This window comes from Populus euphratica, unplaced genomic scaffold (assembly GCF_000495115.2).
Source record: "Populus euphratica unplaced genomic scaffold, PopEup_1.0 scaffold4.1, whole genome shotgun sequence".
In the NCBI taxonomy this organism is placed as follows: Eukaryota; Viridiplantae; Streptophyta; class Magnoliopsida; order Malpighiales; family Salicaceae; genus Populus; species Populus euphratica.
In genome coordinates, this window is record NW_011499859.1 from 910,302 (window position 1) to 981,792 (window position 71,491).

Genomic DNA, 71,491 nt, shown 5'->3' on the forward strand with positions numbered 1-71,491 from the left:
ATATTTGCTTATTTTACATTGTTCTTTCAACAATAATATCAGCCAAGCTATGGAGTAAAATTTGCTTTCATTTGTTTCATGCTACTGGAGATATTTGCTTTGCCTTTGGAAAGAAAATTTAATCTCCTGCAAGAGACTGATAGAAATATTAAACAGTTTGTCCTGTCCAAACCAATTAGATGGAAAAGAAACTGATTTGCCATTATTTTCCCTCTGCATTATCTAATCTCTTGCTCTTTTTTTGATCTCCCATTGATATATCTTGCAAATGACTTTTCTTCCCACTTCAGGTTACATATCACTTTTTTCACTGGAAGAAGGGAACACCTTTTGCTGATGACCAGGGTATCTACAATGGATTGACTTGGTGGGAGCAAATAGAAAATGGCAAGCAACTCACACGCAACAGGAAGTTTCTGACCGTTGTGCCTGTAGTGCTGTGAGTATATTGTTCTTCATTATATAAGTATTTTGATTGGACTTGAAATGGAAAAATGTGGAACATACTTGTTTGCAATTAATATCTCTGCACAGATGCCTATTTGATTGGTTCAATATGGTAAGGGATTTGTACTGTGTTCTATTGATTAGTTGAAATTATTTGACAGTTAGTTTGTAATTGTTCAGTAGTTTATGTGTCTTAGATTATGGATATTGGGATGAGGTTTCGTTCAGCACCACAATTCTTTGTTGTGTTCTCTGTGTGTGTGATAGAGAGAGAGACAAAGAGTTGTGGGATGGGAGGGCATCTGTAAAGGTGGTATGTTGTTGGGAAAAAGTTCCTAAGATGGTGTTTTTTCCTTACCAAGCATGGGGTAGGTTCAACTGCTTGAGCCTCTACTTGAGTTGAACTGAAGTCTTTTGAATTGATTTGGATTCTTTCCTTCAAAATCTCTTGCATTTTGACTTGATTTATTTGGCTAAGCGTCTCCTAGAAGGATCTTAGGAATGATTGCCATGGTTTGCTACAAAGATGGATTTATCTGTCACTGGATAGTTCTTTGCTTTTTTCATGAGTAACTGGTCCCTTTTCAGGCTTTTGAAAAGGGATTGTTTCTTATAAGAAAAGTCTTTAACTCTTTTGAATTTTTGTCTGTTTCCGTAGTTCCTAAGGTGAAATTGTTAAGATTTTGTTTATTTGTTTGCTATCATGATGTGTGGCAGCACTCTTGCAATTATCATTGTGAGCATAAACTGACTGAAGGAGTTTCTCTTTCCAAAATAACTGTCCTTTGCTTAGCGCCTATGGCCTTATATTTCATTTGGCAGGTATTTGATGGCCTCGCACACAACAGACTATCAAAATCCAATGCTCTTCTTCAACACATTGGCTGTATTTGTGCTGGTTGTTGCTAAGTTCCCAAACATGCACAAGGTTCGCATATTCGGAATCAATGCTGATCATTGAAATGCAAAGGGATTCATGCTTGCTTTACTCCGATTTTTTCACTTTCCAATGTAATGGTAATGTCCCTGTACAGATACTGAAACTGGAAGGGTTATTATTATTTCTTTCTTCTTTTTTTTTTTTATAAAAATTATGGAGTGAATATATATATACGTCACTAGGTTACATGCTGGAAGAAAAGTGTATCAACACATTTCTTCTTCGTACCAGCAGATATATATCATCTTATTTTTTACTGTTTACCCTGTATGGTTAGTGGTTACTCAAGCCATTTAATAAAATACTTCCCAAGAGGGATCAAAGTGAAACTGAGCATGGATCATGGAGCTGAGTCTCTGGGTTTGAAAGCTTAACCGGTCACGTTTTTATTTATTTTTGAGCAGGTTGATTCAACTGGTCACATTTAATTCAAAAAAACTTGATTCTGGGTTGAATATTTCCAAATCATAATTAGAGGAGGTAATCAATATATTCCGTGCAGATTTAGGGAGAGTGAGGAGCACAACTGCCCGTGTGTTCTGGGTGAATACTAGAAAATTAATGATTGGGCATTTGGGATTAATGGTTGGGTATCTTAAGGATGGTTGTGGTTTTTTGAAGTGTTTTTTTATTTTAAAATATAATAAAATAATATTTTTTTAATTTTTTAAAAAATATTTTTGATATTAATATATTAAAAAATATTAATTTAAAGTAAAAAAATAAAAAATTTAAATTATTTTTAATATTTTTTAAATATAAAAATAAATAGGAAATTTTGCCACAATTGAAGATGCGAAGATAAGGTAATCATATCACCTGTCCTGGTAAAGATGTGCAAGTTGCTGATTATTCATCATCAGGGGAATATTTGCAGGGCCCAAGTAGGTCTTGGAATATCGTTGATGGTTGTACTCCGTGCCATCTCTGTTACAGCTTGTGAAAAACACCGCGTCAATTTGTGTAAAGTTTCGGCTAAATAACTTAAAAATGAGTTAAATTCAAATTTAATGTCAAGAACGAAATTGAAATGAAATGATAAGAAAAAAAATCAATTAAAAAATTAAATTATAGAGATATATTGAGAATTAAATGAAATTGTGGGGTTAATGTATAAATAATCAAAGAAATTAACTATAAAAACACTCTCTCTGTTGGCGGACTAGAAGTAAGAAGAAAATAAAAAAGGAAAACAAACACAATTAAAAAGAATTCTTAAGAAAAAAAATTAGAAAACCAACAAAATTAAAGAGAGATTGTGAATCACCACCTTCAAACGCTTTCTTAAGAGGGAAAAATTTAAAGAAAATATAAATTGATTATAAATTGACTTAATTGAATTAAAACGACATATAATAGAAGTTAAATAAGTGAGAATTAATGAAGAAAGCATGATAATCTTAAAGGCATTCATGATTAGTCAAGGGATGCTAATTGATGTACGATGGAAAGAATGTGTTTATTTAAGTGAATTGAAGTTTATCAATCTATAATTTTGTGTGAGATGATTTTAGACAAGTTTAATTATATTATATAAAATAAATTAAATTGATTATGTCGTTGTGAATCGAAATCTTTGTAATGATCATAAAACTTAGAGATGAGAATCGTTGTTATTGATTGATTTTACATATAAGGAGAAAATTAATTGAAACTATACATTTTTATCTCATTATATTATTGCTAGTGTGAATTATAATAAATATTTGTGATCAATTAGAAATATATATATATGATTATGTTAATATTGTGGAATGTAAATTTGCTATGAATTCCTATCATGAGTGTTTTTTTTTGGAATTGTTTTGATTATTTTAAATAAATGTGAGTTGGATTGATAAGTTTTATAAAATTGTATTTAATGATGTTATAATGTAAGTGACATGATAATGATTGCTTTTAAAGGTGAGAAATTGAATAAGAATGTTTGGTGCTCGATATTGAGCGAAAGAACTAACTTCCCAGTAAGGGAACTACTGCTTGAAAATGAAAGAGATAGTTTCTCAGAAATAAACTAATGCCCAAATAATAAGAAAAAAAACTAATTAACCAATGAGGAAACTATCGCTTAGAAAATAGACATGAAGATTTAATTGCCTGGTGATAGATTATTTTTCAAATATAAAAAATAAAAATAAATGTTAGGATAAGTGAGTGAGTACCGATAAATGGATCGGCAACTCATGGTAAAATATTAGTATAATTATATTGAATTAATTAAGACTAATTGCTTTGTAAAAATAATAATTAATAGTGATATAATATAGTTGCAGTGAAAATAAAATTTAAGTTTATTTCTTTTGTTTATTAAGTAATTTTGTTGTATTTATGTTGAATTAAATTACAAGTATTTCATAGCTTTTAGCGGATTGATAAATATATAGGATTTGTTTTTATTAAAATTAATAATTATATAACCTATATTTTTTTTGTAATGTCTACTTAGCATGTAAGAAATGAGATTTTTTTTATCTACTAAATTATTTAAATTAGAATGTGTTGATCAACTTTTATAATTTATAACTTTTTGTTATGAAAAAATTATGAACATATTTAATTAACTCATAATACTTTGTGATAATATGTTTTTTATATTTATATGGTAAATAAATTATAATGATGGAATATAAGATTAAAGGTTATTTTAATTATATTTACATGGGAATGTATAGGATGATTGAAGGATATTCAAGATGCATTTAATGATTGTTAAATTAAGAATAGATTTTAGTTACTAATTTGGAATTTTGTGATATAGAGAAGAGTCTATTGAAATTTGAATAAATTGTTATAGTTACAAACGTATAATTTAAAAAAAAAATCACCGAAAAGATAGATTAATCGAAATTATGTATAGATAATGTGTGAAAATTGGGGTGGTTAGAATTCGAGCCGTAAATCTTGCGTTAACAACGCAGATCCACTCTCTTAAAAACTCGCACGCCAACACATCATAAAAGTGGTGAGATGAAGTAATGCGGGCTTGAGGACACGTGGTTAGCTTAACTGCCCCTTCCGACAGAGTCCTATAAGCGATGCCGTGTTTGGCAGTTCTCATTAATTTAGCTTGGAATTTAGAGCCACCTTACGCGTAAGAACCTCGTTTATTAATGTTGCTTTTAGCACCCAAAACATGATCCAAAGCAGCAGATGCATATCTATATGTGCAGCATGGCTCATGACTCATCCCTCACTTTCTTTTTCGCCCAAATTGTGCATTAATATCTGCAACATTCAGCCCTTCAACATGAGTGCATGGAAAAGAGGGGAGGGGGTGCATGCCATATATACTGCATGCGAATTCTTTGAAATTTGATTTTGACTTGGGATATTCACTGTTCACAGCCGCACAGCTATGGACCTGTGGATAAAGCAATCAAATCCATTCAATCGGGAAGAAACCAAAATATCCATGAAATGCTTTAGCTGTTAGGGGGGTAAATCTTATGCGCCGATGATGAGATATATATTTTGGTTCGATAACAATATATGTCGTAAGATAAGATAACATGGTAGGTCCTAATTAATTTGAAAAATAAAAAAAAGGGTAATTAAGACTGGCCAGGTGACTCAAAGTGGAGAGTCCTAATTTTCCAAGACCAGCTCTGCCTTGCTGAGGAAACAGTTGAACATTTACATATTGGTTTTGTCAGGTTGAATCAAATATTGGCCGGAGATATATACTGGTTGCCGAACAGCCCATAGAAGAAGGCAAAGGGTAGGATTAATCAAGGTCGTACCGGTTGCATAAACTAGGCCTCTAAATTTGGCTGGAAAAACATCCCCTATATTAGAGGGTGGTGCCTCTTAACATTTGCCCTAGTTATTATGCACGCTAAGTGCCTTACAGCAGAGAAACGAAAATAAACTAATTTTATAAATAAAAGGGTCTAGATCTAGATGGATCATCAGACTTTTTTCAGTGGGATGCATTATTCTCTTGCACACTTGCCTAGGAGAATGTCTGTGGGTCCCAATAAGAAGACCACAGAAATGAGGGCTTGTTAGATCTTTCTCAATCTTTCAATTAGAAAAAAAAAAAAAAGGAAAAGAAGAGGTGGCATGGAAGCAATGATCATTCATGTGGAAACAAGGCAGCTGTGAGAAGTGTAAGAGTCTTCAAAGAACTGTTTGGATATAATAGAATTCTCAGTAGTGAGCTTTTCAGTTGAAAGCTCTAGTATACACAACTGCGATTTACTTCGTGGAAGAGTTTTTTTCTTTTCTTTTCTTTTCTTTTCTGGAATTACACTTGGAAGGATTAGAATTCCTACCTGGTTCCATCTTCTCTTACCCCCAACTTTTCTTTCTGGACTTATGCTTACTGTCTGCTAGAATCTCAGTCTTGATGAGACTAATACTCAAAACCTGCTTACAAAAACTGAGAGAGAGAGATTGGAAGTAGAAAATCCAAAGCCACCATTGCAATCCAACCGAGGTTTCAATAAGAATAATATTAACAGCAACAATATTCCTGCTAAAATGAAAGAGACTAATGAACATATGTAGCCTTTAATCTATAAAACTCCTTGCAAATTCTTACGCTATACATTATTTTTTATTATACCATGCCAACCAATGACACATAATATATAGTACTGGCCTTTTTGCTAGCTCTTCCTTTAAATGATAGAAGATATAATTAACACGAAGTTAAAGGGCACGGAGCATACCCTCAATTCTACTTGTTACCCTAAGAAAATTCTCGACTTAGCTTGGGTTGATCTTTTGTTCTATCATTTCACGGTTTCCCATCAGTAATTGATCTTTTCTTCTATCATTTCACGGTTTCCCATCAGTAATTTAGCCTTAATGAAGCCAACCTAAAATGAGCTTCAAATTCCCACAAGTTTGAAGAGTAAAGAAGAAAATTTAGAGTAAAACAACGAAGCCGATAGAGAGAGTAAGACGCCCATGTATCCTATCTGTTAGTAATGAAGAAATGCAAACCAAGTCACCCACCTTAAGAACTTACTATAATAAAGTAAAAAAAAATCCAAAAAGAAAAAAGACAAAACCCTCAAATTATTTTCTTCATCTAATTTACCATGATCCTCCACCAAACATTCCAGTCCAATATCCTGTAGAATCACCATGCTCTTTATTTTGCTCAATATCAGCCGTGCTTGAAACTTGCTTTAAATCTTCAAATGGAAACAAAAGTCTTCCATTAGCTTCCTGAACCCCTTGGAGACTCCCATAACAACTTCCAAGCCCATCCAAAGAGAAATTCAAGGTTGGTTTGAAATCGTGAAGAGGAAAACTTGATGTATAAAGTGTGCTTGGATCTTGAACTGGCATAGGAAAAGAATTCAAACCCCTGGAGGAGATTCCAGTTAACAGCTCCAGAGCTGAAAGTTGGGATGTGGTAGTAGATGCAGAAGTAGAGGAAGATATTGGGTTCTTGTTGTTGTTTTCATTAATGCTCGGTAATTGAATCAATTCAGAGAAACTTCTAATACTTTGAGTGGATGGGAAAGCTAGGTTTAGATCTTGGCCTTCATGGATCTTAGGGTTTTGTGTAGAAGTTTGTGACAAACTTGTTGGTGTAATCAGATCAGGAAGTTTTTTTGAAGAAGATGAAGAAGAAGCTGATGATCTCTTGTTCTTTCTTGAACCTCCACCGACCGGAATATTTCTCAGAGAACCCCCTTCTGTCCAATACCTTCTACAAGTCTTACAAAAGTACCTAGGCTGTGTAAGGCTGTAGTTGTTATAGTAACAGAAATTGGTGTTAGTTGAATTGCACCTTGGACAGTTGAGGGCTTGTTCTTTCTGAGGCCTTGCCTTCCTCTCCAAAGCAGGAGGCTTTGGACATGTATTTGTAACTATCTCTTCTATTGGTTTCACCACTATCTCCTATAAAGCACAAAAACAAGAAAAGAAACGCCATTACTTGAAGATCAAAGAGCTTGAAGACAAACAAACAACCCCCAACAAAAAAAAAAAAACCAATTTAGCAACTTTACACTTTTCAACATTATATCAGCCCATGATCAAAAAGAAAAAGGGAAACATACATAACGCTCTTTCTTTTTTATCACACAAGCAAAAGAGAAAGCTAGATAAAGTGGTATTGATATATGGTGAAAGAAACAACCGATACAAACTCAATCCAAAAGAGTGGGGACTTGCACTTGCTAGCCAGCCTTGAACACACACACCATCACTCTTTTGCAAAAGGAGAACCCAACAAACAACAAAAACCATACAATTCATGTCCAAGAGTCTCAGAGAGATCAAGAGCTAGCCAAAGGGATATTATCATAGATCTGTCTATATACCTGTGGCCACTGAGCAGTATCCATGGATGAAATTTGAAGACGAGGATGTTGAGAAACAGCCAGCTAGCTAGCTAGAGCTTCAAACAATGAAGAAAAAGGATACCGTTTTCTTGAAACTGGTTTTAGAAGAAGGAAGAGGAATGTTTAGGATGGTTTTGTGAGAAAATCCTTTGTACCTCGTTGCTTTATGGATTATGTGCGTACGTACAAGAACGAGGGGAGTGTTTGTGTGTGAACAGTGATTGATGGAGTCTAGTAACATATACTGTTACAATATCTCTTTTCTTATTCTAAGTATGGAATATTTGTCAAAATTTTATATAAACATTTGTGGAATATATAATGAAACGCATACATAAAGACATGTATCCTTTAATTTATAAAAAACGCAGGGGCTCTGTTTTTTTCACTAATTGAACAGGAGAAACTCGGATTTCTCTCACGTTTTTGGGCCAGCCGATTTCTATCGACATCGTTGTGTGTGTCTAACGTTTGTATACTTTGGGTATGGAAGAACATCCCTTTTTTTTTTTCATGAATTATACAAGAACATCTTGGATGTTATTAAGGTTAGTTTTGTATTATTTCTGTTATTTTAATAAATAATAAATGACTGTGAGAAAAGAGCATACAATTAATATTTAGAGTTATATGAATCTGTAGTCTCAGCAATGCTTTGTCAGGATATATGGTCACGTACAGTGTAGAAATTGCACATGAAGTTAAAGAATATATAATAATAATAATTTTACCATTCTCACATTTTTTTAAAATCATTTCCAAAATCTAATAATTCTATAGTTAAGAACTCACTTCGTAAGAGATGTTATTTAGTACACAGATTCTAGATTAAGCATCCATGTGAGATAGTTTAGATTTTATTTTATAGTATTTTTGAGAAAAGATGTATTACTCAGAAATGAAAATTAAGAAAATCAAGCTGTTTGGAGCCTTAATATTTGATAAGTTATAAACGCTCACAAACATTGAAATCACTTTAATTGATGCTACCAAACTCTAATAACTCCATGATCAGCGTAAAGAATTGTACATGGAGTATATAATTGAGTGAATCAAGATCCACCATTATGTGAGCTTGAATTCCTTTTTGGTTAGTAAATTTATTTGTAGTCTAGTAGGCAATGACTTTTGGATCACCTAGCTAGTGAATTTTGGTAACAATTGTAAACTTAGTTACGACAATTTTGATATTGCGGTTAAAATTATGTTTGTATTGAAAAAATACTAAATTAATATTAAAAATAAAAAGATTAAAAGAATATTTTAATATATTTTTAAATAAAAAAATACTTTTAAAAAATATAAAATTAAAAACAAAACTTACAACCCTTTCAAACTTGCGCGAGGAACCACAGTTTCGTCAACGAAATGAAATGAACGCTCAACATCAATGAACAATCATATGGCTTAAACATCCTAATTAACAGAACTATAGTTAACTAGAATTTAATAAGAATGCATCAATTGAAAACAAACCTACTTACTGTTCCGTTTATGTTTTGAAAATGTGTGCTAGTAATTAATATCTAATTACTAGACTAAATAAAATTAAACTCTATCTAACTTAGACTAGAAATCAATAACAAATATTATATTCAAATTATTTGAATTAAAACGAACCTGAACGCCAACTGAAAATCCTCCTCAACCGATCGAATTGGGTTAAAAGTGACTAGACAGCACCAAACAACCTTTGTTTGCATCCCCTTCAAAAGCACCTTGACGAGCATTACTGCCATTTTAGATGTGTGGCCCAGTTTTTTTTCCTCGTAAAGCCATGAGAGATGCTTCTTTGTAACTAATCATAAGACTGGGGATCATACAGTAGTTAATTATTCAATATTGTGTTGAGTAATTTTTTTCATTTCGAAATTAACTAATATCAAAATGGACATTTCAGATGAATTGCATTTTTTTTTAATAGTCGCAAGCTAGCAGATGCCTGTGCTTATCACACAACCTTAAGCTTTTATTATAAAATAATATTGTTATTTGATACTTTCCCATATCATTATAAAGTTTGATTATTCTAGTCCAGTACATGCTTAATTAATTAAATACAATATGATCCCTAGACAGTCAAGGAAAAGCTTGATTACAAAGTACAATAATCGGTACAAGAGGTATATCGACAAACCCTTTTCATTTTCTTTTTCACAGAAGTCAGTGCTATTCAATATTCATTATCCTTGGAAGTTGGAAGCTCTATTTTGCTCTCTTGGTGCTTTATCAATGCATGTATTCCCTTGGCGTGTATATATTAAGGCAAAAAAGAGAGGGTATTGTATTAGCTAGTACCAACAATATTAAATGGAGGTTCCATGGAGCATTCCAAGAAACCCATTGAAATTAAGTTATGTCGGAGATCTTAACAAGACCATTGGTTTTAAGGGTGCAAACTTTAAGATGTAGAAAGCAAAGGTGTTATTTCTACCTTAATTATTTCTAAGTTGCCCATGTACTTAATAAAAGAACTTGAAAAGGATTCATGACACTAGTAACATGATCGATGAAAAAAATATGAGGCCTCCCAAGCTAAGGTGGAAAAATATAAGAGGATGAGTACAATTGTTAGTGTTATCTCCTCAATTGCCAAGCATTTAATTTTTATGATAATTTTTATTCATCTTAAAAAAAATAAATTTGGAAAGCTTCGTAGAATGAATATGATATTGAGGAAGCCGATACTACGAAATGTATTGCAAGTCGCCCTTTCTATTTCTAAATGATGGATGAAAAATCCGTTGTAGGCCAAGCTTAAGTACCTCTTTGGTAATGTTGGCTAAATAGAAATTTGCAAAAAAAATAATTTTGTTTCAAATTAATTAATTTAAATTTTTTAAATTGTTTTAAGATATTGATATAAAAAATAAATTTTAAAATATAAAAAATATTATATTAATATATTTAAAAACAAATACTTTAAAAATAATTTCCTCTAAAACTTCATAATGATTGTTGAAGAGCTTATGTATAAAAGAATTAAAATCAAAGATAAGCTAATTATTGTCAAGCTACCACCTAATTAAAAGGAGTTTCAAAACACCATATGCAACAAGTGAAAAAAGACATCCTTGATGGGACTCATAACTCGCATTTATTTGGAGAAAGAGCTAGATGACAAGATGCAATCATGGCACAAAAGAGCTATGGACAATCTACCATGAGTAAAGTAAATTTAATTTTTGAAAATAATAACTTGTCTAAAAAACAATACCCTAGCTAAAAATACCCAATAGAAACCTCTTGAAGAGAAACATAATTTTTTTGGTAGATTTCCAAAATATAATAATGAAAATAGGAACCATATGAAAATAGGATTTTAATGCATATATATATAATCCGAAATATTAAAGGGTTGTGCGATAATTCTAGTGCTACTTATATAACATGTTTGCTAGGACTAAAATTTGTGGACATCTTACACTATTTATAAGGAGCCATAAGCAATTATGCTTGGTGATCGTTCACAAACCACCAAAATACTTTGTAGTGGAGAAGTCTGTTTAAAATTCACCCCTGTAAAAGTATGGACTCTAAAGGATGTGATGTCTAAACCTTCTATGAGAAAGAATTTGATGTAAAGTTTTCTTCTTAACAAGGTTGGCTTTAAATATTTTATAAAGTCTTATCAACATGTGATCATAAGAAAAAAAGTATTTCTGTTGATAAAGATTATGCTTATGATGGCATGTTCAAATCAAATATTGAAAATAGTAATATATTTGCTAATTTAATTAGTTAGCATGCTAGCTATATTCTATATTTGTTTAGCAAACACGTTTATGTCACATAGACAATAGATATGTGGGAGTTATATGTAATTTAGGATTAATTTAAATGTTAAACATATTTTATATAAAAAGAAATGTGAAACATGGATAAAGATAAGATCATAATAAAGTTTTACAGATGTGTTAAAAGAAATATTAAATTGTTAGAGTTAATTCACACTGTTATTTGTGAATTAATCTGAAGGAATTCTAACTAATTGAAAGTATAAATACTTTATCATTTTTTATTGATGATTGTTTTCAAAAATATACTTCTTTGGAGTGAGGTAATTTTGATTGCATTCCATGCTTTAATTAAATAAATTATCATATAAAGATAGTAAATTTATATCATTTGAATTGTGGAAGGAGCATACGCAAAATTTAATATACTTGAGAGTGTCGGGATACTTAGCATATGTGAGGTTAAAAGATCCTAAAATCAATACCTAAAGTAGGTATTAGAGTTGCCATTTGTGCTTTTCTTTGTTATACATTACATATACAATACAATTACCTATAGATTTTTAGACATTAAAAATAATATGATTATTGAGTAATGTGATTTTATTTTCCATGAAAACAATTCTTTTAAACTTATAAATAATAGGGTATAAGAAACTAAATAAATTATTCTTTTAAAACCTAGCCCCTCTATACCTCTTTTATTAGAATAAACAACTCCTAAACCAATAATTAAGAGAGCTAGAATTGAAAAGGATTTCATGTTTTTAACATTAATGAAAACCTCATAACCTTACAAGAAATTAATCTTGTCTCACATGATACTGATTTTTGAAAATAGGTTGTAAATGATGAGATGGAGTCATTGATTTCTAATAAAACTTGAAAGTTAGTAGATTTATCGGCAGGATATAAAACTAATAGGTATAAATGGCTCTTTAGGAGGAAACTCAAACCAAATGGAATCATACACAAAGAAAAAGACAGGCTTTAGAAAACCTATATTTTTTTATACCTTCTCTCCAATTACTAGATCCGTCATGTTACTAATTGTAGTAACCACTATACTTGATTTAAGAATTCACCAAATTGATGTTAAAATTCCCTTTCTAAATGAGGATTAGATGAAGAAATTTATATAGATCAGCCCAAAGGATTTCATTAATTGGGGATTAAAAATCTTTCTCTTGATTTTTTTTTTTTAAATCCATGCCTTTGCTGGAATGCCTTGTACGTGCCACAACTCAACGGCATATTTGCGGGCATTCATTGATTAGGGGTTAAAATCTTAATTAGCATCTATAAGATAAAATTATAAATATCCCAATATCATGAAAATCACTGAAATACATGAAAATATTTCTCTTGACTAGTTGCCTTACATTGAGGAAATTATTAAGAAAACATAATTTTATTAATTGCAAGCATATATATGACTTCTCTTGTTAATTCCAGTATCCTTTTTTTCTTTTCGCTGGGAACGATGATTATGCGATAGATCAAAAGGGATATGATGGCTTGATATTGGCAACTCCTGTTATATGATTACGTCATACACTAAAGTATTCGTATACTATAAATCTATGCACAATTATTATTGTTTTCTTAAAAAAAGAAATTATTATACTAGCAAAAATTGTTCTTGAATATTTTTGTACATTTAATTATTCAAAAAACATGTAAAAACACAATTAAAACACCCAGACCAGCATAGACTGGACTCTCAAGTTGATTAATTTGGTTTGTAGAATTATGTATTTGCACAATACCATTTAAAAGAACGTCAATTGTACAAACCGAATCAGCTGGAGAATCTAATTTATCGCATAGTTTTCTTCAGGTGGCAAGTCAAAAGAATTAAAAGGGGGTCTAATTAGCAGTTTGCAATACAATTATGACTGCACCATTAATTGAATCCCACTTGAAGTATGTATGCATCACATTACCTAAAACTTTAGAAAAATCCTGCATTCTTAACTTACAATCTTTCTCTAATTATATCTATGCTGCTATATATATATATATATATATATATATATATATATATATATCTTTTTCACTTGCGGGCATTCATTGATTAGGGGTTAAAATCTTAATTAGCATCTATAAGATAAAATTATAAATATCCCAATATCATGAAAATCACTGAAATACATGAAAATATTTCTCTTGACTAGTTGCCTTACATTGAGGAAATTATTAAGAAAACATAATTTTATTAATTGCAAGCATATATATGACTCCTCTTGTTAATTCCAGTATCCTTTTTTTCTTTTCGCTGGGAACGATGATTATGCGATAGATCAAAAGGGATATGATGGCTTGATATTGGCAACTCCTGTTATATGATTACGTCATACACTAAAGTATTCGTATACTATAAATCTATGCACAATTATTATTGTTTTCTTAAAAAAAGAAATTATTATACTAGCAAAAATTGTTCTTGAATATTTTTGTACATTTAATTATTCAAAAAACATGTAAAAACACAATTAAAACACCCAGACCAGCATAGACTGGACTCTCAAGTTGATTAATTTGGTTTGTAGAATTATGTATTTGCACAATACCATTTAAAAGAACGTCAATTGTACAAACCGAATCAGCTGGAGAATCTAATTTATCGCATAGTTTTCTTCAGGTGGCAAGTCAAAAGAATTAAAAGGGGGTCTAATTAGCAGTTTGCAATACAATTATGACTGCACCATTAATTGAATCCCACTTGAAGTATGTATGCATCACATTACCTAAAACTTTAGAAAAATCCTGCATTCTTAACTTACAATCTTTCTCTAATTATATCTATGCTGCTATATATATATATATATATATATATATATATATATATATATAACTTTTTAACCTAACTAAATTGCCTTTAACCATAGAAAGCAAGAAGAGTAATTAATTAGCTTCGTGTCCTCCTGGAGCCGAGACTTCAACGATGGAGAGCTCCCTTGTAACCAAGGAGCATGAACAAGAACATGACAATCACCAAAAAAGAAAGAATGGCACTGAAAGATCTCTACCAAACGTTCCCTGGGGCCATGACCATTTACATGCAAATGCTATTTTATCACTTGTCACTTGAGGCAGAAAATGCCTGCCTTTGTGCTCCCAATCACATCCTTAAGTTTGAAATGTGATTAAACGGTCGTGATTGGCTCCATTTTCTTCCAGTAGTAATCATGACGACTACCTCCATTTATCAACCGTGGGGGCCATGCGTGGGGATCTCCTTGAACAAACTGCTATGATATCATCGACATTAATACCTACTCAAATTCTAAAAAATATTTCACTGCCTCAGCCACACTATTATTTTAACATGCACACATGGTGAACATCCGATGGTTCTTTGACAGCTTCAACCATGATGTGTCACCAAGCTTAAAAAAGCTCAAGAAACACCATCCGTGGCTGGATTGCTGTCCTGGTCAAGTCTATTTGCGATTCTATTAAATCTTTGAAGTTCGAATATGGAAAAATTACAGAGAAATTTATTCCAGAGCACTGATGTGAGAGAAAGGATGTAATTTCTATATTCGCTTGAAAAAAGAGATTCAATTATTACACAAATCAATATAAGAAAACTCTTCGCTACTTAAAGGGAAAAACACATCATCATTTACATAGGAGAATTATCCCTTCTTTATATATATATATATATATTAGAATTGGTTTCTACAGTACTTATTAGAACCAACTCAATGAATATGGATTTTTAGATGAACTCACGAGTTATCGAGTAAAGTCAAATCAATTATTTTTATTAAAATAATATTATTTTGTTCTATTAAAAGAAATTCTTAATACAGACCCAATAAAATTCAAACTAAATTTTAACTATTCAATTTAACAAGTAGTTGAATTTTATCAAGACAATATATATATATATATATATTTTACAATTCAACTTAAAATCTCTGGGTTATGCACATCAACCTATCAGCCTATAAAGTTGGACTAACATCTCTATAATTCCTATATCATGAACCAAGACCATTCATGCACCAACTCCTATTTTAATTACTAGTGGACAAGATTAAAGAGGCAAATGAAATGTGGTTTAGAAGCAACCTGACGAGACATTGATTTTGTCCAAATGGAAAGATTTCAACAAGCAAAAAGTCTTACTCAAAATATTCTTCGACCTTATTAAATATGCATTTAATTGATGGAGATTAAAGAAAGAATCTCGACCAAACCAACGGCATCCAGGCGTTCATATTTACGGTTTTCGTTTTTTCTTGGTTTTTGGTAGCGAATGAAGCAACCTGCGTGCGGATTTTTTTAGGCCTCGTTTGTTTGCAGGAAAATTATTTTTTTAAAAAAAATAAAATTTAGAGAAAGTGAATTTTGGAAAAGTGAATTCCTGAAAAAATAAATTCTTGAAAAATAAAGTATTTTTGGATGTTTAACAGTGTTATAAAAAATGAACTGGAAAACACTTTTCAGTGTTTGGTTATGTTATGGAAAATGAACTGAAAAATAATTTATTAATATTTTATTTTTCTCAAGTTTATTAAAATAATAAGGAATAAATCTTACAAATTAAAAAGTTGAATAATAATGAAATTGAAAAAAAATAATTTCATAAATTATCTCAAATAAAATAAATAATAATCAAAATAATAAAGATCAAATCTAAAAAAAAAGATGAAGAAATTAAAATAATAATAATTAACATTTCATAAAGTATTTCAAATAAAATAAATAACAATCAAAAGAATGAAGACCAAATTTGATAAAAAAAAATTTCAATAAAAAAATAATAGGAGAAAAGCAAATAACAATTATAAAAATGAGGACCAAAGTAAATATAAAAATTAAATTTTAAGAAATGAAATTGAAAAATAAATATTTAAAACAAAATATATATAGCAATCAAAAGTTTGATATAATCAGCAAATAATGACATTTCTAAACTTTTCACAACTTCCGGAAAGTGTTTTCCTCCCAAATTTTTCAGGAAAACACTTTCCTGAAAATCAAGCTAAATTTTCCTTTGACTGGAAAGTGTTTTTCGTTTACCAACTTTCCTAACAGCAAACAAACACAAGAAAGTTTGAAAAGTGATTTTCCAGAAATCATTTTCTGAAAAACAAACACAAGAAAGTTTGGAAAGTGTTTTTCTGGAAACCACTTTCTGGAAAACAAACACAGCTAAAAAGGAAAACACTTTCCTGAAAACCAAGCCAAATTTTTTTTGACTAAAAAATATTTTTGTTGACCAGAAAGTATTTTTCATTGACCAGAAAGTGTTTTTCATTGACCGAAAAGTGTTTTCTGTTGATTTGAAAGTGTTTTTTGTTGACCGGAAAATGTTTTTTGTTGACCAACTTTTTTAATGATAAACAAATACAGAAAAGTTTGGAAAGTAATTTTTCAAAAACTATTTTTCAAGAAACAAACATGGCTGTAGTGATTAATTATTTCTTTCGTCAAGAAATAAAACATGCATATTGTTAATATCTAGACATGCGTCCTCCAAGCTGGGATCTTGATTATAGTTTTATTAAAATGATAATTTTATTTATGAACTCAGTACTTATAAAAATCTTGATGGGTTATTTGAATGCTGGCTTCAAATTAAGCCGAGAAACTTGAAAAAGAAACCATGATGATTGTTGTTGCCGTGCAAAGAAAACTTTGCATGGGAAATGTGAGAATCAAAGATGCATTACTACATTGTATTCTCACTCAACTGGCGTACTCGTTACAGCAGCCGTATTCCAGAGCGAGTGGCGGCGAAATGAAGCCGTCAGATGTGGGGCACCTTCGATGTAAGGACCCACCAGGAGCAAACCTCAGATGTGGGGCACCTTCGATGTAAGGACCCACCAGGAGCAAACCCCATCGCCCTACGACACGTGTCCCATGATGCTGACCCCACAGAAGGAGTGGGCGGTGGTGGTGGCATTGGTTGGCTTGGGTGGGCCCCCACAAATGCGCACGCCGATCTTTCCATTACCATATCAAGATCTTGCCCAACCAAGTAAGGAATCTGATCTCAGCCGTCTGATCTAGAAATTCCCAATCTTGATGGCCTACTATTCTCTGGTGATGTCACGTGGTGGGCTCCCCTCTTGACGTGGACCGCATTGCATAGTGCATTCCACGCCAAAAAAAGAGAATAATAACATAACCGTGAATCAGTTCTAAGTGGCATGCTGTTTTCTCAACTATCAACAATCAGATCTCATGACATACCATTAGTGAAATATAATTATCAGAAATTCGTAATTCGGATGTGAATCATTTATTTTTAATTGATATGGTGAAGTGAATATATAGAAAATCTGTGGGGAAATTATACTCAATTTGACGTAATTTTAATTAAGAACAATGGGATTTGATTAGAATTAAAATCACGGCCGTCGATCGATAGGGCCATAGCAATACTTGTTGGAGAGGGAATTTCCAAGTAGGGCCCCTAAATCTCTGAAGAGTTAATTGTCTACCAATATTTATTTAATGGGGGACTTTGTTTGCTTCCTGCTCCACCCCTCCATTGACTTGGCAGTTCTTTTGCCTCGGCCCTCCTTTCAATAAAGAAATTATAATCGAGTGTGCTTAATTGTTATAACCTATAGTTGATAAATTTGCTCAAACAATCTCTTTGGATGATTTAGGTTGACTTAACCAAGACATTAGTCAAGCGGCTAAGAACTAGAAGTTGAATCCTTGTGAGTTGTAATTAATGCCTGAGTTAAAGTTTTCCAGCCCCAACACACACAGGCACAATACTAGTAAAAAAAGTGAAAAGAAAATGGCTCTAAAACTACATACCAAGCCTTTTGAATGAATTTTTAAAAAAAGCTAATATAGTAGTTATTCAAGTTTTTACTTATAGTAGCATTTTGGTTACGTTATCGAAATAACATTTTGGATATAGATTTATTTTATACTTATATTTAATTTCATCTCTCAAACAAAACATATTAATATCTTTATATCTTTTATTTATTTGAAGACTTTAACCAAATACAACCTTGAAATCATGAATATTTTGACAAGATTTCAACAAGTTAATTACATGACCTTCATCGATCCTAAATAGTTAATCCCCATTGTTATAATTAAGAAAGGGTAATAAAGGAATCAAAGAAGAACAACGTTTAAAGGATTCATGATAAAAGTTCACGAAATTAAGAAATTCATGAAAGAAATTAATTCCTTGAATTTCTAATCTTGGTGGATAAAGAGAGAGGAAACAATTTTTTTTCCAAAAATAAAAAATGAATATATAGGATATTTTAGATTTATAATTAGACGCGTTATGCCTATAATTAACACGCACACGTGTATGTATACAATGGGATCTAAAACTTGGATTATTTATGTAGAATGAGATTATATGATGATAAAATAACTGTCACCAACTAGAGAGGAATTCAAACTCTCTTTTGATGATGAGGAGAGCTCCCCAATTGATGTTAGATTGAAATTAATCAACGTTCCCAATAAAAAGCCTAAAAAAATAAATGCTCTCAAGGATGTAATTCGATTTCGTGATGAATAATTTAATTAGATACATGTGGTTGAATATATATGCAGAACTCAATAATTTTGATAGTGATCCAAACTAGACTCCAAAAGCTGGCAGCATGAAGCACTATCATTGCCTTAGCGAAGGCCGGCGCCACCGGAGAAAGGGACCACACCGCACTTTCATTGATGGGCTATGAATTCCTTGAAGCAGTTTAGTTCATAAGGCCTTTGTAATTTTTATAATATACACAGTGTTTTTCCTTTCCATACAATTACTCTTATTAAAAATAAAATAACTCTTCCTTATCAGATAATGCATCCACGTTATCATCATCCTTGTCTTCCACTTTCCCCAAACTGTGCGAATAAATTGGGTATGGAGGTTCTCATCAAGCCCCACAACATGCCTTCGTGTCCAAAAACAACTGGATGGTTCAACCAAAACTCCATGACGCAATTACACAACATTCACTCCCAGCCGAAAATATTAGTTTGGCATGGAAAATTTTAATTTTAGGGTGTATAAATAAAACTGTATCTATTAATTAAGCTAATTATAATAAGTGATTTCCATCCCATCTCAAGAAAGTGATGGATAGGCCCAGAATTTTCATTGCAAACTCACTGCTTAGTAACTGAATAAAACCTGAAACAAGTGTTGGAGTTGATCCACTGAACAACATGTCATCTACATGAAGTATAATTAGTGAGCCATAATCAGATCAGTGAAAAAAAAAAAAAAACAAGGAGGTGTTAGCTAGACTACAAAAGAAGCCATATTTAAAAAGAAAGGAACTAAATCGATTAAACCAGCACGTGGTGCTTGTTCTAAGCCATAAAAAGCTCTTTGTGGTTTGCATACTAGTGTTAGATGTTGAGGATATGTCATTACTGGTGGTTGTTGGATGTAAAGATCTACAGAAATTGGACCACGCAAGAAAGCATTTTTTATATCGAGTTGATGAATGGATCGTTTCTGAACAAGAGCTATGGTGATTATCATGCCTATTTTTCCTGGTTTGATAATTAATTGGAGAAAAGATTTCAGTGTAGTACACTCCATTGATGATACCCTTTTACAACTAGACATGCTTTGAGACGATATAAAGAGCAATTAGTTTTAATTTTTTTATTTTGACATCCATTTAAAACCAATGACATGCATGTTTGTCGTGTGAACAAGTGTCCAAGTCTCATTTTTATGCAGTGCAGCTAGCTCCCCATCCATGGCTGCTTTCCAAACAGGGTGTGCTAAGGTATTTTTGACATTGTGAGGCTCACGAGGGATATGAGAGGAGGTGATGGTGTTTAGAGCATACTTAGGATTCGGTTTTACCACGACTAGTTTAGACCCGTTGCGCCTTTGATCAAAATTTTGGAGTGAGGATAGAACCAGTTGCGCGCACCTGAAAACCTCACGGTTGTTGTCGTGTGATCTTCTTTTCAAAGATAGGTCACTTGTTGTCGCAATGTAAACTCACGTTCTTGTGATTCTTGGGCATATGCATTTTTTATTGCCTCCTAGACTACATGAGTTGTGTCGAGATCAAACTTTCGCCGTGCTATGAAAGAATCTGTTAATTGTGGAGTGCAATGTTCTGTATTTTCTAAGCTGTTTTGATTTGAGGTTGTGAATTTGCTGGGAGCAGAATCTTTATTCGTGAGATGCCGACCAATTCTTGACTTTCTGCGAGAGCCAAAGCTTTCTCACACCACAAGAGATAATTGTTTGGGCTTGTCGAAGAATGATAAAATTGGCATCACTGAGTGATAAGGTAGTCACAGCTAATGGAAGGGTTGGAAATATAAGATGGAAGATAAGACTGGCTGTTGTTCACCCATGCTCTTCTACCATTAAAAAAAAAAAAATTAAGGAAATTTGTCCTGATATTGCTGGAAGAATTTTACACTGTCATACCAACGTGAACACATAGGCTCTACCAGTGATGTATTTAAAGTACAATTACATTGACAAAAATCAAATCAGGATCCCATGAAATCTGGCCATTACATATAGGACAGCTAAAGATAATCTTTATTTGTTACATTGGATAGCTTGCATGATGACAAAGAATCCTTGATAGCAGAGAATCCCTCATTTGCTTGATAGCAGTGAATCCTTCGATAACAAAGAATCCCTCATCTATAGGAATTCTGCTAGTGTTTCCTTATTTATTTGAAGGCTTGAGTGAATTATCATTTTGGTTTTGATTTGTTACCGTTTCTTCTCCAAAATCACTCAACTTCTCTCCACTTTTTCTGAGAGCCCACCCCTTTTTCTCCAAGAATTTCGAGCATCCTTATCTCTACATGGATTCTCACAGTTGCTGATAAAACCTTCATTAAAAATGGATTAATTGCTTCATAACCTAATCTCTTCGATATAACTTTTGCTTAGGGATTCTAAAGAAAAGCTCTTTTTGGATGTTGAGGGGGGCTCACTTGTGACTTTTTTTCCCTGTCATAATATATTTAACAGTGATTTTGACGACAGAGTCATGTTTTGTTACATCGGTCATCCTCACTCTCTTTTTTTTCTTCAATGAGCAAACACACTATGAATTAGCTCTCTTTATCCCAAAAGAATATATGAAAATATTGCCAGTATTTCCTATTAAGCTGCCTATAGAGCTGCAAGGCAAGTGTTCTTTCAAGTCATCTATTATCGCACTATTAATTAGCAGTAGGCTTAATCTGCTTGTGATTGATTGAATGCGAGGAGTAATCCAAGTTTTTTTTTTGGTTCGAAAACGACAATAATTCAAGAAATATATACCACTACGTATAATTTATAATAAATAAATAAATACGGGTTTTGAAATTTGAGAATTGAAGTACACCATTCTATGATTGCCTGGAGGTCGACCCTGATTCACATGGTGGAGTGAAGGTGTGATGGGGACGCATCAACTGCAAGGAAGGTTATTAGGTTACAGATAATTGTATGAGGCCAGGACAGACTGTAAGCGAATTAATTATTTCCAGTTAGGGCGTCACCTCTTAGAGGGCCTTGCCCTCAAGAAATGAAACCCAGAATCTCCTAAAATAAGGTATGGATTTACTGCTCTTGGACCACCTGGCCTCCTAATGTTTGTACGGCCATAAAAGCATGACGTAGAATTCATGGCAAATATTGATGATCCTTTTTCGAAGATCTGGCTTTGCAGTCTGGGATTTCTTATCGCTGGCCAATTAACGAAGATGGAGCATTGCTCTCTTCCTTCTCTTGGGTTGTGCCTAGCTGGTCAATGGATCAACGCGCGCTTGATCTTTTTTAATGTCTCTTTAGCATCAAATATTTTTTAATGTCATCTTATGGCAATATGTTGGAGAGCGAAGTCAAAAGAGAAAAAATTTGCAAATGCCCCTGTATTGCTTCTATATATATGCCTTTAATAATGTGTAATGTGACATATGTGCTCTCATATAGATGTGTTTCTGAACTGGAAAAAAATAATATGATGATTTTTAGATTCTTTTAAAGATTTTTTTATATATTTATATTAAAATGATCTAAAAATATATATTTTTAATAAAATAGATTGTTAAGAACCCTCGCTCTTACTTGAATTACTCATTACAAAATTTTATTTCTGTTTTTATAATATTAGTTTTTATTTTTTATATTATTAATTTAACCACCAATCATTTTAATTACGCTAAATCTTCTAAATATATGTGCAATATAGTTAATAGGTAAATGAAATGAGATTATTTGGGTAATTAATCGAGGTAGCCACAAAAATCTATTAGACGTTCATTAAACAGTATTGGTGTTTATTAATGACATTTTACCGTTGGATCAAATAAAAAAAATAAAAAATAAAAAATTGAAAATAAAAAATAAAATTTATTAAAAAATATGAAAATTAATATGGTGCGTAATTGAACAGTCGGTAAATTCATAAAATTAGAAAAACATATCATTATTAAATAAATAAATAATAGATAGGTACTCGCGCATTTCTTTATTATAAAATTTTACATTCCTATATTAAACATTTAAAGTTACTATTACAAATTTAATTGCATTAAACATTTTTATAGGTGATTGTCTGTATCTCACCAGACACCTGTAGTGTCTTATAAGGAAGGCTTTATATTCATAAATAACTAGGGATAATAATATCTAAGTTTTATACATGTTGAACAATTATACTTGCAATATTGTTTTTCTTTCTTTTTGTAAGTTTTATATTCGTAACATTTTTCTTTTTATATTCGTAACATTTTTCTTTCTTTCTTATCTTTAAAACCATATCATTCCACCAATTTTTTTTTCCTGTTTTTTCCTCCTCGTGAATGAACATGTCTTCCTTTTTTGTTTGGTCCAATTCGTTTAGTCTGTCTTAAATGTACTTATATATATATATATATATATATATAGATTTTGTTGCATTGTCAACATTTATTGTGCTTCTTATCTTGGCTTTCTTGACTACACTTTGATGAGTGTTTAAATGAATAATTTCAAATAATATCTTCCACTTATATACAATGTTCAACTTGTGCAATTATGTGGAGATCATTATTCCAGACTGGAGTATCTTTTTTTCATAGAAAAAATAAGATATTTTTATTTTTTATTAGTAAAAAAAAGATAAAGTTATCATTTAATATTTTAATCACTAAAAAATTTAATAGGTTTTAAAATATAAATAAGAAGAATGATTATTTATAGAAAGGCCGTATTACTCCCAATAAAAAAGAAATTTAAAATTAATTATAGAATGATCTTTCAAAACTCTGAATATATATTAAAATTAGACTAAGACTATTTTTTAAGGCCCTTCATAAGCTTAGCCCAAGGACACGGGCTGGGCTTTATAGCTGAAACCAAAACCAGCACATGCCCAATCCAAAACTTATGCAGGGCATAATAACTCTTTAACGAGAAGGCTGGAAGAGAAACTTACCAGCGTCTGAGTTGGCGAAATGGTTGGGAATGGATTGTAGGCTGCTGCTCAAGGTCTTATGAAGGGAAAGTTGCTGGTGTCGGGTGGGTGTTGGTGGTGAACCACGGCTGAGGTTGCTGGTCTGCTGAAGCTTAGAACTCCTTGCTCACGGGATGCTGCTTTCGATTGATTCTTCTGCTGCTGTTCACAGTGCTGCTGGCGACTGGAATCTCTCGGTTGGAACAAGAAAAATGAAGCTGTTGCGAAAAGAGAAGGAGAGGGAGTGGAAAGTAGTTTTAAAAAAAAAAGCAAACTTATTAAACGAATTCCACAACTCGATTGATAGCCAAAAAAGCTACAAAGCCAAGGTAATTCAGTATGTCTCAATCTTAATATTTTTTTTCCCAATAATAAACTATGTTTTATTGGTTATTCGAGTCACTTATAAATTTGTTAGGTCGATGGTATTATATTGGATTATTTTACATTATTTATTTTAAAACACAAGCTATGTAAAAAGTTAAATTTGAAGATTTAAAGGTTGACTTTATAAACCAAATTTAATAATAATTTCAAAAAATATCTTATGCCCCTAATATTCTTTTACAATTTTAAATTTCCTGTGGCCAACGAAACAGCAGCCTGCCTGATCTATGGTTATAGTCTGCAGCATCCATTTAAAGACAAGATATACTAGTCACATTTATCTTATATTTGTGCATGTTGTATGATTTTTTGGCTTACAAATGTCTATCTATTTTCATAAGCGACACATCTATCATATTAAAACTAATTTCTGATTTTTAGAGTGTCTTCACTCGTTCAGTTGTTAGATTCTTTTAACAGTTAAAATATTTTTGATTCAATACTTTAGAGAAGGAAATGTTAAGAAACATGCATTCACAAATTCTTAGCCATGGTGTTTCCGAATGCTTGGCTATGAACAGTGCTATGGTTACTGACAAACATTTAATGCTCACTGCAAACATTGCCTGCTCGATGCACGGAAAATCTAAAACTTGTATCCCACTCAAGGAAAGAAGGGGTCAATAGTGATGAATTAGGAAAATTCAAAGCCCTAGTTGGAATGCGGCCGAAGTTCACAAGTTGGATGAAAATTCCTCGTCAGTTCCCTCAAATGGCCTCTTGTCATTGACCTGAATAAACATGGTGGACCGCCCAAGATGCAAGCTCCTCTCTGCTGCCATTGACGCAGAGGTTTCGTCAAGGTAATGGATAAATTCACTCGTAGGTGACGGAGGCATAAGAAATTAGTCTGGCTAATTGATCTATGGAGGAGTTATTATTGATTTTGGTTTCTGCATGAGTTAGAAGAGAATTCCTTCAAATAACTATAAATCTGTATAATTTAATTGTAAAATAAGTGTTGGTTTATATATGCATTTATGTTTAATGATAATAAATAAAGCTAATCTATCATTATACTCTCTTGTACGTTTAAGGATAAGGATAAGGAAAATATAATAACAAAAAAGGGTAACAAATATAAAGCTCAACACATACTTTGAATAAAATGGGATGGTTGAAAATAACAAGAAAAGGGCAAAAGTGGAACGCTGAATATATTTTAACTTGAATTTTCTTTTACATAAAAATCTGGTATTTCATATATATATATATATATATATTATTTTTTTAATGCATAGGCCAGTTTGCATCTTATATTTACCTATGCATTAAAAAAATAATTATTATAATTAAAAACTTTCTTTTCATTTTTCTCTTTAATTTCAGTTCAAGATAATAATAATAATAATAATAATAATAAGAGTAATGTTTTACTTAAAAGTGTGGTAAAAATTATTTTTTATTTAGAAATATATTAAAATAATATTTTTTATTTTTTAAATTTAATTTTTGATAATAATGAATCAAATAATTTCAAATATAAAAAATTAAAATTTCAAAAATTTCAATTATTTTTTAATAATATGGTGGCAATGCAAATCAAACAATAAATTCACTAACACTTACATTTACACATAGGGCATTGTAGCCTCACGACTACTATAATAACAGTCGAACAAAAGTAAACTGGCCTCCACTTCTAGAAGCTAAAAAACAGAGAGATAGAGAGAGAGAGAGAGAGAGGGAGGGAGGGAGCCAACCAGAAATTTCAGATTTCAGACAAACAAACAAAAGCAACGTTTAACCTTTTGCATCTTCTCTCTTCCTTCACTTCCTTTTTCCTTCGTCGTACCGACACTGAAATCTAACGATGTCACCACTATTATATACTTTTCTTTGTTCCTCAGTGGAAACTTATCTTTGATTTCTTCCTTTTGACTTAATTTCTCTTGTGACCCCCAGGCGTGTAAATGAATCTCTCTAATGCCTACTGTCTCTTCTGTTTTTATTGCAACCAATCTGTTGTTTTGATGACCCCCCGCTTATCCTATTTGATTCAGGCAGTCGTCTGAAAGTGCTCACTGGGCTTCAGAAACTATATGCTTCTAATGGTGTGTCTTTTGATGTTAAATACAAAAAAAGCTTTCTTCTTTTCTTTCTTTTATTTTTTTTATAATGGAAGTTGATTGAATTGTCTGTTACAATATCTGGGGTAGCTGTTTTCTTTTTGTTTTAAAAACGTTATTTTGGATATTGATTGATGTTTGATTTTGTGTTGTGGGTTTTGAATATTTGGTTTATTGATTCAGGATTTAATGGATTTATAGTGAAGTAATGATAAGGATGAGGAATTTTAGTGAAGAGGAAGAACAAGATTCAAATTTTTTTGATACCCGTGAGGAGATATCTTCCGTTTCTGATTGGAGTTCAGATTGCGGGGATGGTAGTCCTAGTGTTTTCAATAGTCTTACATATGATGATTGGACTAAGAGTCCAGAAAGTGTCCAAGATCGGCGGCAGAGGTTCTTAAAGTGTTGGATGGGTTTAAGTTTGGATGGAAATGAACGTGTTGAGGAGGAGTTTGGTAATGATTCCTTGAACAAAATCCAACTGGGTGTTGTTGATAGGATGGTGGATAATAGTGGGGCAGTGTTAAGGACATCGAGTTTTGAAGATGGCTTTTTGTCGGCTCAATCTTCGATGTCTTCCGGGTCAAGTGAAGCTTGGCGGCAGTCATTTGAAAATGGTGTGCTGGGTGGGAATTTTGTGTGTAAAATTAAGAATTTGGATGACGGAATGGAATTTCTAGTGGATGAATTGGATGAGGATGGAATGCTTAGTAGACTGCATGAAGTGGGATCCAATCAATCTCTTAGTTTTGAAGAGTTTCGGAGAACATTTGCCACATCTCCTTTGGTTGAACGATTTTTGAAGAAGAATGTTAATGATGAAAGGGATACAGCAGAAGCAAAAAGGAAAGATAAACGGAGTTGGTTGAAGAAATTAGGTCTGGTGAGAAGGATTGTTGATAGGCAAGGGACAGCTGCCTCAAAGACCCGTGATCTTGAATCAACCGCAGAAGCAAGGATGCAAAGAGTGAAAGTTCATCCATCCAAAAAGAACATCAAAGATATGTCTTCTCTCTTTACTGGACAGGAATTTCTGGCTCATAAGGGGTCAATTTTGACGATAAAATTCAGTCTTGATGGGCAATACCTGGCAAGTGGTGGTGAAGATGGTGTTGTGCGTGTGTGGAAGGTGATTGAGGATGATAGGTCCAACCACTTTGACATCCCAGCAACTGATCCCTCAGGTCTATATTTCACAATGAATCATCATTCTGATTTAGCTTCTCTTGATGTGGATATGAAGAAAATTTATAAAATGAAGAGACATGGATCATCAAACTCCACATGTGTTGTTGTTCCACCAAAGGTGTTCAGGGTATTGGAGAAGCCCCTGCATGAGTTTCAAGGACATAGCGGCGAGGTTTTGGATCTGTCATGGTCTAAGAAAAGGGTTAGTATCAATAATTTTCTAGAATTCAGAGAAATTGTACTCATCATTGTAATAGCTATACCTTAAACTTGCAAAAATTGAACTTAGTGAAGTCTAATTTCCTTTCATCCTCTTTATACTTTTTCGCAGTTTCTGGTGTCCTCTTCTGTTGATCAGACGGTTCGCCTTTGGCAAGTGGGATGCGACAGATGCCTGAGAGTTTTTTCTCATAATAATTATGGTGCGCTTCTCGCTTCTTGTTTTAGTTTCTTCTAACATGTGTAGCATGATCGATGATTTGGTCACTGTTAGTTGGTTTATTTAAGTATGATCTCCATTGCTTCTTTCCATACGTGTAGCATGATGAATGATTTGTTCACTGATACTTGGCACTGTCATTATCGTTGCAGTGACTTCTGTTGATTTCAATCCCGCGGATGACAATTATTTTATCAGCGGTTCAATAGATGGTAAAGTTCGCATCTGGGAAGTGCTTGGCTGCCAGGTTGTTGATTATACTGATATACGAGAGATAGTTACTGCTGTATGTTATCATCCTAGTGGAAAGGTTGGTGAATTTCTAGCTATTAACTCCTGCAAAATAACTATTCAATATTCAAAATGAATTAATGTTTGAACAATCTCTTTACTTAATGTTGCAGGGAGGACTGGTAGGCACAATGACTGGAAACTGCCTCTTTTATGATATTATAGGTATATGCATTTCTCCAAGCTAACGCCAAAACATGTTAATCTTGTAGCAGAAAGCTAGTACACTGGGAATCTCTATAGAAGGTCTGCATGAAGCTAATGAATAATTATGCTTCTTGTTTTCGATAACTCTTCTATTATGCAAGTGAAGATGATTTTGTCAACAAGAGTATTGGGTTGCTCAAGAGTCATTGATTTTTCTATCCAAGTTTAATATTTGAGTTTTATAACATTGTTTTTATTAGTCTTGTTCAAAACCACACACCGCCAATTTTCTCAGTTCTCTAATTTTTTAAGGTGATTTGTGAGATTCCTTAGGTTATGGGTGAATTTATATTTGAATTATCTCTGAACCATAAGTGCACTGATTAATTTCCCATTTGCATACATATTTATGTTGTATGCACAAAAGAGCTGCCTGACTGACTGCCAAATGATCTTGGTTTGATGATGCAGATAATCAACTGCAACTGGATGCTCAAATATGCATACAGGGAAAAAAGAAGTTACCAGGCAAGAGGATAACTGGCTTTGAGGTGGTTTAATTTTTCCCTCTTTTGTTTTTCGACAAGTTGCTTCATTCTTCATATTATGCTGGGCAGAGACTCAATTATCCGTAATTTTACTCTCCAGTTCTCCCCAAGCGACCCAAGCAAAGTAGTTGTCACTTCTGCTGATTCACTAGTACGAGTGTTATGTGGCTTGGATGTCATTTGCAAATTTAGGGGTTGGTTTCTATTCCTCCATCTTAATTCTTTTTTGTTCTTCCTATGGTGCTCAGAACACTTTCACCAGTTTGGATGATCTCGCAAGTGGGATTGTGATTTTTGCACCCGCATTGTGTCACAACCTTTCAATATTAATATCCTTTATTCTTTAATCTATAGCTTCGGATTTTTCATTAGTTTGGCAGCTAACTTTGTTTTTTCCTTTCAGCATCGGGCCTAAGATCTGTAGCGAACCAGACTTCCGCGTCATTTACCTCGGATGGAAAACATATTATCTCAACAAGTGAGGATTTTAATGTCCATGTCTGGAACAGTGCCAGCCAGCAAAGGACTTCTCGAGCAAAGAACATTCAGTCCTGTGAGAGCTTCCTATCTCAAAATGCGTATGTTGCTATACCTTGGCGTGGTATTGAAACCATTCCAGGAACGCCTTCTTCTCTTGAATCTACATGTGGTAATAGTTTCAAGAGTGACCATACACGCCCGAAGTTTTGTGGAGAGCTAGACCAGAAAAAGCTTTCCTCTTCATCAGATTGTTTCTCTCTTGCCCGTGGATTTCTGTTGGAGTCTTTGACAAGGGGATCTGCCACTTGGCCTGAGGAGAAACTTCCCAACTCAAGTCCGAAGACAGCCTCACTTACAAAATCTAGACCTGAGTTCAAGTATTTAAAGAATGCTTGCCATAACATGTTGAGTTCTCACTTGTGGGGTCTTGTTATTGTAACTGCAGGCTGGGACGGACGGATTAGAACATACCTCAATTATGGTTTGCCTCTCCGATTATGAAACCCCTGGTTTCGGCAAATTAATAGGGGGTTTAATTTTCATCCTTCAAATATACAAGCAAGGTTATTTTCATGGTGCTTGCTGGACCATGGGCGGAGATGGTGTCTATACCACAGATGAGAAAAAAAAGAAAAAGAAAAAAAGAAAAAGAAAAGGAATTTACTAACTGTGGACTCTTCATAGATTATACTAAAGTGTACTATAATTTTGACGATGTCATTCAAGGTGGCTTGGTTCAGCCGTGTTCTCAACGAATTGCCGGGGGTTGCTTTTACATTCGGATCATTGTACACATGCTAATTATATGATTCTTTGATTTGTTTCAGTCAAAACTGAATAGATGGCCATGTGCTAATTGGCTCATTTTGTCGATTTGATCCATGCAAAAGTATCTGAGCAGTGAGCAACTGTTTAAGCTAACAATCAAGGTGAAGAAGCCATTGAAAGAAACGTTCTTGTGGCTCTAGTTCACTGGTAAGTGGTTAGCAGCTGTTCCCTGATGTGAATTCCCAACTTTATTAAAGTCCCATCTCAATTTGAGTCCTTTTATGGCCATGACTTGAATTTGCACGCCCGATGCTTTTCATGGCCCTCGTTCCAGAGTTTCACGTCATGCTGTCAGCAAAGGAGATTAGAATGTGAATAATAATCAAATACAATTAGGTTAAATGACCATTTCTAATACAGACATCATCGCCGAGATCTATGCATGTGGGAGAGAGCAAAAGTCTTCTGAATTGATCAGTGATAGTTACAGTGACTGAACATCGAATCGCAGGTCAAAAACAAATTAACAGTGGAAACACTGTTACTAGTCAAAAAGCTATTCATAGCCACTAACTGTTCAGTAACCCTATACGCTGTCAAGACTTGTAAAAACCCACTAAGAAATTAAATATATTTTTTTTCGGTTTTTTATTTTTATTTTTCTTACGGCGAGAAAGGCAGGTAATTGCTCGCACCATTCTCGTACCTCATAAGTTTGACTTTGGACCTTGCATCCTTTTCCCCCTCCCCCATTGTAGGATAAGCTGCTATCGTGTAGCTTTGAAGGACACAAGATGCAGGACGAAGAGTTTGTTCGTTATGATATCTCGGGTGGAGTGATTGTTTTTAAAAATATTTTTTATTTTAAAAATTTTGATTTTTATACTAATATATAAAACAATTTATAAATAAAAAAAATAATTTTATATAAAAAAATCAAAAGCAATCACGTTTCTGATCAAGCTAAAAAAAAAAATTTAACCTCACGTGTTCACCACCACTCACAGTTAAATGCAGAGATACAAAAACAAAGGTTAAGAACAAGAATCTTTTTTATTTATATTTATATTTTTTTGGATAAAAAGAGAAAGGTTGTAAAATAATATCCCTCGGGAGTGTCGTGATAATAATATGATATTCACACAATAATATTTTATTTGGCAAACAGAATAATAATTAGTTTAATTCACAAACAGACAAATATTATCATATTGATTAAAGAATATCTTAAAATGAGGCTTTTTCTGGAATCACAAGGAGCACAGGTGGAAAGCAACACCCAGCGAAAAAAGGCCAAGCAAGCTACATTATTTTAAGTACTGGTTAATTTATTTGTTTTTTTCTTTAATAAATTTCAACGTGTCTTCAAATAAACTCTCATGTATCGAAATTCTTTTTTATTTTTTTTTATTTGATGGAAAAACATATTTTAAAGTTAGTTTGTGAGTTAATGGAATCCAAGTTTTCTCAAAAGATACTCTTTCACTGAGAAGTGGGGTGTTTAAAGAATTACGAGATGAAGATCGAATCTATAAAATCACATAATAAAGCAAATTCTCAATTTAAATTTAAAAATAAAATAGTAAGATAAAATGCAAATTTACCCCGTATTCAAATCTCAAGCGATAATTAATTTATACAATGAAATTGTTGTGATATTTAGAGAGAGCTTTCAAGATAGAAAAATAAAAATATAATGATAGAGATCCTTTTATTTTTTTTCATTTTATAAAAATCAAATTTATTTTCTCAAAAATATATTTAATTTTTATCTTTTTATTTTTATTTATGTTGATAATGGCCAGCCTAGAGTATATTTTTTCCAAATTAAAAGCAAGCGCAATCAACTATAATAATTATTTTTTAAAATATTTTTTATTTAAAAATATATTAAAATAATTTATTAAATTTATTCTTAATATTAATACATCAAAATTATTTAAAAAAATATTAAAATAGAATTTAAAATAAAAAATTAAAGTTTTATAAAAATATTTTTAAACTGCGCGAAAACAAATTGTAACCGTGACAGACAGATGAGGTGCAGGCCCAGAGAGTTCCTTATGATTATTTAAATTCAAAACATTTTGTTTTTTTTAAAAAAAAGAAAATGAATTCAAGACGGCAAGCAGTTTTCTGTTTTCAATGGTCAAAGAAGAAATTTGATTGGACCAAATTTTCAGAAGAAGGTCCACTTAATACGTGATTATTGATTTAAATATAGATAAATAGTACAAGAGGTCCCATAATTGTCATCATCTTATATATTATACTCAGAGCACATATTTAAAAAATAATAAAAAGGATTTCGTCACATCTTATCCCACAATTATTAACAGAGATCGAGATTACAAATCGGAACACTTCTTGTCATTATTGACTACATTAAATAGTAAATTAATTAATTAATTAGACAGAAGAAATCACTCATAAATTGGCAAGAATTAAATTCACACCGCTGTCGGTGGCTACTGTCTCTGCTACTGTCAATAATAATAGACTATTACTTTCATTTGTTAACCGACAAGCATTAATTTATTTATTTTTGATAATATAATTAACCATGGGTACCATAAAATATAATCATATTGGAGCTTCAACAATTGATTAACAAAGACTTCAGTTCCATCAGTCAGGCCATTCATCCTAGACACAGTTGGGTGTAAAAATGTTTTTTAAAACAATTATTTAAAAATAAACATTCTTAACATCAAAACAATACCAAAATACAAAAAATATTTTTTATAAAACACTTTTAAAACATAAAAACAAATAAAATTTTGAAAAACCATATACGTTTATATATATATATATATATATATATATAAAAGCAATTTAGAAGGTTTCTGTACAAGATTTAATTTATTTCCTCTACAAATATTGTTTCTTGATTAGTTACTACATTAGCAAGCTTCATTTTCTTTATTAGGTGGATTCCTTTTGATTGCTTTTGGGCAATGAAAAAGACATCATTCGAGAACGAGAGAAGAACGAAGAAGGAACTTTTTTCTCTTGCTCTTGTAGTCTATTTCTTTTCAATTTATCAGGATTACGTATATCATCGATTCTCGATTCTCTTGTACCTGTCCTTCATCATCTTGCTTCGTTATCCTCGCGTTCCCATTGATCGACCAGTCAATTTTATTTTAGCATTGATTTCACTATACACGGATATGGTCAACTAAAATACGGATATGGTCAACTAAAATATATAGTAACCATCTAACTGTTGATCAAGTGATAAAGATTTGGGACTAAAAGATTTGCTTTTTTTATGGTCTTAGGTTCGAGTCCTTGATTGCTCATATGATGACCACTGAAGGCTTATATGGTCGTTAATTTCAGGGCCCGTGAGATTAATCATGGTGCGCGCAAGTTGGCCCAGACACCCACATTAATAAAAATAAAAAATAAAAAAAATATATATATATAGTATGATCGGATGAATTGACAGAGTAATCGCATATGTTTATATTATTAAAATGAGTTTTTATTGATTCTAAAATATTTCTCTAATGTTTTCGTATACGAAGATAAATTAACCAAGTAATTGAGAATTTATTAGGTAAGATCGAGAGCATGGATCAGGAGCGTCATATTCATTACAATGGGAGACCTGACTTCCACATAATCTCTCACTAGGCACACTGGGAAAAAAGAAATAGGGAAAAGAGGATGGCTATAATAATTTATTCAAGAAGATGTAAATGCACCTGAAATCCTAAATTAACTAATTAATTAGCTAGACAAAATGTCGCAGTACGTACAGCAATTTATTACAACATTAATTCAAGCCAACAGCGAGTCCACAAAGGAGTCCAATAAGTGAGCATGATTCTCTGAATTCAAGAGCTGCTGATATTCCCCAAACATTTCTTCTAGCATGTTATCAATATTGGACGGCGAGTAATTTTGGCCTGAGAGATCATCATGGACAAGATCGTCAAGAAAGCGATTGGAAGCCCAAGCCGGATCCCCACTGATATTCTTATCAACTTCAATATCAGACATGAACCAATTGTCATTGTGATCGCCAACTCCTCCTGCATGACTCGATGACCCAGCCATGCTATTATTAGTCCTGATATTCACTGAGGATGGAGAAACCCTTATTGCCTTCGGGGCATGAATCTTGGTCCTTGTAGCAGTGTCCTCATCGTCCTTCTTCTGCTTCTTCTTGTTGTTGAGATTGGAGACATTTCTCTTTCGGTCAGCTGATTCCTTCATGCATCTTGACCCGTTCTTATTGCTTCTAACCTGGAGTCTCTTGCTGAGATGGGAGTTCCAGTAGTTCTTGATTTCATTGTCAGTTCGGCCTGGCAACCTTCCAGCAATGAGAGACCAACGATTGCCTAGAAGGGAATGTAGTCGGATGATCAGGTCATCCTCTTCAGGGGTAATGTTCCCTCTCTTAATATCTGGCCGAAGATAGTTAAGCCATCTCAGCCGACAACTCTTGCCACATCTAAGCAGACCTTCATGAACACAAAAACCAACAAATTAACTCGATCAGTTTAGTTATCTCAATTTTTTTCAAGCAGAATTTCTCTAATTGATCATTGGATGTCCATAATTATAAGAGTTTAACCTAGTTGGGGAATTAAGATCCAGAGAATTACTTCACTTACCAGCTTTGTTTGGCAAGGATCGCCAATGGCCTTCACCGTGTTTCTGGATATAGTTAACAAGCAGTGCGTCTTCTCTAGTAGTCCATGGCCCTCTATGCAAACCAACCTTAGAGCAACATGGTGCTCTTCCCATTTTCCCCCCAAGTATTTTAATAGTAGGACTGCTCACTCAGCTAAGGGAGAGTCATGGTAATAAGGGAGCGCAATCAAGATCCTTCAAATTAATTTGTGTTTCCTTCAATTCTAGTTGTGCTCTTGCATTTATATATATGTCGTGAGAATCGTGAAGCCACTTGCTGTATTTTTATCTCCTAGCTAGGAAGACAGATACCAAGTGGAGTATATTAATTATTCTGCCAAAGTAATCAGAGGCGGCTTATTGAATAGGCTAATGACCTGAACAACCATTCTAATGCATTATCATCTGCCCTTCAATCTCTGGTTCATCATCTTAAAAGTGTGGCTGGTCATATAGTTAGTTATTGAGAGGGACAATGGTCCCCCCAAAGCACTTGGAAGCAGGTGACTCTTATATTTTTGGTATGTTTAATTTTTTCTTGACAGTGCTTTAAAATGAGGTGTAAATACATATGAAGAGGGAGGTCTTCCTTTAGAGTGGTCCTTTTAGAAAATTTAACAAGTACCCCGAACTAGCATGAAATTCACTTGAATGAAAATATAGCAAGTAAAACATTCAATGATTTCATGATATGCAGGTCAAATTAGCGATGAAAATCTCATAGAAGTTCCTCTTCTTGTCACGTATTTATCTGCTAAAGCTATGTAAATAGGCTTTTTGTTTATCAAATTTTCAAAACTCCTCCATCTAAGAACGATTTCCTTCTAATATACATGCCGGTGATATTTCAAAATCCAGAATGTTTTAGGAATGAGGTTTTATGGTGTTTGACCAATAAGTAATTATATATTTATATTAATATTCAATTAATCAAAGTTTAAAAAATAGATGATTGATGATAAAATACTTAACATCTACAAAACAATCCTTTTTAGTAGTATTTATGAACCCTTAAATAATAAAATAAGTAATTTTTAATAAAGAGGTTGCAATAAATAAGAGAGTGCATGTTAAATTTCAAGAATGAGAGGGTTTGTTCTTATTTTAGTATGACAAATGCTCTAGGATATAAAATTATTTGTGTTTCGAAAATAAAAATTATAAATTATTTATTTGAATAGTTCAATTGGTATTTTAAGCCTAATTAGGCTTGAAACATAGCAGTTTGCGAGTTCCATACCTAATTAGTCTTGAAACACAAACAAACTCAAGGTCATCGAGTTGAGAAGGTTGTCAAATATATGCATAAATGGGCTATTGCCTAAAGGCGTTGGGTTTGACTAGCAAGCTCAACATAGTGCCATTGCCCAAAGGCGTTGGGTTTTGTAACTTGTCAAACCCGGATCCTATTAAGGTCAGTGCACAACCAGGATTAGAGGCATAAGGTATGGCAACTAGCAAAACTTATATCTGTTTGAGATGAGCACGTATTTGAGTTCAAGAGCATTGTTTCTGGCAGTGCGCCAGACCCATCCCCATTAGACTTGGTATGGAGTTGAATTCAACGTTGATGGGTTAAAAAGGTCACTAGACTCATGTCTAATTATGCTTGGTGTACAACCAAGCCCTTGGCAACTAGGTCATGAAGTTCATCATACCCATATCTATTCAGGCTTAGCTTGGTACCAATGACCAAGGTCGTTAGGTATAGAAACTTGCTAGACCCGAGTTTTATTAGGCTTAGTGTATACCCGAGCATAAAGGCTGGTAACTTGCTAGACCGATGCCCACTTGGGCTTGGCTCGTAGGTGGTTCATGGAATATATATAACCTTTAAATCATGTCATTTTGCTAGAGTGAAGCTGGAGAGTCATTTTTTTTTAATAACATTAGTAAAGGATAAATATTTCTTAGAAAATATTAATAAGGTATAAATATAATTTTAAAAATATTAATGAGATGAAAATATATTAGGTTATTGGGAGATACTTTGTACATATATGGGTGTAAAAAAATAAATATCTTTAAACCTTTAACTTTTTGTATTTGACACTTAGTTGAGCTTGAGGGTACAAGGGCCACAAAACTCATGCCCAATTAGACTTGGTATGAAGTCAAGCACAAGAGTGTAGGGTAGCAGCCGGCCAGATCAATACTAATATTTTGTAAAATAACATAAAAATACAAATTATTAGCAAAATCTAAAGCAAATGATAATATAATAATTTGTTCATTGATATATATACAATAAAAAAAACATTATTTCAAGACCATATGTTTTTCCAATAACTTTAAACTATATATACAACATTAAAGTCTTTTTATTATTATTATTATTTTCACAATAAATTTTAATTGTGGAAAGAAATATGATAAACACAAATTCTTGAATAGTTTGTGAAGTTTATAATCTTACTATCTATAATTCTTCAATAACTATCAACTATGAAATTTTTTTTATAGTGCTTAGAAACATACTACAAAAATATATTATATAAAATCAGTAAATCATTTCAATGTCTCAATTTATAGGAACTAAGATATGGGAAAATCTTGTTAGTCCACGCAACGGGAAACAGAGGGGCAAGCGAACACGTGGTGGTGCTTCTGTTCCGAGATGTGACTACTTTTTTCATCTTAACCAGGCTTAATTCTGTTACAGAGAAATTTAAAAGGTATTGGAAAATCTTATTGGTCCATGCAGTGCAGACCACACTCATGGATACCGTAGATTTATTATCATGAGATTTTTTTACGTTTCTTTTCTTTTTTTAATCCCCCCCCCCCCCAAAAAAAAAAAAAATAAAAAAAAATTTCCTGGCCCTGCCTCTCAGCACATCTATTGCTAAGCTAAGAGATAAGTCTACTTGATGACTAATTTAGTTAAGATTGCTAAGGAATAATGAAATTGAAAGATAGAGAATTAAAATAAAAAAAGTGAAGAAGATGGGTGGTGATTTCTAATTTTTTGTGAAATATCCGACTAGGTTCTCATTCTTTACTAATTATAAGAATTAGGTCCCTTAGATTTTTTATTTTTAACAAAAATCAATTTTGGTCTAAATTTTATTTTTATTTTTATTTTTATTTTTTAGTCTATAGTTTGAGAGAGAAAAAAAATACAGGATTCTACCAATATAAAAAGAAAAAAATATTATTGACACCAATTTTAACTATCAAAATAATTAATATTTGTGTAAAATAGTTATATTTGATGAGAATAATTTAATTTTGACTACCAAAATAATTATTATTTGCATCAAATTAATTTTTTTTTGTTTTGTATTGCTTTTGAGATATGTTTTGGGTTTTTTAGGGCATAAATGAATTTATCAAGGTGTCTAAAGTATTTTCTAGATATGTTTTGTCAAAAAAATTAAAAAAATAAATTTTTTAATAACAAAAACTTTAATCTTGATTTCTCGGCCATCACAGTCGCTGAAATTTAAGCAAATAAAGCAAACATATCATTTGTTTTAAAACAAATAAAGTAAGTGATTGCAATAAAAAAATTAAAGGTTGTCTATCCTTTTCTTTTAATTTTTTTAATAATTTATTTTTTATATGTATTTTTTCAAAATATTTTTTCATATTTAAATCAATAACTCTTCACTTTTTTATTTTATTTATATATTGTTTTTAAAATGGCAGTTATTTTTTAGTTATTTTGTATGCATTTAATTTTTTAGGAAGTTATTCTAATTTATCTATAAATTTTTTATGTTTTATATAGATAAAAAAATACTTAGTTTTGGGTAATATTTATAAATAAATTGAAATTTTACTTTTACTTATCAATAATAATAATTAAAAAAAAAACCCTAAGCCAAGCAATATTAATGCCATGTCAAAAGGCTTTAATTTTCCAACTCATGTGGAATGCGGTTGAGTGTTAATTTTGCGTGTGTATTATTTAATTTAATGGATAGAATAGTTTTTCCACCCGAAGATAAAACCATTTTTTATTAATTTTTTACTGCTCCCCTCTTTACATGTTGTCGTTCATGTGTGTGTTTATTATTTAATTTAATGGATAAATTAATTTTTCCACACGAAGATAAAACCACTTCTTTTTAATTAATTAACAAAAAAAACTAATTGAAGAGAGAAAATTATTATTACTTTCCTTACATTTCACTGTTCATGTTTGTGTATTATTTAATTTAATGGATAGAATAGCTTTTCCACATAAAGATAAAACCACTTCTTCTTAATTAATTAACAACCTTCCCCTCACATTTTAATATTCATTGGAACAGTAACAATTTTTTCCTTTTCATATTTCAACTAATGTTTTATTAAAAATTTGACTTTGTTAGTTATTTTAGATTTTTTAACAGGGTTATCATATTTTTAGAAAAATATTTTGGTATTAAATTGATATTTAATTTTACAATCGTCTATTTTTTTCTATTATATTATTAAATAAAAAAGGATATATAATATTGTTAAATAAAAAATAATTAAAAAAACATATTTACTAAAGGCTTCATATATTTTTTTTATTTATTTTTTATAGGTTTATCATGATTTTAAAAAAATATACCGGTATTGAGTCGGTATTGAGTTGGTATTTGGTTTCTTGAGCATCTATTTTTATATCATATTATTAAATAAAAATAATTCTAGAAAAAACATAATTATTAAAAATTAGACTTCATTATTTATCTCAATTTATTATTTATAGTGTTTTCATGGTCTAAAAAACATCTCAATATTAAGTTGATGCTTGGTTTAGAAAATATATTTTTTTTTAATTATATAATTAAATAAAAAAAATTAAATTAAAAAAAGCTATTAAACTCAATGAAATTTATGATCTAGATCACGGGTTTAGAGTATTAACTTAAGTTGACTTTGGTTGATCCAATGTGTCGCTATCTCAATATTGTTTTTGAAAAAAATATTATCTTAAAAATATTTTTTAAAATTAAATAATGTTTTAATCAATCATCCAAATTTTCTTTTTACATGACAAGTTGATTGGATCATGTTCTGGCAACTCCAATACAATTTAATTTGAAACTCGAGTTTGGTAAGGAGTATAGTAGAGAATTTTCAGATTTGACCCGCTGAGTTAGGTTTAATAACATTGTTAAAGAATTTCCCTTGGCTCGGACATTATTTATTTACAAGTAAGAAACGTGGTCCTGCTATAGTGTAATTCAGTATATTGTTCCCCTACTCAGATATTATTGTTGTTCACTAGAATAGTGATTTATTTTTTCTTTTCTTTTCTTTGGTTTATTTTTTTTTATTTTCATCTTTTAACACTTGGTTTAATGAGGATTGAACTTTATAATTTATTTTTATTTTTTATTGATTTATCTAATATCACAACCCAATTCGCGAGTTTGTTGGGTCAACCTAGTTAACTTAAATTTTTTTTGTCCTTTTTTTAATTAAATTTGTTTATATTTCATCCTTCAACGTTCGATTAATTGAAGGTTTGAGCTTCATTATTTATTTTAATTTATTTTTTATGAGTTTATTTTGATTTTATGACCTAGGACATTGATTTTTTGGGTTAACCCAATTGACTCATGTTATTTTTTTTATGGTTTTTTAATTTTTATTTTATCCTTTAGCATTGGGTTGATTGAGAAATATGCTTTATAATTTTTTTTTATTTACTTTAGATGAGGCTATGCTAGTCTAATGATTTAGGTCACATGTTTGGTCAGTTAACTTATGTTGACTCGGTTCTTCTTTTTTTTTTTTTAATCTTTTTAAAGTTTTTAACTCGGTTCTTTTTTTTTTTTAATCTTTTTAAAGTTTTTTTTCAATTTCATCATTTAATATTTAATTGATTGATAATTGTGATTCATAATTTGGTTCAATTTACTTTCTATATAGTTATTTTAATCTTATAACTTAAATCGCAGATTTGATAAGTAACTCATGTTGATCAAAATCAATCCAATATGTTATCATCTTATTATTAAAAAATATATCTTCATGAATATTTTTTAATCAAAATATGTTTTTATCGATTGTTCAAGTTGTTTTTTTATATGTGATGTTAGCTAGATCACATTAGATCAACCTTCACACAATTTAAAAACATTTTCTATTAGAAAATATTTTAGTAATACCTGAATATTTTTTTATATTAAGAAAAAATAATTTGACCCACAAAATAATTTAGGTAAATAATCCATGTCAAACTAAAAGCAAATCATCCAACCTATATTAAGATTCTTTTTAAAATTAAAATTATCTCTTATGGTCTGGTCAGTTTGAGATTTGAACGTTGGAGATCAAGTAATAGAACCTCTATAGCCACCGTCTAGACATGCGGTAAATGTTGTATAATAAGGCATCTTGATAAGTAACAATAATGTTTATAACTAGTTAATCAATAATCCTTATATTGGAAAAGGAAATATAAATTGATTTTTTATATTATTTCAGTAATTTATTACAATATTTATTCTCAGTTTCTTCACATATAATAGTAGAATTAATTTTAGATAACATTGTATAAATAAATTGTAATAAACTCTAACAACCTAATCAGCTTATTGTGGTGGCTGCAGTTGTTGTGTATTTAATACTTCTCCTCAAAATGAAACTCATAAAAAATTTCAAGGAGAATAAATGTTATTAAGGCTCATCATGGATATCAATGGGTAAAATAAAAAGGAGCCAAGAGCCTTTTTAAAAATATCAATCAGCTGGTATTGTGATGAAACATGAAAAGTTTAAAGAATGCCAAACTAAATCTACTCTCGAATCACATGACAATTAATGTCAATGTGCTTGGTACACTTATAGAAAACAGGATTTGCTGCAATGTGAAAAATAACTTTACTGTCACAATAAAATAGAGTAGTTTGAGGTGGAAATTATAGGTCTTGGAGAAGATTTCTAAGCCACACAATCTCACAATAAGTAGACGTCATTGTTTTGTACTCAGCCTCGACAGAAGACCTGGAGATTATGGTCTCTTTCTTTGATTTCCAAGAAATCAAAGAACTGTCAAGAAAAATATAGTATTTTGTTATTGATCTTCTTGAATTCGAGTAACTAGCCTAGTCTGAATTATAAAATGCTTTCATTTATAAACTAGAGATAACTAGAAAGAACAACCTTTGAGCTGGAGATACTTTAATATATTACAGAACTCGAGTTGCTGTAATGAGAAACTCTTGGCTTGTCCATAAATTATTTTGAAACCTGAACAACAAAGGAAATGCTAGGTCTACTGATAATGAGATAGAGTAATCTTTCAACAAACCGTCTGTATGAAGTAGGATCATCTAAGATTTGGCCAAAATTCTTAGAGAATTTCACATTAGATTCCATTAGAAATTTTATTGGTTTTAAAGCTAACATACCAATATCTTTAAGAATTTTTAAAATATATTTTCTCTGATAAATAGAGATATCAAGCTCATTATGAGCTATTTCCAAACTAAAAAAATATTTAAACTGTCGAAGATCTTTGAGTTTAAATCTATCATTAAGTAATTAAATAAATTTTGATATTATAGCTGAATCATTATTTACAAGAACTATATTATCAACATAAACAATAGAGCAACCCTACAAAGTCCTTATAAATAAAGTGTAATCAGTACTTAACTGCACAAACCTAAACTCGATCAAGGCAGAAGAGAATTTGGCAAACCATTCCCTCGTAAATTGCTTTATACCCTAGAGTAACTTGTGTAACATGCAAATTTTGGACTCTCTTCTTATTAAATCTAGGAGGTAGTGACGTGTTGATCCCTTATCAATCTTAGGCCATGATATATAATAAAATATCGTTTATTCACATATTTAGAGTCCATTCAATGCACTTGCTATATAGCAGCGAATTTAGTTGAGCACCTGCTCTTAAGAATTTTCTGCACGTCTTTTCTATCTTTTTCAAGCTTGTGGGGCATCCCTTGTCTAGTCAGCAATATCAGGTAATAGGTAATGCTGTCCCATTCATACATTGTGGAAATTTCTGATATTACTGTATTTACTTGCTTTGAACTTCAGTTTATACTATACGAAGTTTTAAAAAGCTGTGCACAACCAAAACGGTTGACCCTAGCTACCATTGTGATAATATGCATGAATGAGAAATGATGGACTGCGAAGGGCAGATAAATATATGAGAGTTTTTTCAGCTTATTGTCACTTAACACCTCACACTCAGTGAAATATATATATATATATAATACACACACACACCCCTCTTCAGGAGACCTAAATGCAGCGCAACTAGAGGTTAAATATATATATTTATACTAAAAATACAACACCCTCTAGGTTTCTTCTCATAATTTGGTTCCTGAAGTCAAGCAAAAAATCTAAGAAAGTTCCTAGTCTTGTGGATTTAAAAGGGAAGCATAATTCGTGGAATCTTGTGTTTTCTTGCTTGTTAGCATGTCTCTCTCCTTTTGCTGGATGTAATCAAGAGAGTTGAAATGGGAAGAGCTCCATGTTGCTCTAAAGTTGGTTTGCAAAGAGGTCAATGGACTACTAGAGAAGACACACTGCTCATTAACTATATCCAGGCGCATGGTGAAGGTCATTGGAGATCTTTGCCTAAGAAAGCTGGTAAGTTAAGTACTTCTCTCTTTCTTATACAGTTACGTTTCTGATTTAGTGCGTGATGGGCAAATCTCACTCGCACACGTGTGGACGACTGTTTGAAAGTCGAGTTTCTGATTTTGTTGTTTCGTATGAATGAAGGGCTACTTAGATGTGGCAAGAGTTGCAGGCTAAGATGGGTGAACTACCTTCGGCCCGATATCAAGAGAGGGAACATCACTCCTGATGAGGATGACCTGATCATTCGACTGCATTCTCTTCTTGGCAACCGTTGGTCTCTCATTGCAGGAAGGTTGCCAGGCCGGACTGACAATGAAATCAAGAACTATTGGAACTCTCACCTCAGCAAAAGAGTCAAGAACAACACAGCAGGAAACAAGTCCAAATGCATGGGGCAGCCAGCTGGAAAGAGAAGTGGCGCCAGCTCCAACCAAAAAAGGTTAAGGAATCAAAGGGAGCTGGACAGTGAAGGCATCTGTAGTGAAAATGGAGAGACTGCTACGAAGATAAAGATTCATCTCCCAAAAGCAATAAGGGTTTCTCCATCCTCTGTTGCAAAGAATGTCAACGTTAATATTCAAAGCATGATTGGGTCATCATCTAGACATGCAAAGATTGGTGATAATGCTAACTGGGGCATCTCTGGTCTTAAAGTTGTTAGCAATGATGGAGAGGCATGGGCTTTCATTAACAGTGAAGAATTTGATGGTCTTGTTTATGACCATGATTACCCGTGTCCAAATTCTTTACCCAATGATATTATGCTAGATGATATCTTTGAGGAATACCAGCAACTCCTCAAGCCAGATGATCATGGTCACTTGGATTCCTTGGTGGATTCTCTTATTGCTTGATTATTAATGTAATAAAAGTATGTGCACTGTTGCACACGCCTACCTCCATTCATGATCTGCTACCCCTTTTCACTCTCTATCTTTTTTAAAATAGTTGTCTTGCACACGGCAAAGCATGGCGCCCTAAAGGTTATCTATCAACGACATGGGCAATTTTAATATGCGATGTCTTGACTATAAAGATTTTCATTTTTTGTTCTTACGAAAGACAAGAGGCCACTTGTTTTTGTCAGAACTTTTGGGGAAGCAAAAAGATATATATATATATATATATAAACTTTAATTAAATGTAAATAAAATATGACACGAGAATATAAATATTGCAATCTAACTAGCGTGGCCTATATAATAAGACTTCTTAGGTTTACTTTGGCTTCTTGTTTCTATTCACAAATTTACATCACATGGTTATTCTTCTTGATCTTGTTCTAGATTTTCACAAACTAATTTCTAATGCCATCACATGCATGCTTTCTTTTTGAAGTTAGAAATTATAATAAAATAACTAAGTATTGTCACAAAGTCAATTAACTAAGGCGTTCACCAAATGAAAAGGGGGTTTGTTTTTTATTCTCACTAACTAGAAATTTAAATTTGTTGTCTCTTTTGATAACTACAGGTTGAATTTAAATTGGACTTTGGATAAAAATCGACAATAAGTGGGACCAATTGTTTCTCTATCTTATGCAAGCAAGGCAAGTCAAGCCCTAATTTTTGCTATTTGAATTTTAGTTTAGCTTGTGCTCTAATTTGGACCTGAAATTCAAAGTAGGTTTCCGCATGATTGGCATTTCAAACCTAACTAGGATTACAAACAAATCAAGCCGAGCCAAGGTCAGGCACGTTCCAATATTGTTGTTTGGCATTTCCCATTTGAATATTGAGCTCAACTTCAACTGGCTGGAGTTGATTAAAAAAAATAAAAAACTGCAAGCTGTTGCCAGAGATTTCTTCCAGGCCAGCACAAGATCTTGAAGAGCACAAGCTTAATACAAGGATTACAGTCCAAGTTGCTAAACCAGAAAACCGTGGCATATCTATTGTTCTACAGAGTTTGGAAATGGAGAGGAGAGGTTTCTCTTGTTGCAATTTTCAACCTCATGAAATTCCTTCTCATTTCAAGTCAAAACAGCTACAACACAGGCTTCTTTTCAGGAGACCTACCATTTATCCCAGCCTTCGAGAGGATGAGGTAAATAAAATTTCAGCATCTAATGTTGGCATGTATTCAACGTTCAAGAACAAATACAAAGAAAATGTACAGGTCATTTCGCTTTAAGATGGCGACAAGTCACCCCAGTGGGATCTTCGTGCCCGATGATGTAGTGCAGGTCCGTGTCCCAGGAGGTAGCTTGGCGCTCTGTGAAATGGGATTTGGAGGGGTGGGGGGGGTGCTTAGCATATGTAGACGTTTTGTGATAATGGGATCGACTTGGCCCAAAATATAATGGGCTTTATTGGGCCGAATTTAATGGAAATATTGAGCCTCGACATATTTTGATCTCAACTGGTACATGGACCTCTACTTTGGGGACTTTTAAAGGCTATTATCTCGATTCTTGCTTCGTGAATATAGCAAGTGTTCATGATTATTAAAATATTTACCATTCAATTATAAACGTAAATAACTTATTATTGAAATATAATATTTGGTGCAACCCATTTGAAGAACATTAAATGGACGATGAGTGAGTGATAATAGAATTTTATTTATTTTCTATGAATAGGAGATATTATTATCATAATATATAAAACAAATTGTGACTAAATCATTGTAATTATATTCATAAAATACTATTCATTATTATAATAATATTTTGTATTTTTTAAGTTTTTTTAATTTATTCCTTCAAACCAACAAATCTTTTTTATATTTAGTTTTTTTTTCATGTTAATCCTTTAATGTTAGGTTATTTTGAAAATTATACTTTTTATTTTATTTTATTTTATTTTATTTCTGTTGAGTTATATATTAGTTTTATAAATTTAGTTTTTTTTATTTCAACTTTCAATACTAGATCTGTAAGAAATGAAGCTTCATAAACTTTTTTATTTGTTTTCTATAAATTTACCTTAATTATATTATTCATGTAAAAGGTTTAATAATTTAACTCTAGTTGAATCAAATTATTTTTGAGTTGTTTTTTCTAATTGATTTTTTTTTCAATTTCATCGTTCAACATTGAATTATTTGAAAATTAAGGTTTATAATTTTTTATTTGTTTTATATGAGATTATTCAGATCTCATGATTTGACCCACAAGAGTTTGGTAGGTTGACCTGAGTTAAGTTTGTTCATTTTTTTTTTTACTTTTTTCAATTGAATATATTTTTAATTGCGCATCATAATTTTATTTTATTTTCTTTTCATGGGTATCTCGATCTTATGACCTAAGTTGCATGTTTGACAGTTTGATCCAAGTTAACTATATTTTTTTTTTCAATTTTATCTTTCAATAATAGATTGTTTGAGAATTAAGTTTTGTAAGTTTTTTCAATTCAACATAGAATTTGTATAAATTGAGTGAGTTTAAAAGGTTTGTCTGTGTTACCTTGAGTTATTTTTTTATTCTTTTTTAATTGATTTTTTATTTAATTTTATCTTTTAATGTGGAGTTGGTTGGAAATTAAGCTTAGTTTTTTACTTCCTTTCTATGGGTTTATCCTAAAATCATGACTGGGGTTGAAGGCCTAGTAGGCTAATCCAAATTGACTTAAATAGTGTTTTTAAAAGAGCAAGAAAAATCAAAGATCTAGATCATTAATTTTCATGGGTTTAATAAACTCAGTTAATTTAATATTATAATTATAAAAAAGCCAATGATAATAATAAAAAAATGGTCAATGACAAATAAAAAAAATGAGCATTTATCAATATTATAAAAAGATATTATTTAAATATTCTAAAAGATCTTAATGATCTTATTTAATAACAAAGAAAAAGTTTAATAAGAACAAGTTAACCTTATAAGAAGAAAAAAAAAATTAAGCTTAATTATGAAAATATCAAATGTTAAAGGGCAAACTAAAAACACAAATCATTTTTTTAAATCTAACTTGAATCAACATATCAAATTCGTGACTTGTTCGTAAGACGAAAATAACTTCATACAAAAGAAATTGAATAAAACATTGAAGGTCAATTTTTAGGCAAACTAAATGATGCTAGAAAAAAAGAACTAAAAAAAAACACATGGAAACCCTAAATCAACTCATGTTAACTCTACTAATCCACAACCAGGGACATGAGATTTGGATAACCCTATAAAAAAAAATCATGAAACTCAAGGCCCAATAAACATAATATAGAATGATAAAATTAAAAAAAATAATTAAAAATGAACATAAAAATATACTGAAGTCAAATCGAGTTAATCTCTTAAATCTATAATTAGGGTCATAAGACTAATATTATCTTAGAGAAGGCAAACATAAAAAGTCATGAAGCAAAATTTAAATAAAACACTGTTAGTTCTTAAATAATATTTTATATCTATTAAAATATCAAAATAATCTTTAGTCAACTTAATTATAACTAAAAATCCATGATGAAAATTTGAAAAAGCCATTGGATGTCAATTAATTTTTGTTTTTATTTTAAGGGTAGTTTAATAATTTTATTGTACTTTAAAAAAGTGAAAATTCAAAAAAAATCTAGCTATAATTAAATAAATTTTGCTTTTATCGATAGTTTAGTTATTTTATTATTCTTTAAAAATATGAAAAAAATGTTATGACTAACCGATCGAATAATAACTAATAAATCTTAACAAATATATCATATTAGTCTCTCTAATAATTTCATTGACATTTCATTTTAGAAAGCAAAAGCTTCATCAAACTATTTGGATCTATTGGCACAACCCAACATGTTGTGGACTCCCACAATTCAAGCTACAGTAGTAGAGAGACGTTGAAGTATGATTAGTGTATTAATGGCAATAACCCAGCATATTATGGTAGTTCAACCAGCTAAGAAAAGAGCCGTTGAAGGAAGATTGATGATGATTAGTGTATCAATGGCAACAACCCAGCATACTATGGTAGTTCAGCCAACTAAGAAAAGAGCCGTTTAACGAAGATTGATGATGATTAGTCTATCAATAGCAACAACCCAGCATACTATGATAGTTCAGCCAGCTAAGGAAAGAGCCGTTGAAGGCAAATTAATGTATCAATAGCAACAACGTAACATGTTATGGTAATTCAACCAACTAAGGAAATTTTAACGAATTGATTGAACAAATCTTGAATTCAAAACAAGGACTGAGCATATCCTGGCAAAGCATATCTTAGAATATTAATATAGCTTTAATGTAATTGCTATTCCTAGAAACCTTAGACTCATCCTGGCAGAACATACCATGAAGATGTAATATCTTTACCTCTCCTTGTTTGTGTTTAAATAGAGGACGTGGTCCTTAGTATTTTGTATTGTGAAGAAACAAAAAGAAAATAACAATTACTTTATATCTCGCCATGTGGTTTTTGATGAACTTTTATATTAATATTCCAAGATATGCTCTGCCAAGGTATATTCTGTCCTTGTTTTGAATTCAAGATTTGTTCAATCAATTCGTTGAAATTTTCTTAGCTGGTTGAACTATCATAGCATGTTGGGTTGTTGCCATTGATACATCAATCTTCCCTCAATGACTCTTTCCTTAGTTGGCTGAACTACTAGAGTATGCTTCAATTCGTTGAAATTTTCTTAGCTGGTTGAACTATCATAGCATGTTGGGTTGTTGCCATTGATACATCAATCTTCCTTCAATGGCTCTTTCCTTAGCTAGCTGAACTACTATAGTATGCTGAGTTGTTGTCATTGATACACCAATCATCATCAATCTTTCTTCAACGGCTCTTTCCTTAGCTGGCTGAACTACCATAGTATGTTGGGTTGTTGCCATTGATACACAAATCATCCTTCAACATCTTTCCACTACTGTAACCTGAATTGTGGGAGTCTACAACGTGCTAAGTTGTGCCAATAGGATCTATATTGTTTAGTGTTTACGTTCATAATGAAACACCAAGATTTTTAGGTTTTTGTTGACAATTCTTCTTATGTACAACATGAAGTCAAAATATAGAAATGTACTAGGTTAAAATTAAAAAAATAAAATTAACAAAGATAATTATAAAAAAAATATAAAAATTATATAGAAAAACACTATAGCAATTTATAATGTTTTAAAGAAAAAAACTACAAAGCTATGCTTAACGGTCTCAATATTAAAAAAAAATTCAATAAAGATAATTTAAAAACACACATAGAAAAACACTATAGTAAAATAAAAACTATGTGAAAAAATACTTTGGTAATCGATAATGTTCCATAGAAAAAATTATAAAGCTAACTTTTTAACTAGTTCAATAATAAAAAATAAAATCAATGAATTTATTAAAAAAAAGAATGAAAAAAAAACATGTAAAAAAAATTACAATATTTTTACACGCGTTTTAGAATATTGGTTAATACTGATCAAGTTTCTTGGACATTTCACAAGGAAGTTTCATGGACCTTTCACGTCACCACTTGTACCTCGTCAAACTCCATGTTGGAGGGAGGCATTTTCCTTCATATGCATGAAAGCAACTAAAATTCACTGTATGCCCACATTCTCACTCTCTTCTTCGTTTTCTCATCGAAGAGATGCAAATATATATATCGGACCGCCAGGAAATGTCATTTTCAACGCTTACAGTGCATGTGCTAGAGAGGGACATGCAACCCAACGGTGGGCCATGAGCAAGTGTACGTCCAAATTCCCAAGAAAATTTTAAAGGTGTTACACAGCAAAGTCATTTTCATGAGATAGAAAGATGGCATGTACCGTTAGGAAAGGGAATCCCAAGGGGCTGGCACCATGATAAAAGAAACCACCACCCCCATTCTTCTTTTTTATTTCTTTTCAGCTCCGACTCTGAGATTAGGACTTAGAGAATTCACTGTCAAATCCCTAGAAGATGCTCCTTACCTTCTAATTCAAAAAACAAATCATCTGAAAAGGGAAAGAAACCTTGCCCCGCATACATGGAATCTCACAACTTTGAAATGGGTTCCTCCATAAAATTCTAGAGGCAAAGATTTCTTTGATCATTGGTTTCAATGTTTACTGTGACATGCCATGCATCTTATAAGGCTAGCTCTCCTCTTATCATGAGCAAACGGTCTTAACTACGTGACCTGTTCGGTCATCAAAGCCTGGCTTTTCAAGCTGCAAACATTTTGCATGGTTCTGTGCCTCTAGATAACATCTTTGTGATATTCTGTCACACAAGGGAGGATGCTATGTGCATCTTATAAGGCTAGCTCTCCTCTTATCATGAGCAAACGGTCTTAACTACGTGACCTGTTCGGTCATCAAAGCCTGGCTTTTCAAGCTGCAAACATTTTGCATGGTTCTGTGCCTCTAGATAACATCTTTGTGATATTCTGTCACACAAGGGAGGATGCTATGTAATGATTTAACAGCAACAAAAAGTAAATTTGTTAGCCACGTTGAGGCAAGTTGAGAGCTGGACGGGAATTAGTCGAGGGATCGAGTCAAAATCCACCTCTGCCCCATTTCCCGTCTAATTACGTAAGAACAAGATTTTAAAGGGCAAGAAGAAGCAAGAATTCATTGGGTTCGACGAAATTACAACCGCTATTTGAATTACAACCCTTACGTGCATTGGTGCTTCTATATTATGTGTTCATCTCTGTGTGAATTGCGATATGGTGTCATGAATCAAGTGAAAGCTATTCTTTGTGCTCTCAAGTCTCATTTCCTTAAAAAGCATTGTTTCCATCCGACCTCCAATCCCCTGGCGCCTGGTAGTAGGGTCCCATGCATCCACTATCACCTTGAAGATATTCTTCAAAAATGAATCACCACATGGAACAAACCGCCTCCATGTTCTTATTGTTGGGAATTTCCGACCGGTGATGTACTGATATTTACTTATAGGAGAGCCAAACACACTAACACAATATTTAACGTGGTTCGGCAAAACCGCCTACATCCACGGGAGAAGTCAATATATTTAGAGATAGAGAAAGAATACAAAACAAATACATGGAGGAGGAGGATTACACCCTCTCATACTCAACTCTCAACTCTCTTTGCTGCACTTGCAGCTGCTGCAATGGCAGCAAGACTGCTGCCATTGCAGCTCTCTCTTCCTCTCTATTCTCTTCACATTTTCATAATTCTCTTCACTCCTTTTGCTCTCTTGCATATGCCTCTATTTATAGGCATTCATGGAGGCTTTTCTTCAACAAAGGTGGCTACCAACTCCAACTCTTCTTCAACAATGGTGGCTGCCAACCTTTGACATCTTGGATGAGTGCACATGGTTGGTGCAATAGCAAATGGTTGTTGCACATTAATGGCAACCAACCTAACACTTATTGCCCACTTGTTCTTTCTCGTTTTTTCTCTTCTTTAATATCTAGCTTTAATTGAAATAATATCTACTCGACCCATATATAATTAATCATTGTATAAGTATACCGGAGCCAATCTAAATATTTAGCATTAGATTTTATACCAAAAGTAATTCATTAAAAAACTAGCAAAAAACGCTTCACTACAAAAGTGCTGCCTCTGAGAATCTCATACGCTATTACTATGTATAATATATTAAGCAGTGTATATAACGTCCAAGCAATATTATCTATGACATAAATGAAACTAATTAATTAACATACTCTAATTAAGCTTTGTACATTTTGTATTATATTTCTCTAGCTTTTCTCACCATTTGATCTCTAAATATATATGTATTTCTTGGTTCTTCTTCTTCTTTCTCTGATCTCCCTCTGTCCCTGATGATCATAAATTCATTCTTTTCTATTCTTTTATTTGAATTGCTTTTTGATGTATCATAATCTAATGCACTAGTGAGAGCGGGTCAAAAACGGCTTTTGACCCTCTAGAAACCATGATTTCTGAGGCAGTCCATAACCGAGCAGCTTCTGTTGAGTTGGACCCCAATTTGGATGTCGAGGCTTCGTTGCAATCCGAAAAGTACTTTCCAGTCACATTTACAAGTGTTGGATGTGTTGCTACATAGCATGTTGTAGCAGCGGCCTACAAATAGCAACCCATTAACAATTTAATTCTTTTCTCTCAAAATCTAGATATAATGTTCAAACTTCTTGATATGTTCTTTAAGCTCAAAGGATATAAGTTATGTTAGTTACCTGAGGAATGGTTTTCAAGAGCTTGGAAGTCAAGAAAAATGCTATATCTGAGTGTGGAAAAAGGATAACATGTTAAATTCTTTAGAAGGGTAACTTCCTCAAAACAAACGAAAGTAAGAATTGTTGTTATAGTACCTGTGGCCATGCCTTCTCGTTCTCTTGTGAGTCTAGTTCTTACGACTCCTGGATGAACACAATTCACAGTCACGTTGGCCTCCATTTGCTGCATTAATTAATTGGAAAAATGCATAAAAGAATCAATTAATCCAAATGCAATACATACATATATATATATATATAAAGGAAAGCAACAAATATCACTTTTTTCCTCTGATCAACTTGGAAATTAAAACAGACTATTTAATTAGAATAATAAATGACAACCTTAAGTCTCTGTGCAACCTCCTTGGTGTGCAAGACAATAGCGAGCTTCGAGAGAGCATACGCACGTGTAGGATCGAAATCACTACTGTATATACATCGCGACACCAAAAAAAAAAATCAATAAACTAAAGGTCAACCATGTGTGTAGTTTATGAATATTGGATTTCTTATATGTATGGAAAATAATAAGTTCATTAATTTTCCATTCCGGTCATGAATAGTTAATAATGTTATTCAGTACTGCGCTATACGAATTTCATTATTTATAGTTAATTTTAGTGGGGGAAGTTAGTTTTGTTCTCTTACCATAAATTGTTTCGGGATATTTCACAAAGATATCGGATCATGTCGCCGGAAAACCAGTTGTAAATACTCGATGAAACATTCACTATTCTGCCTTGTAATGAAGTTGTTTTTGCTGTTTCAATCATCTTCTTCAATAACAATTTTGTCAATAAAAAGTGACCTGAAAAGGATTCCATCCAAATTAAAGCCAAAATTTTAGTTCTTGTCATCATTACTATTAATATTAGTTTAGTATATAATTAATAATTACCTAGATAATTAGTGGCAAAGGTCATCTCTATCCCATCTTCAGAGATCGCAGGCTCGAGTGCAAACCTTCCAGCATTATTTCTGATACCAGAATAAAGAAAGAAGATTAACCTAAGAAATGAAAAATTAAATATTCGTTCTCTGTCTCTTCAACCAAACAAATAAGAAATGTTCATCTTCTTACATGAGGAGGTTGAGAGGCAGGTTCAAGGACTCAAACTCTGAAACAAAGTTCCGAACAGAACTGAGAGAGCTAAGGTCAAGTCCCATAACTATGATGTCGGCATCAGGATTCTCCGATAAAATCCTTGCCTTGGCTTCTTCTGCCCCTTTCAGGTTCCTAGCTGGTAACACCAGCCTCGCACCTCTCTTCGCCAGCACTCTTGCCGTCTCCGCTCCTATCCCTGATGTAGCACCTAAAAAAATAAGAACAAAATTCTATTTCAGTATTCTGTACGCAAAATGTTAAGGTTTCAAGCCTCTCTTCTGTGATAAAAAATAATAATAAACTCACCGGTGATAATGGCAGTTATGGAATGCAGATCGCAGCAGTTTTCAGTTACTTGCTCAGCGGTGGACTTAGAGCCATAGCCACTTGCTCCGGCTGAGCCAGCGAGGTACTTCAAAGTTTCAAACATTGCTAAAGTTTCTTTCTTTCTTTCTGTTTTTTTCCCCGTTTTCTTCAATCCCTATAAGGTATGGATATAGTGGTTTTTGTTGTGTAGTTCTGTTTCACTCGCCTCTATAACTAACTGATCACAACGTTAGGTAAGGATGGAATCAAGAAGAAGAAGAAGCAAAGGACGTACTCGCTTTGCTGTGGTTTTGTAGTTGAGAGAGATTGTACTTACAAAGAAGGGGTTTTTTGTTTCTTTGTCAGATTTTGCAGCCTACGCCGCTTTGCATTTACTGAAGAAAGAGATATTGGTGTTATAGGTTGGTGATGTTGTGATAAAGGGAGATAATGAGAGAAGGTTTTTGATTTGTGTTGTGGTTATGGCCTAACCGGATCAAAGCAGATGAATATTGGAGGGGATTTTATAATGCTTGAGAGAGAAGAGGGGAGGAGGATTATGTGTTTGCCATTTGATTGATTGATTGACGGTCTCCTTAAATTTTAAATTTGCATGATTGGGCGAGAGATTGTTAATTATGGGCCTAATCCAAAACTAATTCCAGTTTAATTAACTAGTTAAGGGGTGCAATATCTTCCATTTTTAGATTTTTTTTAAAATGTATTGATTTAAAAATATATATTAAATCATTTACTAATCGTTCTTCTCATAAATAAATCGGAGGCATTATTCCTACGTACGTATACCAATATATTTCGAACACATACATGTTCCGTCTTATTTAATCCATTTTTTTTTATTTTTGTTTTTGCATTAATTCAAAGATTTTGCATAATCTATCACACCCACAAATTAAGCATGTCATTTGAGGAAATTGAGAAAGTGGTCCTTGTACGTATGTATAAACAAAATGAAATAAAAAATAAAAAAATAAAAAATCCAAAAGGTTATGAGCATGCCTTAGTCAAAACACGCAATCGTTAATTCATGATATGGGTTATTTTTGCTAAGAGAAAACTCCATAATTTTATAATCATTGATCTTGAGTCAACACAATTTGACTTACATCCTCAAAAAAACAGGACATAAATAGTAAATATTGCCTAATTGATAATAAGATAAGAGTTACGGGCTGTGACCTTTCACAATTCTCAATGTAGATGTACTGAACTCAACACAAGCAGATATTCAATGTGAAAAATTGAATATGTGGGAAGGTGATGAATTTAGGATCCAATGTGTCAATCTATCAAATAATTAATCCACCGAGAAGAGGTTTTAAACTATAATTTAACTCGGATTCGAGAATTTCTCCATGACATGTTCAAAGAGTTTAGGTGGATCTTGCTTCATCGAAATTCAAGTTTAAGTTTCACTGACTGCATATTCTCCTTTTGAATAATAAGCAATCACATGCACCACCACATGCCTTGAACACGTTAAATGATCAGCCAACTAATTAAATCTTCTCTTTCTCTTGGACGAGGGTGTTACATTTTGATTATACTATTATGTCCTAAACAACGACAAATGAGTTTATATTTTTTTTATATTGGAGGTATTTGAGAATGTGGTAATAGTTGTTTTTTAAAATATTTTTTTGAAAATAAATTGAAATAATTTTTTTAGTTTTTAAAAAATTATTTTTGACATTAGCACATTAAACAATTTAAAAACACCAAAAAAATTAATTTATAATAAAAAAATATTTTTAAAATGTAAAAATAAATGGTTCATTATCATCAAAATTCATATAGAAATTTAAAGAATTTTTTTTCTTCAATGCATCAATCCGAAAGTTGACTGCTGTGTAAAATATTATTAACTTTTTGCCAAGATATGTAAAATCAATACGTGCTTTATGTCTAGGTTTATTGGTTGTTAGGCTTGATCATTGACTAGAAGTTTGCCTAAAAAACAAGTCATACGTGAAACATAAGCGTAGAGAGGTATTGAGTTTTAGAAAATTATATCCTTTTATGTTTATATGATAATTTAAAATATTTATAAACTTTCTTCACATCAACTTATATTAGGAGTTACATGAAAATTGATAGGTAGAAACGTTAGTGTCTACTATTAGATGTAGTATTTGAGATATTATTAGTGAAGTGGTTGGTGAATATCATTAACATGTTGGCTACAAATAGTCATTAATCGAGAAAATAAATGTGTAATAGCATAAAATATGGTGTGTCTTTGCATTATCCATCATTGGCTAGAAAACATGGTGTCAATCTACAAAGAAATTTAAGCTCACAAAGAATATATAAGTAAAAAGATTAAAAAAAAATTGTGTGAGTAGATGGTGTTCAGTGTAGTATTCTGACTCCTTGTAATTTAAAAGAAGTTTAGTATATGTATATTGAATAATATGTATGATGAAAAAGGAAAGAGAGGAAAAAGATGTGTGAGAAAGAGAAGGAGAGAGAATGTACGAGAAAGAAATGTAGAAGTGAAAAAGATAAAATTTAGTGTTTTGGGCCTTGGCTCAAATGGTTTGGCATTGTTGGTACCCATAAATGGTATGTGATTTTAAAAAAAAATAAAAATACATGCACCACTATTCCCTCTCCAGTTTTTTAAATAAATATGTTTGAAAGACTTAACTAGCAAAGATAGGGGAAGAAAATATTTTACACTTGATTATTTTGAAAATAAACGATCAAGAGTGAAGAAGAATCATTGATCCTTTTAAAGATAAAGGGTCACAAAACCTTAAAAATAGCGGTCATAAAGATATAGAAAGAGATCCTTAATTCTTTTAGAAATATTGAAGACATATATAAAGATTCAATACAGATATATTTGGAAAAATAAAGATCTCATCATAAAATTTCTTATGGAGACATATTTGAAGACATGAAAACCTTGTTTAGAGCATGTAGTGTGAGAATGATAGGTGTAGCTCTTTTTTAGCATAAAAGTGTAAGCATTACTTATTCACGTATCATTTTACCTTGTTTTTTAAGAAATTAGAGCCGTCATTTCATATTTAAAGGTCCATGTATGAAAGCTTGTAAATGTTGTAATACAAGAGGAAGAATATAAAAATACAATTACATCGCTGCAACATCATCATTATAAATATATACTTGATGAGGGAGTTATTAAAAACCTGAGGGTTGAAGTTACCGTGGCAAAGAGATCAATTACTATTTTTAAACTGAATTTCTTTAGTTTTGGAAAAAAATTTAGTTAATGGTGAAAGAAAACCGACTGATGTTTTTATTCAGTCTTTTACAAACAGCACCACCAGTATTTATAAAATCATAAAAAAAAAATCATCCAGGTGGTGGCCAAGTGGTAAGGACTTGGAATCAAGGGGTTTGCTCCCTCTGTGGTCTCAGGTTCGAGTTCTTGGTTGCTCATATGGCCACTGGAGGCTTACATGGTCGTTAACTTCAGGGTCCGTGGGATTAGTCGTGGTGCGCGCAAGCTGGCCCGGACACCCACATTAATCTAAAAAAAATCATAAAAAAACTTAATATAGAAAGGGGTTTTCACATGCTGGGACCCCTGGGCGAAGATTTTTAGGATTAATAACTAAAACAATAGAAATCAATACCTCGAGCTTTGATTTCCAATAAAAAAATTATAGACACCATGATCTATAGTCAGTCAAAGAAGAATAGAAATCATTTGAATGGTGGATATAATAATGCCCTCCTATTGCTCCCGACCTCCAGTATAAACAACAGATACGATATTGAGAGTATGATTAATAATGAGCAAAAGAGAAAATGATTTGTCAAGAGCACGTTTACCTATTGTATCAATCTGTATATAATTTCAAGAAAAGCGGGCAGGATCTGTCCGAGCCACAAGATTTTGAGACGAAGGAACAAAGAAAATTTCAGCTTTTTAGAGCACTTGTACAGTGCCCGTGCCCTCTTGCAGGGGCCCTATGACATCATATTCCTTCCTTCTTCCACTTATTTTGTTAATGGAGGAGGGTCTTATGGGATCACCATGCTTGGTTTTGCCATATCTCTCCTCTTTAAAGTTCATCAATCCACGTGTTGATGCATTTTTGCTATAGCAAACTTCAAGGCAGGAGTATCTAGTGCAAAAGGAAATATTACTCTATGATTCTAAGTTTTTTGCTCGGAAATGAACAAGAAATGCTAAGCAATGTGTGGCTATCATTCAAGTCTAGACATCATCACGATATGTGTGTTCGATTTAAGATGTAGTGATCACTGCTATTAACATTTCCCTTTTACAAACTCGTGTTCACTTGTTTAAAATGAAAATACAATTTGATATATGGTTAAATATTTTCCTTTTTTGAAAAGCATAATTATGGATAGTGGTTGGACTAACTGAAATAAACATAGAATTAGAAATCATAAAAGCTCAAGCATGGAATGCTTTACAATTTTTATAAATGTAAGAAATGAGAGGCGTTTCACTCATTTTAGTCCAATTCACAGAAAGGGATAATGTGTGGGAAAACCACCATGGAGGCCTTCCTTATCCAAGTTTCCCAGCTCGTTTGGGGCTACACGGTCGAAGTAAAAGGGGTTTGACAACAGTGCATGACATATACAGTACATAAGTGACAGCAAACAAAAAAAAAAGCAAAGAGGGTTAACAGCAATATTGCATCACCAAAAATTACAGAGACATATGCGATAATTATACAATAAACTTGGCTCCTGAATAAATGTTTTATATAAGAAAGTTTTCAATTTTGTATACAAAAATCTTTCTATATTGGTGGTGATGGGGCTGCTTTCCAGAGCAAAGCACAATTCCAAGGACATATTATATATATATATATATATATGAAGACTCATTATATTGTAATCAGGGTTTTGCTCTTTACAGTGCAAGTCAAGGAAATGCCAATTAGAGAGCAAATTGGTGTTTTCACTAGGTTTATTTAACATTATCATATTTATTATGGTTAAATTGATTTTTTTTAAGCATAGGATAAAGACTTAACTACCTCTAAAAAGCGAAAAAACAAAAAAAAAATCAAAGTAATTAAATAACTAAATTATCTTTCAAAGCAACAAAAATTCTAAACTTATTGCCAGAGGCTTTTTCATCTTTTTATTATATTTTTTTGTTATTATTGTATAAATTGATGAGTGATATGATAATTTACTAAATATAAATATTATTTTTTAAAAAGTAATTGACATGTTCATTGGACATGTCAACACTTAGGTTAAGCCCATGAACTTTGGGTTTTACTTGTAATGTCACCTGTTGGTCAAATATTAGATTCCAGGACACTGTTGGAAAGTTCTCGATGTCTCTTTTATGCCTGAATGGTGCATGTGGTCACCGGACCACTAATTTAATATCAACAATCTTTTTTTCTTTTTTCTCCTTAATTTTCATGCCAAACCCTTTAATTTTTCATTCTAGCCCTATGTATCGGTTTATCTTCAAATTTGATATATATTATTTTGATTACTATTTATTTAATATAAAACATTTTTTTAATTTTATCATTCTTTAATTTTTTTTCATCTATCAAACTTAATTATCACTCTTTTGATTGCTATTTTTTTTATTTTTCCTGATTTATCTTATTTTTCTACTTATCTCTTATTATTTTATTTCATTTAATATCAATACCAAATTTAATCTTCATTCTTTTAATTGCTATTTTTTTTATTTGTTATCATTTTCTTGATTTATTTTATGTTTCAATTTTTGTTCCTTATTATTTTATTTCATTTAATATCAATACCAAATTTAATCTTCATTCTTTTAATTGCTATTTTTTTTATTTGTTATCATTTTCTTGATTTATTTTATGTTTCAATTTTTGTTCCTTATTATTTTATTTCATTTAATTTTTATACCAAATATGATTCTTATTATTTTTATTGCTATTTGTTTTGTTTTCAATGTTGTACAATTGAGAATTTAACTTCGTGATTTTTTTCAGGTTTATTTTTTATAGGGTGGTCTGGTCTCTTAACTTAAGTCATGGGTTTTGAAGATTAACCTGATTTGACTTCAAAAGTTTTTTTAGGTTTTTTTAAATTAATATTTTCTAAAAAATTTATCATTTGATATTATATTATTAGGCCTTCAACTTCATTAGTTTTTTTGTTTTATTTTTTATAAGGTTATCTCGATCTCATATCTTAGGTAGTGGGTTAATTGAGTTATCCAAGTTGACTTGAATTTTTTTATATGAGGTTATTTCGCTCTCATAAACGGGGGGCGAATTTGACATATTGATTAAAGTCATTTTTTTTTATTTTGTCCTTCAATATTTGATTTACTAGGTAATTGAGTTTTTTTTTTTTTGTTTATAAGGTTACCTCATTTTAATTCAATTTTTGTTTTGTTACCATTTAAGATTGTTGAGATCTTTTAAAAATATTTATAAGATATTGTTTTCTTAATATTAGTAAACATTTATTTATTTATTTATTATAATTATATTATTAAATCAATCAAGCTTATTAAATATATTCCAACAGCTAATCTAAATTCTAAACTTTTGTTAATCTTTTAAAAATACTATTATTACATAAATATTATTTTTTTATATTAAAAAATTTGACCTGGCCACCACCATCACTCCTATCCACCAATCTAGTTTTTCTTCCTAGGAGCACATGACATGGCAAAGATAACCTTGGATTCCACCTTGGATTCAGAAAGTGATTGCATGCCGGAAGTAGTGCATCAAGATAAACTCTGCAAATTTCAGTGCATGATCGATCAGCTAACCCCACACGTTTTTTAACTTCGAAAAGCTTCTCATTCAGCTTTTACCGGTCCTTTGTTTTTTCAATGTCTGTGTGTATCTGATATATCAGTCCTCCTATTTTTCTTTTAGCCGGAAAATTGCTCATGGAGGGAAAGTTCTTCTCTTTTTCTTGATCGCTAGTAATTATTCTTTTTAATAGCTGTGGTATTCTCGATCAATTTTTACATAACGATGTTTAAATTCCTCTTAATTGTTGTCAAGTTACTAGACCAAGTTAATTATATGTATTTTTTTAAATCATCATTACAAAAAAAAATTAAAAATGTTTGGAAACACATTTGAAATAATATTATTCAAAATTTTAATTTTTTTTATTTAATTTTTTTAAATTATTTTATTATGTTAATATCAAAAATAATTTTTAAAAAATAATAAAAAATATTATTTTTATATATTTTTAAATAAAAAATATTTTAAACCATAATCATTACCGTAATATCAATTATACATGTCACATATATGAGTGTTATATTACTTTTTAATTCTTGGCTTTCTGTTTGTTGAATTGCTCCTTTCCATTTTAGCTTGCTATTTGTGATCTGTAAGTGGGTTTTCCCTTGGTGGAGCTTATGTTTTGCTACTGAAAAAAACTTATTTTACATTTTGTACAATTGCAGGAGGATTCTATGTATCAAGTTCTAGTTCACTGATTGAAAATTGAACAAATCAAGTCAAATTTGGTTAGCGTTTGTAATCTTGTAATATTTTGAGAGGATTTGCTACTTCCTCAGATCATTATAAATTATTGTTCACGAAACTCTCTTCTTCTTCAACACCTTCGGTTGAGAGTCAACATGAAGGTACGTGGGATCATAAGAGGATTGAGTAATAATCATACACAGAGGATCTGAAATGTGCATGCACCGCGCAGAAACACAGAATTTGATTGAATGTATGTGGCAATTACATGACGAAAGGTTTCAACTTTGTGCTTGCTCGGCCATACAATATGGATGCGGCCCAAGAATGGTCTCTCTAGAATATTCTAGTCTAGTCGTGTAAAACATGTTGCAGCAATCACATGAAAGTTGACCCAGTTACATCCATGATTAGACAGCAAAATTCAAATCTTGACTATACACACAATCACATAGTACTAGATGCATGCCTTTTCTTTTCTTTTTTCCAATTTCCAGCCTCATGTAACTTTCTCTTGGCATTGATCACTGTCTGTATATATATAGACAAACATAAGCATAGCTTTCAAATAGACTTGGGACCCATACTGTTGCTTGGCTGTGTTTTTTTGAAAATTCTAGGCGTTGTTTAGCCAACTCTCTTTGACAATTAAGAGATGCACTAAGGACAGAATCCCAAATGAAGACTTAAATTATAAAGCCCCTCTTTTCAAATTGTGGTACGAATGGAAGTGGTCAAAATTCCATTTATTTATTTATTTTATATTTTTTTAGATCGTTTTTAATTTTAAAAAATAAAAAATATTATTTTAATATATTTCTAAATATTTTTTTTTTAAATAACCACTATAGCAATACTACACATTTGTAAAATGGGATTGCACATCTCGTTAATTACTTCCCACTCACTCGTTTCCTAGTCTATAATAGAGCCCATTTTTTTTTTTTTAATTGACCGATGAAGACATATGGATAGTGTCATTAAATATAATACTACAATCCTTCAATCATTGCCAATTGACACTCTTTTATGTGGGGGTGGTCCTAATCTTAAAGGGTCCCTTTCCTTTTAAAATCAGGGCTAGATTAATTTCCAATGTCTCGATCTAAATTAATCTTGTATTGATGAGACTAATCATCTCTCCACTACCATGATTAGAATATAACACTTTAATTTGTTAATAGTTTTCTTGTAAGACAAGGTTGTCACTTGTCAATTTACACTATCCACCATTTTTTTATGAAGCTTTAAGATGTATTATTCCATACTGCCTCAACAACACCCACAGATCGAAGGGTGAAAGTTAAATGAAACAGAACGTTAGTATTCATATAAAGATGACGAGAGAGAGGGAGAAAAAAGAAATACATGAAACCTGCTGGATCTTTTCAGCTGCACGCTGCCTGGCTTGCCAATTTCATTCAAAAGAAAAACAAATTAAGGCTCTGGGCTAAGTTTCATTGAATTGGACATTATCTCACGTAATTTGGACTAAAACCTTTTTAGTGAAACTAGAATCATGCTCTGATAAAAAAGAAAGAGAGAGGAAGCATATTCTAGTTGATTAAATACATGATTAGTTTTTGTTGGAGTTAATTATTTATGGAGTGAATTAAGTTACCTAACTCAATTGGGATCACAAATTGGAATCCAAATTGATGCCTGGTGGATTCCTTGTCTTTCATGCACGAGTATATATGTGGGGTTTAAATTAAATACTGCATTGAATTATATGCTCTCTCTTGTCCTAATTGTCCCACAAAAACAAACAGAGCATCTTAATCTCACTAGAAAAATAGGCTTTAAATTATATTATTGCTGCTCTTATCACTTAGAAGATCTATCAATGGCTAAGAAAAAGCAATGGGATCTGTGAAATCAACCCCACCACCACCCACTACATAGCATAGTTTTTAAACCCGGCCTGGTGGCTGACCCGGTCTAAGGCCTGAATTTCGGGTTTTGACCGGATCATCGGGTTTTGACTGGGTCAAACGGGTCGGCCGGGTCAATTTCTATTTTAAAAAAAATTCAAAACGACGTCGTTTTAATAAAAAATAAATAAAAGTCAACGGGTTACCACCGGGTTTTTTACCGGGTTTTGCCGGGTCATTCGGGTTTCTGGGTCAACCCACCGGGTCGTCCGGGTCACGCCGGGTCATGCTTACCTTATTTTTTCATCAATCCAGCCCGGTTCCAGCCCCGGATCAGCCGGGTCCCGAGTCAACCCGCCGGGCCGGACCGGGTTTTAAAACTATGCTACATAGGCTCTGTATCTTTTGTGATGAGATGAGTCCCTAAAGATGCATTGCCATGCACATATGAGTTGGAGAGTGACCAGCTTATTTGCAGTGCAATCTTGTGTGTGAATTAATATAATTAATTACACGTGGTTAACCTTTTTTTTTTTTCAGTTTCTCAGTTACGATGTTTACGTAAACCGATTAAGTATAAAGCAACAACACTACCAGCTTAGGAGCACCATTGTGTTATCATCATTAAATATATATATATTGCTTTACGATGCCAAAAAAAATATAGCTTGAGAATAAAATTTATGTGTTAAATAATTAATGTTAGGTAATATTTGAAATTAACAAATATTTATTTTTTTAGGTTTGGATACTCTCTAATATAATTAAGTATTTATTTAAGAAAATATATATTAATATTTTTAAAAAAGACTAAAAATAAAATGTGACATAGAGAGTGGAGATTAAAAATCTCCTTTTACAAGGATCTAATGATTTTTTATAGCCAATTCTCTTTCTTTCTTTTTTTATAATATTCTAACCTCTTCTCTTTTACAAAGAAATATTTCTGACTTAATAAGAGAAAAATATCTTTTTATGCATGTGGACTTAGTGTTTGGCTAAATTTAAGGATATCAAATCTAACAACTTACTAAACATATAAATGTTTAAACTCAATACTTCACTAAATTTTGAAGTATTAGGTCTAATAAATTTTTAAATTCATATATGTTTGGATTTAATATTTATCTAAACTCAGCACTCGTACTGCAAGACTCTTGAATTATCATATTTATTCTTTTAAATAAGAATTCAAATAAATAAAAATAAAAACATAACATTACACGTGTATCCATCACTTTCAATCATGCCTTTTTTTCAAAGCATATCCAAGTTTTGTGTCGTGATTGGGGAACCTAACCTTTTCTTGATAATTTTAATCAGCTAAGAACATTTAATGGACATTCAATATGATTATAAAATGACAGCCTATTCTCTTCTTCCTGTTTTTTTTTTTTTTTAAATACGAACACAATATAAGATTCAAAAAATATCACCCCAATTACCAATTGCATGATACATGCATCATTAAGTTGTTGTATCATATTTTATTGGCCAACACACAATTAAAATCCAACCTAATCTTTGTCATTATAAAAATGTAACCTTGATATGAATAATTACCTAACAAATTTGTAAAAAAATTTGGACGAGTTCCACCCTTTATAACCATTTCTTGAGCTAATAAAGAATTGGGCATAGTTGGAGAGCTCATGGAATTATAGATCTGTTCACAGTTTAGAGTGACTAGACTTGGTCACTAGTCTAGTAGGTTAATGAGTGACTTTTATAATTACCTATAAAAAAACAAGTCCCTGTTAGAATAGAAAATCCTCTTATACTCAAGTTAGTAAATACAGAAGGAAAAGAGTATGCATATTAAAATAATAATGTGAAGAGTAAGAGAAAATACGTGGAGAGAGTAGCATAGTAAGGTAAGTGATTTGTGTGATTTTCTCTACTATTCTTAATAAATTTATGTATTGCATGAACTTGTTTTTTTATCCTGTCATTTTTTATCTAACTTATTTCATAATATGAGATATTTATATATTTTTATCACGTGAGCTTATCTAATATAAACTGAAAAAATAATGAAGAGCTACCTTATGGTGAGTAAGAAAATGAATTGCTGGTTGTTTTTTGTCTTGCTATTAGTGAGAAAATTGATGCTCGTGAGTGAATGACGAGGGAGGTAGGTGTTCTAAGATGAGATATTCTGGCAGGAAATAGCCATAAATGAGAAAAGATAATGCTCCGTGCCACTGCCCTGCACAAAGAATACGGTGGGCACCTCACTAGTGGGTAGTTGTGAGGCGTTGTAGTGGCCAGTCGTGCAACCATAACTTGTGCAAGATGCTCGAGAGGAGCATGAGGAAGTATGTTAGCAAGGGAGGAGCATAGGTTTATCTTTTGGTTTGAGACCCATGTGTATTATTTTATTGGGCCGAAAGGCGCAACATTAGCTTCTTGGACAATTATCTATCTATCCATTTGGGCCTGGCCTAAGAGAGAGATTTGTTTTCCGGATAATTCGATAGCTTTTTATCTGTTTATTTGGACCAAGTCTCTTCTCTCTCTCTCTCTTTTTAAATTATGTTGGTATCATCACCACGTAGTTGAAATCAAGGCAAAATGAACCTGACATATTGGGTTAAAACATGTAAGATGGGGGTGTATGCTAGAATATAACTCCCATGCTAATATCGTGATATCACGAAGTTCTCATTCGACGATGGAATAAATCAATGAAAAAATAAATGTTTTTGAAAAAAAAATCATATTAAACAATATATGTTGAAATTGATTATATATGTATAATCTAATTTTCTTTTCTCCGTTCGAGTCAAAGTCTTCTGAAGTCTTTGGTAACTAAACATGATGAACCGCCAGGACGAGAGACGCAACAACAGACAAGGGACTAGTTATCATATTAAACAATATATGTTGAAATTAATTTTGAAGTCTAAGAAGCTATAAAAGTGAGTTTATTAAAAAAAAAAAACATGCATGTAATGATTTAATGATTATGTCATCTTTAAAATCTCTAGAATAATTCTAAGATTAGTATAAATATGAGTCACGAAACAATTACAATCTAAGTTCAAGTCTCGTCATACTTCCTTTGTTGTTAGAATAATACAATGAGATGTGTATTCCACCATGTTTTCCTACCTACTTCCACTCTGTTTTTTTCCTTTTATTTTTCTTTTTCTTTTTCTAACATGGTATTAAAGATAATTTAGTGATGTTTAATAGACTAGAGCATGTGTGTGTGTGTAAAATGAGATTCCAAAAGCAGACTCAGAACTGAATAGATGGAAAAGTGATGCAAGAAAAAGTAGAGGTGTAAGCTGATGGATTGTAACAAGAATTGGAAATCTAATGCCAAGACAGAGATAAAAGAAGTAGTGCAAATTGACAAGTCCACAATGAGAAGATGGATCCTTGCATAAAAGAAGAAGTGGATAAGATAAGTCATGTTGAAGTTGCTAAAGAAAAGAAGATCAAGGTGGCAATAAGATGGCATTAGCTAAACAAGACGATAAAGATGACTTGTTAAGACAAGTGATGCTAGAATGATTTTTTTAAGACAAGCACTTTCTCAACCAAGAATTCGAGAAGAATACTGAAGATTATTTGAGTATTTAAGTATTGTTTATTTTTATATTTTAAAAATATTTAAATTTTTATTTGAAATTAATATTTTTTTATCATTTTGATGTGTTGATGTAAAAAATAATTTTTAAAAAATAAAATATATATATTATTTTAATATATTTTTAAATAAAAAATATTTTTAAAAATAAAATAATTGCTACTACCATTACTCTTGTAAACACGGAATTAGTCTTTTACCCGTTCCACGCTGTTTATGTTCTAGGCATTTGTTTCAGGTTCCGTCCCCAAGTCACTGGCTTGTCCTGTTCTTGAGTATATGAAGTATGTGATGCTTGAAGCTGAAGGGGAGAAAATAGATGGCTGGAAACAGGTGGTGGTAGTGAGCTTCTGAAAAACGAAAAATATCGAAGTTTATGAGGAAATGTCGTCAGGCTCTCTGTTTTTGTGGGAATGTGCCAAGACATTCTTAGATAGATACACGAGAAAGATATAATTCTCATATATTCTTAGAAAGTTGTATAAAAATACTCACAATAACATGCATTCTGAATTAAAGGTAAACTAATAAGAAATACTAATTCAATTTAATTCCATAGGTATTTCAAATAATATAATTAAATATAATTATTTTGTTTAATATTTTATTCAAAAGATAATAATTATAATATATTATTAATTGAATTTAAATTACGTGTATAGAATTCAATTCCATTGATTATTTCATTCCATGCAAGCTGAAAAAGTTACAAGATCTAAAGATGCTAGGGACAAATTTCATTACCATTTTCTGAATAATGCTTTTGTTAAGCACCAAGTAGAAAATTCATTTATGTTGTTGATATGATATGTGCTTTCATTGTTTTAAAGCCTCGAACCATTGGATTATGAGTGTACTTGTGAAGGATTGTGACTGGACTGCGAGTAACACCCCATCATCGAGAGGATTTGTGCCTCACCATGGATCCACTATTGGGCCTAGGGCTTGAGTTCCTCATCACCAAGCCCATGACACAAGAATAATCCCAGTGCTCTAATCCCCTCCAAGCATCACAACTCGTCAATTTCTCAGGCGGGGCGTTGACTATATAAAACAGAAAGAAAACTCTGTTTATTTTTGAAAATACTTGTAATTAAAAAATATGCTAAAAATAAATTAACACACCAATTATTTATATGAGGTTTAAAATCGTCTAACAAAAAAAATAAAAAATAAAGTAGAAAAACCATTAAAATCCAAAATTAACTATAAAAATAATCAAAATAACAAAAAAAAAAAACGATTTTTGGGCTTGATTTGCGTGTTTTTTGAACCTTATAAAACTTAATGTATAAAATCATTTAGTAAAATTAGAGTCTGATGCAATAATTAAATCTAAAATTATAATTATTTTTATTAAGTTACATGTTTGATATATTCGAGCTTCTTCACAAATTTAACCTCGTTTATCTTTTTCATAAATATATATGCAACACATTCCATTATTAACTTACAGTTTTTTTATATGGGCTCGGAGAGTCAAACTTTTTGTGAGCTCGGACAAAGCATCTGACTTCTTATGGGCTCTAAAAACTTCGAAGAAACTCAATTGAAGCTAATAAATTTAGGAATAGATGAAACTGAGCAATTTCAGTATATGGCATGTGGAAGGGGAAAATTCATTTTAAAATTAAGGACTACGAAATGAACATATCATCCAAGTCTTGCCTTGGTGATCATGGCAATGAGAATTATGCAAGATCTGCCCATGATGAATTCAGAGTTGAAGCTCTGCATCGAGTAGCCTACAGGGCTAATAAACTCGGGACATGGTCTACGAAGGTAGCTGATCATAAAAAAAACGAGGTACAGCAGTACTGCTAAAAAACGAGGTACAGCAGTACTGCTCATAAAAAAAAAAAAAAAAACGATGTACAGCAGTACTGTGAGCATTCCGGTGCCCATCCGAATTACTATTTCCTGGAATTGAATAATCCAACAAAACTACTGCCCATGAATACCAAGATTTGCTAGTTGCAGATATCTTGAAGTCCCTACTTGGTGCCCCTAAAACAAGACCAAGGCTTCGGATGCTTCTCCCCCACCCAGAAATGAAAATACAATTCCGATACGGGATCGAGCGGAATTGGAGTTTATAAGCCTTGATTCCCTTTACAGGCTAATAATAGGAAGGGTAGCGTTCTTTACCTTTATACAGGAAGTTGGATATGGAATTAAGAAACCCTTAGAAGTGTGAAGCAATATCTAACATAAATAGGCTTAAATTGGAAATGAGACTGATGAATTCATTCCTTCATTAAAAATAAAGAAAAAAACGTATCAGCTTACGATCAAATCAAAATAATAGCACAAGGAATTGAAGAGGAAAAAAATGCCCTATGTTCGCTAAGATCGCAAAAAGAAACTGTTGCATCGAAAATTCAAATCTTCAGTTCCCTAACCAATCAGCAACCTATGCTCCGGTCTTCAGGCCATCCAAACTCCTCCAAAAATGTCAACACAACTCCATTTGACCAACCAAAACCAGTCTGCATTACCACAAGAACTTAAAATCAGTACAAATGTATGTAAAACAAGTATGCAATCCTTCCATGCTCGTTTTCGAGTTTCATACAGTACCTGGGGTATGTATTCTCCACCACCTCCGAATGCTCCACACTTTCGCACATCATATTTTTCATGCATTGCCCCCGTTTTCTTGTATCCAATGTAGTTGGTTTTGATCCACCTCACAGCTATGTCTTCTGCCAATGACCTTGCTTCTTTTAATCCAGATCTCAGCAAACCTTCAACTATCATGTGTTGAAGTGGAGCCCAGCCATTTGGAAAGTCCCTGTTTTTAAAACTTCTGTCAGGTCGTACAATATTTGCATAAAGACGGTTTTCCATGTATTTGTAAGAGGTTGGTAGACACAAAATTATGCCACAAAGACTTCTAGGAGTTAGGCTTTGTAACGACAATTTTTACGTTAATAAGTTCCAGATAAAGGAGAAGGTAAAGACAGATTGCTAACCATTGCTGTCCCGAATTTATTAAAGAAGTGGCAATTCCAGCAGCATGAACCAGGCCTGAACTTTGAAAACTTCTCATGACATTCTCCACCAAAGCAGCATCTTCACATTTGTGATCAAAATCAAGACCATTTTCAGTATTCGACTTATAAAAGGAGAGACAATAGAGGTTGCATTTTCAGGGTTCTAGGAAGTATAGCGTCTGATAAATTGGGGAACGGGAGCATCACTAGTTTTACATCATTTAACCATCGTCTGTCCTTTAGAATCAATTCTGATGACCTGCTAAAGGTTTTAAACTATCAGAACTATCTGCATGACAGCTTGCTTATTCCAACTGTTATGAATAACTTGTCCCACTTTTAGACTTAACGAGTTTCTGTTTTCCATTTAAATCAGGAACTTTAAGAGCATCAATAGGGTATCGATTGTGGCATATGAAAAGTAAACTGAACTTATTAAGCAATAAATTTTCAGCTTTATACACTTGGAATTAAAAAGGTGAATTCTATATATCTAAGTAAGAGTGATTAAGTTAACTTTAATGGTAATTCTCTTTATCATGCTCATCATTTGTGCAGATACTTGAAACTGGACATGGAGAGTCATAAACCTGAATGGAACAAATCTATCCACAAAGGAATAAAGTTCGAAGCATATGCGTTCTGATTTTGGTTACAAGCTTGCCATGTTTCAGATTCCTGAAAGTATGAAATCAACAGAAATCAGGAAAAATCAGAGAAATATATAATTATCAGATATTGGCTCTTAAAGCACATGCACGAGGATAAAACCTTGCATATAGTGCCATTAGTGAGTCTGTAATCGAGCCACTGTCCCTTCTCGGCATCCCAGAAAACAGAATTGATTGCATTTTTTCTTGCTTCAGCAACTTCCAAGAAACTCTCCATTGTGCTTTTGTTTCCGAGGACTTTCGCCAAAAAGGCAATATCTAGTTCCATCTAGAAAGGTAGATACATTAATTAGGTGAAAACAACTACAAACTTCAGCTTTTCTTAGTAAGGTAATTGAATCATACCTTGAGTATGTAAACATTTAAATCCACAGGTAAAATTGATGTTGTAGACAACGTAGTGAATTCTGAAGTATTCCTGTCACAAGCCAAATAAAGAATAGCAAATTTATTTTCCATTTCTTCTAAACTTCAACAATTACAACATTCTAATCACTGGCATTATAACTAAGCTGGTAAATAACTGAAGAAGACCGGTGACATTAAATAATTTCTTTGTTATTTCTCAACATTGACATTATACTAAATAATTTAATGCATGCAAATTTTGTTAATGTGCAAACATTACCTCATCCATCTTGTGCTAAAATCCCATCCGGATTCAGCAGCTGAAGCCACATCACGGTAAAATTGTTGTTTCTCAGAATTTCCAAAGAACTTGGAGGCAGATTCCTTATCCTGTTAGAGCAAATAAGTTCACGCATCGCAAATCTTAAGTTTCTCCAATATAATTTAAATGGAACAAAATCAAATAATTCTAAGGTACTTAGCCAGAGGCAAGAACGCACTATTGTAGAAGATTCGGGCCTGGGTTTGTTCCAAATCGCATAATACCGACTTAAGTTGTGATTGAAACCTTGAGCATCCTGGATGGTGACCTTATGTATCTCTACAACAAGAACAGTAATGTTTACAAAATCTCAAATAACAAAAGAAAGAATATATATATAAAAAAAAAAGGAAATC

General features: G+C 32.0%; 7 protein-coding genes across 12 annotated transcripts in view; 3 read left to right on the top strand and 4 right to left on the bottom strand.

Annotated features, from left to right (window-relative positions):
* Positions 1-1,716, top strand: part of LOC105124218 (ORM1-like protein 1) — a 3,264-nt gene extending 1,548 nt beyond the window's left edge. The window contains exons 2-3 of the mRNA XM_011024138.1: positions 291-439; positions 1,270-1,716. Of these exons, the coding sequence (XP_011022440.1) occupies positions 291-439; positions 1,270-1,408 (288 nt within the window). The 3' untranslated portion in view covers positions 1,409-1,716. The remainder of the gene's footprint in view (positions 1-290; positions 440-1,269) is intronic.
* Positions 1,717-6,203: 4,487 nt separating this feature from the next.
* LOC105124219 (dof zinc finger protein DOF4.6-like) lies at positions 6,204-7,973 on the bottom strand. Of its 2 annotated transcripts, none has more exons than XM_011024139.1 (2): positions 7,672-7,973; positions 6,204-7,246 (listed from the first exon to the last, which is right to left on the bottom strand). In XM_011024139.1, the coding sequence occupies exons 1-2, from the start codon at positions 7,693-7,695 to the stop codon at positions 6,431-6,433; spliced, it is 840 nt and encodes a 279-aa protein (XP_011022441.1). In that variant the 5' UTR covers positions 7,696-7,973; the 3' UTR covers positions 6,204-6,430. The 2 variants fall into 2 exon arrangements, with proteins under 2 accessions (XP_011022441.1, XP_011022442.1); XM_011024140.1 differs by lacking the exon at positions 7,672-7,973 and adding an exon at positions 7,357-7,647.
* Positions 7,974-25,893: 17,920 nt separating this feature from the next.
* LOC105124220 (WD repeat-containing protein 44-like) lies at positions 25,894-30,288 on the top strand. Of its 4 annotated transcripts, none has more exons than XM_011024142.1 (8): positions 25,894-26,301; positions 26,500-27,709; positions 27,839-27,929; positions 28,099-28,256; positions 28,351-28,402; positions 28,856-28,935; positions 29,033-29,126; positions 29,336-30,288. In XM_011024142.1, the coding sequence occupies exons 2-8, from the start codon at positions 26,525-26,527 to the stop codon at positions 29,911-29,913; spliced, it is 2,238 nt and encodes a 745-aa protein (XP_011022444.1). In that variant the 5' UTR covers positions 25,894-26,301; positions 26,500-26,524; the 3' UTR covers positions 29,914-30,288. The 4 variants fall into 4 exon arrangements, with proteins under 4 accessions (XP_011022444.1, XP_011022445.1, XP_011022446.1 ...); XM_011024143.1 differs by having other exon boundaries at positions 25,894-26,152; positions 26,492-27,709; XM_011024144.1 differs by having other exon boundaries at positions 25,894-26,152.
* Positions 30,289-33,746: 3,458 nt separating this feature from the next.
* On the bottom strand, positions 33,747-35,156 carry LOC105124221 (myb-related protein 308-like). The gene is made up of 2 exons (XM_011024146.1): positions 34,809-35,156; positions 33,747-34,655 (listed from the first exon to the last, which is right to left on the bottom strand). Exons 1-2 carry the CDS (start codon positions 34,939-34,941, stop codon positions 33,970-33,972), a joined length of 819 nt encoding a protein of 272 aa, XP_011022448.1. The 5' UTR covers positions 34,942-35,156; the 3' UTR covers positions 33,747-33,969.
* A 7,888-nt stretch (positions 35,157-43,044) lies between these two features.
* On the top strand, positions 43,045-44,390 carry LOC105124222 (transcription factor MYB3-like). The gene is made up of 2 exons (XM_011024147.1): positions 43,045-43,383; positions 43,519-44,390. The coding sequence occupies exons 1-2, from the start codon at positions 43,251-43,253 to the stop codon at positions 44,229-44,231; spliced, it is 846 nt and encodes a 281-aa protein (XP_011022449.1). The 5' UTR covers positions 43,045-43,250; the 3' UTR covers positions 44,232-44,390.
* A 7,349-nt stretch (positions 44,391-51,739) lies between these two features.
* LOC105124223 (short-chain dehydrogenase TIC 32, chloroplastic-like) lies at positions 51,740-54,429 on the bottom strand. The gene is made up of 8 exons (XM_011024148.1): positions 53,879-54,429; positions 53,549-53,780; positions 53,366-53,445; positions 53,116-53,275; positions 52,810-52,891; positions 52,561-52,648; positions 52,426-52,472; positions 51,740-52,312 (listed from the first exon to the last, which is right to left on the bottom strand). Exons 1-8 carry the CDS (start codon positions 54,000-54,002, stop codon positions 52,112-52,114), a joined length of 1,014 nt encoding a protein of 337 aa, XP_011022450.1. The 5' UTR covers positions 54,003-54,429; the 3' UTR covers positions 51,740-52,111.
* Positions 54,430-68,982: 14,553 nt separating this feature from the next.
* The window catches only part of LOC105124225 (probable trehalase), a 4,465-nt gene continuing 1,956 nt past the window's right edge, over positions 68,983-71,491 (bottom strand). For both annotated transcript variants that reach the window (XM_011024151.1, XM_011024150.1), the window contains exons 5-12: positions 71,314-71,414; positions 71,094-71,203; positions 70,811-70,883; positions 70,566-70,733; positions 70,385-70,472; positions 69,774-69,873; positions 69,379-69,592; positions 68,983-69,287 (exon numbers count right to left, since the gene is read on the bottom strand). In XM_011024151.1, coding sequence (XP_011022453.1) covers positions 69,204-69,287; positions 69,379-69,592; positions 69,774-69,873; positions 70,385-70,472; positions 70,566-70,733; positions 70,811-70,883; positions 71,094-71,203; positions 71,314-71,414 — 938 coding nt within the window. In that variant the 3' untranslated portion in view covers positions 68,983-69,203. The remainder of the gene's footprint in view (positions 69,288-69,378; positions 69,593-69,773; positions 69,874-70,384; positions 70,473-70,565; positions 70,734-70,810; positions 70,884-71,093; positions 71,204-71,313; positions 71,415-71,491) is intronic.

What these genes read in the sequence shown, in the direction of transcription:
- LOC105124221 (XM_011024146.1), bottom strand. Translation starts at nt 34,941, where the DNA reads ATGGGAAGAGCACCATGTTGCTCTAAGGTTGGTTTGCATAGAGGGCCA. An exon ending in ATCCTTGCCAAACAAAGCTG is followed by an intron (nt 34,656 to 34,808) that starts GTAAGTGAAGTA and finishes GTGTTCATGAAG; the next exon opens with GTCTGCTTAGATGTGGCAAG.
- LOC105124219 (XM_011024139.1), bottom strand. Translation starts at nt 7,695, where the DNA reads ATGGATACTGCTCAGTGGCCACAG. An exon ending in ATACTGCTCAGTGGCCACAG is followed by an intron (nt 7,247 to 7,671) that starts GTATATAGACAG and finishes TGTGCTTTATAG; the next exon opens with GAGATAGTGGTGAAACCAAT.
- LOC105124220 (XM_011024141.1), top strand. Translation starts at nt 26,525, where the DNA reads ATGATAAGGATGAGGAATTTTAGTGAAGAGGAAGAACAAGATTCAAAT. An exon ending in TTTTTCTCATAATAATTATG is followed by an intron (nt 27,930 to 28,098) that starts GTGCGCTTCTCG and finishes TTATCGTTGCAG; the next exon opens with TGACTTCTGTTGATTTCAAT. An exon ending in AGAGGATAACTGGCTTTGAG is followed by an intron (nt 28,936 to 29,032) that starts GTGGTTTAATTT and finishes TTTACTCTCCAG; the next exon opens with TTCTCCCCAAGCGACCCAAG.
- LOC105124223 (XM_011024148.1), bottom strand. Translation starts at nt 54,002, where the DNA reads ATGTTTGAAACTTTGAAGTACCTCGCTGGCTCAGCCGGAGCAAGTGGC. An exon ending in CTGCCTCTCAACCTCCTCAT is followed by an intron (nt 53,446 to 53,548) that starts GTAAGAAGATGA and finishes TTCTGGTATCAG; the next exon opens with AAATAATGCTGGAAGGTTTG. An exon ending in CTTTGCCACTAATTATCTAG is followed by an intron (nt 53,276 to 53,365) that starts GTAATTATTAAT and finishes AATCCTTTTCAG; the next exon opens with GTCACTTTTTATTGACAAAA.
- LOC105124222 (XM_011024147.1), top strand. Translation starts at nt 43,251, where the DNA reads ATGGGAAGAGCTCCATGTTGCTCTAAAGTTGGTTTGCAAAGAGGTCAA. An exon ending in ATCTTTGCCTAAGAAAGCTG is followed by an intron (nt 43,384 to 43,518) that starts GTAAGTTAAGTA and finishes GTATGAATGAAG; the next exon opens with GGCTACTTAGATGTGGCAAG.